Source organism: Cynocephalus volans, chromosome 7, assembly GCF_027409185.1.
Source record: "Cynocephalus volans isolate mCynVol1 chromosome 7, mCynVol1.pri, whole genome shotgun sequence".
Taxonomy (NCBI): domain Eukaryota; kingdom Metazoa; phylum Chordata; class Mammalia; order Dermoptera; family Cynocephalidae; genus Cynocephalus; species Cynocephalus volans.
In genome coordinates, this window is record NC_084466.1 from 131,742,255 (window position 1) to 131,812,784 (window position 70,530).

Below are 70,530 nucleotides of genomic sequence, written 5' to 3' on the forward strand. Positions count from 1 at the left end.
TGCAGAAATTTTGCTTTTTAAAAAATATGTGTGGGGCAAAGAGAAAGGAAATCTTAACTTAAATCTAAGCCACAACTACCACTGGGACTCAAATGCATCAGGGTACATCTGGCAAACGACTGAGGCTGGCCTGCTGGAATTTGCTGCATGAGACTGAGTAGCTTCCTGGGAAGGAATAGTCATACTAAAGGGAGAGGCCGTCCAGCACACAAACTTGGGCTAGTCACAAGGTCCTATTTGTACAAAGGGAGAAGTAAGTCTGAATACAGCACTGTGCTTGGCACTCCTGGCCCAGGGCTCATCCATGCCACGGGCTGTATAGAATCTGACATGTGTTCTCACTGTGGCTGCTAAATGGCTAACCGTACAATGTGATGCAGTACAAACCATCTCATGGGCTATCTAGTTGGAAAAACTACCCCCAAACAGGGAGAAATGGTTGAAACTAAGTGGACAGTGGCTTAAACCCCTTGTTCACGATTAGATATAATGGACAGAGAACAGAAACTTGCAATTTTCTGTGAACTTCCTAAGGAGGTAATGTAATGCAGACGTCTTCAATTGGTATCACGGGCTTTGACTATTAGTGTGTGTGTATCTATGGATAATGAATATTAGGTAAAACAAAATAAAATAAAAACACACAAACAAAAGAAAAGAAACTTGGACTTTCCAAGAGCTAAAAGAGAAGCTGTGACATTTTGGTTGATCCAAAGTCCTTCCCCTCCTGTCCCAGATCCCTGGGGAAAATTTTTACTGGTGATCAAGCTGATTATGGAATAGGCAATTCAGGAGGCAATACAGCCCATGAGAGAAGCCACATCACACTGAAAGACATGGGTGTTTGAAGAGCATTAGTGTCCTTTACAAAAAAGTTTTGATGGTGGGTTACATTATGGCTAGACTACAGCCACTGAGGTGTTGTGAGGTTAGAAGGTCCCTAGAGTGGAGAAGCAGCGGGAAAATGATATCAAATTCTACAGGGCTCTGATTTAGAGGTTATCCACAGCCTCAGAACTACCAACACATCTGTATCTGTGGATAGTTACCAACAGTTGAAAAGATATTTAGTAATGAAGAGAACAGCAAGGACTTAAACACATATTAGAAGGAAGGGGAAAGAACTTCCTTGTAAATGTTGAAATTAGAGGAGCTGTGGCAGAAGGTAGTGAAGACAAGGACAAAAGGACAGTTTGACTAACCAGCCTAGATGGGAGAAAGTGACAGCAGAAGCTACTTACTGTGAAACATTGTTGTGAGAACTCAGAATAAATGACGGGATGGGGCAGAGCATGTGATGGCTCTCCCAAATTCTTACTGCTGGTAAATTAACTTGGGAGAATGAGGTGGCATAAGAAATTTATAGGAAAAAGTATAGACCAAAGAATGAATTCAAGATCCCTTCAGGATTGGTGACAAGAGGGCAGAAGTAGTAGAGCTTGGTGCAGAGAATGGAAAGTAGTAGCTGTGACATAGGAGACTTCTGTGAGTGGAGGTAGGTAGTGGAGGGGCTAGGACAGATGGCCCCAAAGACTCAGAATCCTTGTGGGCATTTTCCACCCCCCAAAATATGTTCTTCCTGGTATGGGGAAGATGGACATAAGCAAGTCAGCTGTAATTGCTAGGAAAACACTCTATACCATGAAGAAAAACTGCAGGGAAGGAAAGAGGTCCATGATTTCAATCTCATTGCAGTCAGAGACAGCCCTTCAGGGTGGTAGCTAAAGAGAGGTTTGAGAGCTACCAAAACCAGAAGGGGATCCACGCAGGTGAGAAAGGAGAGAATGCCCACCAATTTGTTACTGTTGCAGTTACAGCAGTCATCTTCCAGAAGACTGAACAAATAATTTGAGTCTCCCAGGTCTTCAAATTATTATTATTAGGTATTAGATGCTTGTAGGCACCTCCCTGTTCTCCCTCTGGCCCGGTGTTCCTCAAGTGGAGTCTGGGGCTCCTCTGCAGTACAAGCAGCTCAGGAACATGTAGGTGCGGATTCCTACCACCCACCTCCCCCCCCACACACTACTTAACAAGAGTCTCTGGAGCTTGGGCCCGGGAATCTTCATGTGTAATAAACTCATTCTGATGAGACACCTCTAAAAGAATGCTAAAGCAAGACAGACACGAGGAGATAGGAGCAGGGCAGGGGAAGAACCCAGTTCTGTGTCGGCTGCACACTGCGGCCACCGACAGTCAGTGGGAGTTGGTGGAGCACAGCTGTCACTCACGCCCTCCACCAGTGGGACTCACAGTACAGCCAGGGGCAGGTCTGGGGAGATGCTCTCACCTAAGTCACCCTCTTCAGGCACCTGGGGACAGCAGCAGGGCTAGAGCTGCAGTCAGTTTTGTTGAGGAATTATCCTGCTTACCTGGCCAGACCCTAGTCCCCATGTGTTTGCTTTTGAGTCAGTGGAAACTGCTGCCTCCTAAGGTAATAAAGAGCCTGAAAGAGTCTTCCCGAAAGTCAGAAAGTGCACTGCTGCTTATTCTCCAGGGAGTCATGGTGGGGTGGAAGAGGTCCAGGGTGGGTGAGTCAATAATGGCCAGTATGCCAAGCCCAATGCACACTGCTCTTGGATGAGCAAGGTGCTTTTAGCATGAGGTCCCTGAAGGCTGAGCCCAGGAAAAATACTAACAGAACACCAGAGAGACTCCATTTAATGCACTGTTTTCAAACTCCCATTTTTTTTGGAAGGATGGCATTCTTTGAAAGGACCTCCCTTTGAAGGGGCTCCAAGTGGGGCTCACCACTTGGATTCAGCATGTCTGGGCATCTCAGGAAAATTAGTAGGTCTGCAGGCACCAGAAGTTTATCTAAATGACTATGGAATATTCCCAAGAGTGCATTGGCTCTAAGTAAGAGAACTGAGATCCAGCAATGAAGCTTGTCACTTGAATTTGCTAGCAAGCCCCTCAGCTACAGTCTAATGAAGGGGGTGAGAGGTTACTAGGAGGAGGTGCTATTAGCAAAAACTGAAAGAACTATTTTACTAAAAGTCCAAGTTTTAGTAAAACTATTTTACTAAATTCTTGTACACAAATGACAGTTTTGATATCCAAGTGGAAAAGTAAAACTCTAAAGAGGGTTAGAAAACATTTGTCCCTACTTTTTAAAATTTATTTTTATTTTACATATTTTATATTAATCAATATCTCGTTTTATATTAATATATTGCTTAATATTAATTTTAAATTAATATATTATTTTATATTAATTAATATATTACATATTTTATATATAGCCTTATTTTTTAGAGCAGTTTTAGGTTTGCAGAAAAATTAAACAGACGGTACAGAGAGTTCTCATGTGTGCCCTCCCCAACCCCTGCACACAGCATCCCCTATTGTATGTTTGTCCCTTCTTTTTTACACGTAGAACCCAGTGTGAGCAGCAACAGTTCCCAGAAAACAAGCCCAGGGGATGTGGCAGTACCAGAGCCTATGCCTGGCAGACATGGCTGTCTTGTGGCCATAGAAGAAGGGAAGGCTGGAACAATGAAAGAATTAAAAACTAGCAGAGACAATGTGATAGTAAACTGGGCTTATTTATGAGTGTGTGCAAAACATCACTGAGACCTCCCAGAAATACTTACCAAGAATTTTTCAGGAACCAGGAGTCCTGGATTAGCAGGTGGAAATAAGAGCAAGGGAAATATGGGTTGCAGAAAAGCACAGCAGTTAAGAGGTACATGCCCTGGAATAAGACTACCTAGGTTCCAGTCCTGGTTTTACCACATAACTAGCTGTGTGATTCTGGCTAACCACTCTATATTTCAGTTTCTGTATCTGTAAAATGGAAGATACAATAGTTTTTACCTCTTATAATTGTCATGAAAATCATATGAGCTTAAAACATGTAAAACACTTAAAGCAGTATTTGGTATACACAGAGTAAATACTCAGTATAAAGTATAGTACCCACATGGGGTTGTTATGAAAATTTAAAAAGATAAAACTGGTAAATCACTGAGAAGAGCTCCTGCCATGCTCAATAAATATTAGCTATTATTATGTGATAAAAATTAAATTTTATGTGGTATCAGTATATCAATATACTGAAAGACTAACATAAGGGGAAAAATAATAAAATTTTTACTTGGCCGTATAAAAGAAAAACTAAATACAGTTAGTTATGCAAATTGCTTACCACTTATGCCTAATTACTACGAAGCACAATAACAATTATACATAGAATTAAGTGTGTCAGATTGACTTTGCTAGAGGTTTGATTATAACACTAACCTCTGTGTACATATGCTCGGTGTTCATTGTCTGTTACTCTTGTAGTATGATCATCTGCTAACGTAGCTTAGTTATCTGCTCACTACATGAAAAATTAGTGGCAATGTTAGTGCCACGCGCTTCCTTCTCATATCCCCCCAAATCTCTTTGCAGTCCTTTTCTCCCCAAATTGTCCATTGCATCTGAAGATCTTTCCATCCTTTTTTCAAAACCCTTTAATTTAATCTATTTTTATAGAGTACTTACTATGTAAGGCACTATAGTTAGGAGCTGAAGGGTATGCAAAGATAATTAAAGCAGCCCATATGTAGAGCCAAGTATAAGGGAGTAAAAAAGAAACCAACATGAGGCAGAAAAACGTTGCTGTGAGGCTTCAAGAAGCGCTGGTTGTGCTTTTGAAGTAGATGCTTATTCAAGAGTAAATAAGATTTTAAAATAATAGCTTTATTGTGATGTAGTCCGCACACCATAAAACTCACCCTTTTAAAGTGCACAAATCAATGGTTTTTAGTAAGTTCACAGACTTCTGCAACCCTCACAATCAATTTTACATTTCCTTCATCCTAAAAAGAGCCCCTTATCCATTAGCAGTCACTGCCCATTTGCCTCCCCTCAGCCCCTGGCAGCTGCTAATCTACCTTCAGTTTCTATGGAATTGTCTATTCTAGACATTTAATATAGATAGAATCATACAATTTGTGGCCTTTTGTATCTGGCTTCTTTTACTTAGAATGATGTTTTCAAAGTTACCCATGTAGTAGCATGTATCAGTACTTCCTTACTTTTTATGGACAAATCATATTCCATTATGGATACACCACATTTATTTATTCATTCATCACTTGATAGACATTTGGGTGGTTTTTACTCTTTGACTATTATGGATAATGCTGCTATGAACACTAATGTTCGAGTTTTTGTCAGACATAGGTTTTCAATTCTCTTGAATATATATTCAATATATATATATATATTCAATATATATTCCTCCTAGGAGAGGAATTGCTGCATCATATGTTGCCTCCATATTTAACCCTTTGAGGAATTGCCAGGCTATTTTCCAAAGTGTCTGTACCATTTTACAATCCCACAGGCAGTGTATGAGGATTCTAATTTCTCCACATCCTCATCGACACCTATGGGTTGTCTTTCTTATTTTGGCTCTCTTAATGGGTGCAGATTCTTGCTATGTTTTTGTTTGTTGTTTTTTTGGTTTTTGTATTTCCCTAATGACTAATGATATTGGGCATCTTTTCATGTGCTTACTGGCCATTTGTATATCTTTTTTTTGTAGTAATGTCTATTCAAGTCCTTTGAGCATTTTTAATAGAGTTGTTTGTCATTTTGTTGCTGAGTTTTAGAGGTTCTCTACATATTCTGGATACTAATTCCTTATCAGTATATACTTTGCAAATATTTCCTCCCATTCTGTGGGTTGTCTTTTTGCTTTCTTGATGGAGATTTTTAAAGCACAAAAGTTTTTAATTTTGATGAAGTCCAATTTATCTATGTTTTCTTTTGCCATTTGTACTTTTGGTGTCATATCTATAAAACCATTGCCTAACCCCAGGTCACAAAATCTTATGCCTCTGTTTTGTTCTAAGAGATTTAAAGTTTTATCTCTTACATTTAGACCTATGATTCATTTTGAGTTAATTTTTTTATATGGTGTGAGGTAAAGATCCAACTTTATTCTTTTGCGTGTGGATATCAAGTTGTCCCAGTGTCATTAGTTGAAAATACAGGCTGAGTATCCCTTATCTGAAATGTTTGGGACTAGAAGCATTTCAGATTTTGGATATTTCTTTTTATTTTGGAATATTTGCAGAATGCATACCAGTTGAGCATCCCTAATCAAAAAATCTGAAATCCAAAATGCTCCCAAATCTGAAACTTTTTAAGCACTGCCATGGTGCTCAAAGGAAATGCTCATTGGAGCATTACATTTTCAGATTTTCAGATTAAGGATGTTTAACCTGTACTAAGGATAGGAAAGATTTAACAGAACAGCATGAACAAAGGCATAGAGGCATGAATGCATGGATGTTCAGGAATAGCAACCAGTTTAGTTTGACCAGACGATTGGACAAGTAGAGATATTTAATGGAAAATGAGGCTGAAAGAGTATGTAGGGTCAGATTATAGAGAGCCTTGAGTGCCAAAAGTAGGAGAACTATGGAAGATTCTTGAGCAGAAGGATGACATCAATATCAGGCTTTCAGAAGATCTAGGTGCAGACTAAACACTGGATTGGGACAGGGTCAAGAGTATAAGCAGAGAAGTCATTTAGTGGAGCTTCTACAGTGGTCTAGGCCAGAAGTCACAGCAAAAGCTGGGATAGTAAGAGTAGAAAAGAGGAAACTGGTATGTAAAAAATACAATAGAGGTACAATACACACAGGTCTTGGTAGTTGATTGGTTGTTGAGAGTGGATTGGGAAATACTTGGGAAAATAGTGGTTCCATTAACAAAAAATAGTAAAGTCAGGAGAAGTGGCTAGTTTGGCAGGAAAAGTAAGGTAGACACATTGTCTTTACAATTTAAAACATTCCCAAGAGAGAAATCTAGCATTCATTTGGAAGTGCAACTCTGGATCTCAAGACAGAAGTCAGGGCTGAAGGTAAATATTTGAGAGACGTTGCATAACCATGACAGTGAAAGCCATGAGCATGAATGAGGGATTCTCTCCTATCCCCCTATCTCTCTAGATAGAAGCTCCTTCCGAATTTCCTTAGATGATATTTCTTCCTATTCCCAACCCTAAGTGTGGGTTCCCTTTGTTCTTTCACTCAACAAATATTTATTTAATGCTTATTATTCCCAGGGCACTATTCAAGGCACTGGTAATACTCGGTGAACAAATCAGACCAAAAAAAGATCTGCCTTGGGCTGGCTGCTTAGCTCACTTGGTTAGAGTATGGTGCTGGTAACACCAAGGTTAAGGGTTCAGATCCCCTTACCAGCCAGCCCATCCCTGCCAACCCCCCCCAAAATCTGCCTTAATGGAACTTATAGTAAGATAAAACAAACAGTAAATAAACAAATACGTAAAATATATAGTGTTCAGATTATAAAAAGTGTCATGGAAAAAAATGAAGCAGAGAAAGGGGAAGTGGGAGTTGCAATTTTAAATAGGACGATGGAAGAAAGCCTCAAGGAGAACCACACATTTGATTAAAAGGCTGACATAGGTGAAGGAACAAGCTATGTGGATATTTGAGTAAAAAGCCTTCCACGAAGGGAAAACAGCCAGTGCAATGACCCAGAGGCTGGAGAGTGTCTGGTATGCTTGAGAAGTGACAAGGATGCCAGTATGGCTAGAACAGAGGGGTAAGTAGTAGGAGATTAGGTCAGAGGCATACCTGGAGGCCAGATCGTATAGGATGTTATAAATCATTTGACTTCTACTCTGCGTAAGATAGGAAGCTATTAAAGGACTGTGAGCAGAGTGGCAAAATTTGATTTGTATTTTCAAGCTATTAATCTTTAAAGAGACCAAGCATTTTGAATATAGAATGTGGAAGAATAAGGGTGGAAGCAAGGAGATAAATAGCAGACTTTTACAATAATCCAGACAAGAGATAGTTCCAGCTTGAACCATGGTGATAACAGTGAAGGTATTGAGAACTGGTTAGATCATGGATGTATTTTTAACTGGAGCTGGCAGGATTTGAGGACAGACTGAATACAGGATGTGAGAGAAAGAAAATAGTCAAAGATAACTCTCCAAAATTTTTGTCTGAGCAACTAGGAGGTTATTTACTAGGTGGAGAAGACTACAGAAGGAGCAGGCTTGGAGTGATGGCAGAGAAGATCAGGAGTTAGCTTTGGATATGTTAATTTTGAGATGCCTATTAAACACTGAAGGGGAGATGTCAAAAATATACCTGGGTCTGCAAGTCTGGAGTTCAAAAGAAGAGCTGAGAATAGTTGAGAGGGTACAGGAAGGCATAAATGCTTTGAATGGCACCTAATCTAGGTAGTAATATCAGCAACTGCACACCCTCATGGGGAATGGGAAGCTTGAACCTCCATCCAGGGGTAAACTGGTTATACCATGTTCTGTCTGTAGAGAAGCCTCCATCTGTTAAATTTTATACCTTCCATGTTTGTTAGCATCTTTCCTTCAACCTATGACTGTTCCTAGAAGGCACCCATGCAAATACCTAAATTCTTTCCTTTTTGGTTCTCTTTGCATCTTCTCACAGCATACACTGTCTATGCTTTCTGCAATCTATATTTTAACCCCCAAAAGGACATCATGCCATCGTCCCATTAATCAAAGACAAGGTCCTCTTCCTTTGATGCTGACCACAGGACACAGTCTTTTCTCAATCTTTGATATTTTGGATATGAGTAAGCCAGCCATATGGTTCAAATGTGTCTGCAAATAGCTCAGGGGTTAACAACACAAGTTACTTTATGGAAACTTGTCTTTTTCATCTTTTCATATGGCAGCTTCTCAGTTTAATATTGTTTTCCACAAACTATACAGATTTTCAGGGCTGTGTGTGTTTTATATGAAGAGAATCAGTCAAGCTCTATGGCTTCTGACAAGAGACTGAAGCTTCTTGGTCTGTTTCGTTTCCAGTGCCCTTTCTGGGGATATTCAGCATCTCATTGGCATTCAGAATTGTAAGCGTACACCAACTTTCACGGAACAATATATAATGATTCCCATTCATTATTACATTATAATGGAAAAAGAAAGATAATAGATAAAATATGTTGGCTAATTTTCTAATTCCTATACTGAAGTCATCCTCCAAATCTCCAGCTTACTGCAGATTATATACATATATATGCATGCATTTAACTTTTGATTTTTATATAATTATAGATTTGCAAAAGTTGCAAAGAAATGTACAGGGAAATTTCACACATCCTTTTCCCAATTCTCCCCAATGTTAACATCTTAACAACTATAGTACAATATACAGAAAGCTTATTCATACTCCACCATTTTTACATACACTGTCATGTACATGTACTCGTGTGTGTGTGTGTGTGTGTGTGTGTGTAGCTCAGTGCAATCTTGCCATATGTGGAGCCTGGCATAACTGCTACTACTGTCAAAACACTTAAGTCTACCATCACCCCAAGATGCTTATGTTACTCTTTATAGCAACACCCAACCCGCCTTCCCAAATCCGTGGCAATCATTAATCTGTTCTCCAGCTATATAGTTATGTTATTTCACTATTGTTACATAAATGGAATCATGTAGTATATATCCTTTTGAGAACGACTGTAATCACTCAATATAATTTCCTTGAGATTCATCCAAGCTGGTGCATTTATCAATAGTTCATTCCTTTTTATTGCTGAGTAGTATCCCATGGTATACCACAGTTTTTTTAAACCATTCACCCATTGAAGGACATTTGGGCAGTTTCCAATTTGGGGCTATTATGAATCAAAGCAGCTATGAGCATCCAAGTACAAATTCCTGAGTAAAAGTAGGTCTTCATTTCTCTGAAGTAAATGCCCCAAAGTGCAATTGCTGAGTCATATGGCAAATCCATTTTTAGTTTTAAAAAGAACAGCCAAGCCATTACAGAGTCAGATTATTTACTTTTGGAATTTAATTATGACTCAATCCCTAGAGAGATGTTCCACTGTTTACCTCTTCCTGATTACATAGCTCTCCTTCCAAAATCCCATGGAGTCAGATGAACCTGGGTTCAAATCCTGCTTCACTCACTCATTAGCTAGGTGTGCTTCAACATATATTTAACATTTTTTGAGTCTCAGTTTCCCAGTTTGTAAAACCCCTGTTAATAATGCCTGAGACAGTAAGGATTTAACAAGATAAACATGTAAAATGCTGGCAGTAGAGCATCTGGCACACAGTTGTGAATTAATGCTAGCTCTCTCCCCACCCCATGGCAAAATAATAATCAAACATTCCTCCCAATTTTTATGGTATTGAAAATTTTAACTGACTTTAAAAATCTAAAGAAATCATACTACTTTTATTCATACTTTTTTTTTTTTAGTAAAAATATATCCTTAGTAGGTTCATCATGCATAATGTTTCCTTGCTAAAAACTAGTTTCTCTTTCTTCCTATCAATTATATTTACTGAAGTAACCCTCATAACTCTTGGAAACAAACAAGTTGATGTCTCTCCATTATACTCTGTGGTTTTTCTCTCTTCTAGGTCAGTGAACAATTTCCTGATGACTGGTCCAAAGGTTAGAAAAAACTTTCTTTGATTAATATGGGTTTCACCTATCTTAGTTTATTGACTGAAAACTATACATGTTGATTTCTTTTCATTATATGCACATCTTTTATTATGCTGTATATATTATAGGTAGAAAAACCGAGACACAGAGAGGGTTAGTGACACACCCAAAACCACACAGCAAACAAATGTTCGAGCCCACACAGGAATTCGAGAACACTGATTCTGAATTTATGGACGTAATTTTCAGAGCCAGAATAGTCAACAACCTTTCATGGGTGTCAGGCTGCAAAGTCACACATACTTCTCAGTACAAGAGTAGCGTGCAGTTCCCCATCTTTGAAATGCTGGAATTGTACTACATGATCTCTACGTGGAAGGGTGCTTCCAGCTCCAAAATGTTATTTTCTAAGGTAGTAATGGGATCAGAACAACTAAATTTTCATGAATTATGTGATTTGGGCTCATTTTGGAAAGACAATATAGTATAGTGAATGAAGGAAGGGTAGTGGGGACTACAGTCTGATGAAATTGTTTCATTCCTGTTTTGCCACTCCTAGTCCTGCTATCTGTGGGGCCTTGGGCAATTACTTCACTTCACCTCTCTGAGCCTCAATTTCCTAATCTATAAAGTGGTACCTGCTTCACCAGGTTATTTGTGATGTTAAATGAGACAGCATATTTAAAGTACTTCCTCTGTCATTATTGTGGAGGGATAAGAATGGGTGGGAAGAGACCTATTTGGCCAGTTTAGAGCAAATGCTTCCTAAGTTCAGTCTGAATTTTGACCGCTGTGTCCCTGCAGGCTTACCTCATCTACTCCAGCAGCGTGGCAGCGGGTGCCCAGAGTGGTATTGAAGAATGCAAATACCAGTTTGCCTGGGACCGCTGGAACTGCCCTGAGAGAGCCCTGCAGCTGTCCAGCCATGGCGGCCTTCGCAGTGGTAAGGAAAGCTTCGGCCACAGCTCCCCGGACCCCCTGGTCACAGGTTAGAGCCCCGGGGATGGCCCCCTGCCTCCTCTATACCCTTATTCCTCACCTGGTCTCTTCTCTCAGGTCATCTACCTCTCTGGGATCTTCTCTCTTCCTTCTTTACCTCCTCTTTCTCACCTATAGGTTTTTTTCTTTTTCCCCTAACACCCTCACTGCTCAACGAACAGACTTTGTCTCACCCCCAATCCTCTATCATCCTTGGCCTCCCAGTTGGCTAAAAGTTTCCTCACAATATAATTAACATCAGGAAGTAAGCAGATGCCATAATTCCTCATACCTCTTAGCCCCTTCCTTCAGCAGACTTAGCAGAGAGGTACTGGGCAAGTGGAAACTGACTAGGAGACCAGATTCCCATGGACAAGATAAAAAGTAGCCATGCCAGTAAATGGAAAAGCTGCCAATCAGAGGTTTTTTTCAAGGCTAACTGCACATGCCTCCCAGACCCCAATGTTCCAGGAGGAAGTGGGGATGGGTTCTATATAACCTGGCCATCAGATTCATCTCCTTCCCCATTTCTTCTTTGGGCTCTTTCCCAGCTAAATCTTTTACAATCGTGCATGCCAACAATGATCTAGCCACCTAGTCATGAGCTGAACGTGTGAGCTGAAAAGACAGGAGGGAAGAAGGGTAGGGTTGAGGCCAGGGATGGAGCAGACCCTGGAAGAGGGTAGGGTACATTATAAAGATAGGGAGATAGGATGGAGCTGGGAAAAGCAGGTATAATGATTGTATTAAAGGAAGATAGCATGACTGGTATTTCTTCGGGCTGTGACCCCTTCCTCTAACTCTCTGGATTTTTTATTCCTGCCAGCTAATCGGGAGACAGCATTTGTACATGCCATCAGTTCTGCTGGAGTCATGTACACCCTGACTAGAAACTGTAGCCTTGGAGATTTTGATAACTGTGGCTGTGATGACTCCCGCAATGGGCAACTGGGTGAGTAGTGATGCAGGGATGGATGGGCAGCACAGGCCAGTCACGTTTGCTTAAAGAATGAAAAGCTTGGTGGATAGCTTGGTGGGTTGAAGAGCAGTTGTATTCTTCTGATGAAGAAAAGCATGCTGAAGATGAGTGAACCAGTTTGAATGCAAACGCTACAGTGAGAAACCAGGCTAAATGTAGCTTGGGGCCCTCTTCTCCCATTGAGTGCTTTTCTTAACTTAAACATATTACTACTGATAAAAAGGAATGACACTCGCTACCAACTCCATCCTCTCTGTTCCTTCTCTCAAATACAGGGGGAACTTCCTTCAGGGTTGCTTATCCTTGTCTACTTTCCACTCTTTACCTCCACTGCTGTCTCCAGTCCTCTGTGCCTTCCCACTCAACTTCCAATTTTTTCTTTCATATAATTTTACCATGCCCTCTTTCCCTCTCGATGCTTGAGCTGTCTTCACTTTTTTTTTTTTTAAGAAGAAAAAGACTAGATTTCTCAAAGACACTAGCATAATTTCCTTCCTTGGGTATTTTTCCTGTTTACAGAAGTAATAGAAATTAATCACAGAAAATGTGGAAAACACAATATGAAAAACACAAGGCAGCAAATCGTACATTATTCTACCATTCAGAGATAATCCATATTAATATTTTTAGAATAGCTTTCTAGTCTTATTTTCTTTGCTTGTATGTATATACATATATATACACACATATATATGTATACACACTCCTTTTTCACATATTTAAGATTACACTGTAATTATGTGTTTTTTTCTCTTAACCAACAAACATTCACTTCTCACAGTTCGGGAGTCTGAGAAGTCCAAGGTCAAGGTGTGGGTAGATTCAGTTCCTGGTGGTTAGGGCCCTCTTCCTGGCTTGCACGTCTGTGTCCTCACCACAATCGATCTCATCAATTCCTTCTTTTGTCCATTTTAACATAAAAATGTCATGAGCGAAAGTGAGAAGTTTTTTGTATAATTATGGCTACAGTGAGGGAGGAAGAGACACCTGGTATGAAAGCCCGCAGCCATGGGAAGCTCTCTGTGGGGCAAGGCAGTTTCTGAGGCTGGGAAGTCCACAATCCAGGGAACACAGCTGGTGAAGGTCTTGGTGGTGGTGACAGTGATGGCAGGGTATCACATTGTGAAAATGGCAGAGCAGAGGGAGCAAAAGCTCTTCGCTTTTTTTGAGCCGCTTTGTTCTTTCCGGACCTCAATCACCGGCCGGGCACGTGTACGCTCTGCCCGCTGGGTAGAGGAACATACAGAGGAGCTCGCAGGCACCCTGGAGAGCATCCACTCAGCAACTACTTACGTCATGGAGCCCTCAGCAGGGCATTGGCTGAGGCTGGAAGTAGGCGCATAAAGGTGGCAAAAACAAATCTTCTGGTCTGAAACTAATCCGAACGCAGGGCACTCACCCAACCTTAATCCTTCCCTGTCCCGGACCCCCCCAAACCCAATTAGAAAGGGCAGCCCAGGAAGCTCCGCGCCGCCTGCTCGATGACCTTTCCTCCCCCTGCACTTTTCCAGGGGGCCAAGGCTGGCTGTGGGGAGGCTGCAGTGACAACGTGGGCTTTGGAGAGGCGATTTCCAAGCAGTTCGTTGATGCCCTCGAGACAGGACAGGATGCCCGGGCAGCCATGAACCTGCACAACAACGAGGCCGGCCGCAAGGTGAGTCCCGCAGCCCCTGGGCTTAGGCAACGGGCTCCCTCCACTCCTAGCCTAGGTGCGGCCTCCTTTTCAGTTCATGAACAGGCTGGGAGCAGCAGGCGCCGAGCGGGCTGGCCAAGCAGCCCAGCTGCACGCCTCTCAACCCCGCAAGGGCGGAGGCGCGCCGCGCTCTTCATCCCGCCCGGGCCTCTCACTCCTAGCTCTCTCTCCAGGCGGTGAAGGGCACCATGAAACGCACGTGCAAGTGCCACGGCGTGTCTGGCAGCTGCACCACGCAGACCTGCTGGCTGCAGCTGCCCGAGTTTCGCGAGGTGGGCGCGCACCTGAAGGAGAAGTACCACGCAGCGCTCAAGGTGGACCTGCTGCAGGGGGCTGGCAATAGCGCGGCCGGCCGCGGCGCCATCGCCGACACCTTCCGCTCCATCTCCACCCGGGAGCTGGTGCACCTGGAGGACTCCCCGGACTACTGCCTGGAGAACAAAACGCTGGGGCTGCTGGGCACCGAAGGCCGAGAGTGCCTGCGCCGCGGAAGGGCCCTGGGCCGCTGGGAGCGCCGCAGCTGCCGCCGGCTCTGCGGGGACTGCGGGCTGGCGGTGGAGGAGCGTCGCGCCGAGACCGTGTCCAGCTGCAACTGCAAGTTCCACTGGTGCTGCGCTGTCCGCTGCGAGCAGTGCCGCCGGCGGGTCACCAAGTACTTCTGTAGCCGCGCGGAGCGGCCGCGGGGAGGCACTGCGCACAAACCCGGGAGAAAACCCTAAGGGTCTCCTCTCACGCCTCCTTTTCCCGTTTGTCCTTGGCTTCTTTTAGAGACCCCAGTAACAGAGGAACCTAGGGAATGGGGATCCTGCACTCTCCAGCCTAGAGATCCTTAGAGGGAGAGACTCTGCAGTCTCTCCGGAGCTTGCCACTTTCCAACCTGTTTCCCCAATTCCTCTGCGATCTCTTAGAGCTTCACAGATCGTACTTAGGTCTGAGAACTCTCCGTTCCAAGGTTCTGAGCTATTGATCTTCCTTGGATTAGGATGAGAATAGGAGTTCCTCCTCCCCCTTCCTAGCTGCCCTAACGCTTGACCTAGCCTATCAAGCTTTAGGAACCGGAAATACCCTTCTCAGACATGCAGGGCCCAGGCAAAGCCATGGCTGTTCTCTTTTGCCCATTGTCTGCTACCAGGTCTCAACCGTAGCTGCATGTCCCTTCTGCAGAGCCCCTCCCATGCGTCTGATTCCCTGCTAACTGTTGACATAGACTCCTCAGGAATCTCTAATTCTTTCTCTCCCCTTTTCCCTTTCCTTTCTTTCCCTGAAGAGAAACAATGAGAAAACTGACCTGGGATAAAGAAAGCATACCCTTGGGGTTGGTTGCTAGAAGCAGATGTTGAAGACGGAGGAAGAGGGAATCCTAGAGTGCTGACTTGCTAAACACCATGGGTGCTACTCATCCTTGTGATACCACGTCACTAATAGACTTTACCAGAGGGGCAACAACCTTCCTAGACAATCACCCAAGGTACTCCCGACACATACCCAAAAGATCTAGGAACTACATAAATGACATACCAGTCATTCCCTACACTTTAAAGTTTTCTTCACCCTGTTCCTAAACTATTTCTTCCCAGCAACCAACTTTACCTCTTCTCCTTCCCCAAAGGATCTTTGTTCCTCTGAGCCAAGACTGAGGTAAATAAAGCCAATTTCCCATTCAGACCCTGGTCTGCACCTCTAAAAGCAGGTCATAGAAAGGAGAGCTGGGACCCTTCTTTTCACTAACCTGGTTATCAAAGAGGCAGGTTCAGGGCATTGGAAATCTTCCTTCAATAAGTAAACCTCCTCCAATGAAACTGTTGCTAATAGGAAGTTCAGCACCTTGAACTTTAATTTATCGAAGTCACTGCGATATGTGCCCTTTTTTCCAGATACTGAACTTACTCTTAGTGATACTGGGGGTGGGGTGGGGTGGGGTAGAGGATGTGACCTCTAGGCTCTCTCCTCCCTCCCACCTTGGCAGAATATCTTCTTCCCTAGAGACTTGCTTCCCTTTAGGCTTCCTTAAGTAGTTATCCTGGCCTAACTCAGGCTAATCTGCCAGGGATTAGTAAATCATCCACATAAATCTTCCACTAATACAGTCACTCAGTAGCCAAGAGCTTGCTGCTTGTGGTGCTTGAGTCTTCTGGTTTTATTCTCAGAGAGAAGCAGTACAGCAGGGACTTGATGATCAAACAGGGCTCTGGGGAAGAACTGGCAACCCCTGACAGGCTCTCTGCAGCCCAAGGAGCTTCCCCGCCAGCTCCCTTTCCCAGTCCTGGGTCTGCACACCGGCAGCTCTTCTGGAAAGAACTGGTCAGATGCTAGACAACCTCATCCCTCCTCTCCCAGAACGGGAGAAAGCACAGGGGCTCCAAGTAAGTAACAAAAGCCGAGGCTGTAGGAGCCGACCTGTAAAAGTGGAATAAGAGCCCTTCCGCTTTAATAGGTCAGGAAAATACAGCTCCCATATTCCAAATTCAAACAGTGGCCAGGTCAGACCTCATACACTCAGCCTCATCCCTACACATCTTCTGAGGTTCCCCTTCCTTACCAGGGGATACACTTCTCTTCAGGGTCTCCTAGTCCTTTGTTTCCAGATCTATCTGCAAAAGGCCCTTTGCTCCTTCCCTCAGCTTTTATCTGGGCCTCCCGAATTTCCCAACTCATCCTTCTTCCCTAATCAAGCAGCAGCATACACTAACCTAGCTGTCCCACTTGGCAGAATTACTTGATAGGGTATGGGAAGAAAGTCTGGCAAGGCACCTAGAAAATATAAAAGTACAATGGTGTAAAGGAAAGCTACGTTCTCCAGGAGCTCTCTCAGCATAAAAGTAAGAGAATGATCATGCTTCATATTTGACAACTCCAGGTTGAACATGTCACACTGCCAGAAAGTTCTTTCATAGGTTATTGTTTTGTATCCCCAAATGGATATGACTGATACCAGATTCATTTGAGTTCTATAAAGAAAACATTACTGAGCTAGCTTAGATCTGTATTGCTTCCCCCCCTCCCCACTTCATTATCCATTCATTAATTTGTTCACTCAACAAACAGCAGAGTGGAGACAGGGTGTTGAACAACACACCAACATCCCTGCATCAAGGAGTTTAGATTCTCGTCTTATACTCAGTCTCCAGGGCTGTGTTCACTGTTACAAATGTGGACAATACAGAACTGTTGCTTGGAAAGACACCTTTGAGGTCAGCTAGTCAAATCTTCTGTTTTACAGATTTAAACTGATGCTGAGAAAAATGACTGTCTTGTTCCATCAATTAGTAAGTTACTGTAGGGTGAGTACTGGAACTCAAGCCCCTTCCCTCCTCTTCTGTGCTCTTTAGGAGCCCATCTGTCTCAGCCAGAGGACAGAAGCAAAGGGAGGTCCTGAGAAGTGACAAGAACACTGGTTGGGGTGGGCAAAACACTGTCTCCTTCCTGTCCCTGGCCTGTGAGCCTACACACAGGCAGGGCTTTCTTTTCTTGAAAAGAATCCCAGCTTCAACTGGCCTTAGCAGCAGGTTAGGGCAAAGACAGAGACAGGGTCGTCCTCGGCGCTGGTGGTGCTGGTGGTGGTGGGAGGGAAGGGCAGGCCAGGGCACTCGCCTATTGTGGGTCTGGATTGGATGCTTCCACTCATTCATTTCCTTTTAATTAACCCGCATTCCTGGAGGAGAAATATTTATGTTGGCTCCCATAGAGGCAATCCTCAGACTGGAAAGAAGGGGGAAGAAAGCCTGTCTTAGCAAAACAATATCTCTAAAGAGCTCAAGAAGAGAAAATAGGGGAACAAAATGCCATTAAAATAGCCTTCTACCCCCACTGGAGTCAATGAAAACTTCATTTCACATGCTAATCCGCCACTCCGCCCCCTTCTCTTCTCACAACACCTTTTCCGAAAGTGTTTGGGAAAAGTCTTCGCAGTCAGTACACAGCTCCCCGCAGCTCAGACTTCTCCTTGTGTTAGTTCAGGGCCCCAAGTGGGGCTCTCGCTCCAGCAGCGGCTTTTTTCTCCCCCCCTTTAATTTAAACAAAGACTTCGGAGTTCATCAACCTCCCACTGAAATTCACAGCTGCTGAACAAACTAATCCCCTCTCCCCGCCTTTCTTCCCTTCAATGGGCTCTTGGCTTCAAAGACACTTTGGGAAAGGACTTTGCTGGGGCTCACACTGCTTCATCAATAGAAGTTAGTGCAAGTATTATCTGAAGAGCAAGTGGCTTTACAAACAAATACTGCCTAACAATCCCTCCCTCCCAAACACACACATCTAACCCGCAGACATGATGGGATCTACAACAGGATTAGGGCTAGTACCCCCCTGGCTTCACACCCAGTCCCTTTGTGTGGCTGAGCTCAGCACTGAAGTGGTGTGGGGAAAACCCTGAAGCTGAATGTCAGGCACGGATGGAGACACGGAGACAGACAGACAGACAGACAGACAGACACACACACACACACACACACACACACACACTCTCACACACACACACACACACACACACACACACACAGCTGAATGGCCACAAATGATGCAAGGAAAGACCTTTGCAGCCTAATTCTACAGGACTGAACACTTTCCTTTAACTCCCTGACTTCTTACCTCTCCCCAGGTCTCTCCCCGGCCTAACTAGGGTACAGGGAGCAAGGACAAGGAGGACTAGGAAGAGACGTAATGGCACAGTAGGACCCAGAGGAGGGAATGATTTGGGAGATGACTGAGGAAATCAAATCAAAGCCGCTTTATTGCACCATTAAATACATCAATGCATCAAATGCAGAGTTCAACCATAAAAATGTAGCCAGAGAATGCAGCCCTGAGACATGTGGCTGAGGGAGAAGGGCCCCCAACCCTTGAGGACCAGTGCTAGAAGAGTCTTTTGTTAATATGGCTCTTATTCCAAATTGGGCTTATAATTACAGAATAAATAATCTAGGGCCTTGGGCCAGAGCTCAACCATAGGTAGAGTCAAGGGCCCTTCCCCATAGGCTGTGGTCCCTCTGCTTCTATCTCAAAGCCTAAGGCAGCTCCCAGCAAAAGGCAGTTCACCCCTTCCATCTTCCACTTAAACTAGCCCACCCTTAATAATGCTGGCAGATGAGAAGTTCCATTTAAAAAGGGCCAAAGTTTCCTCTCTTGGTTCTGTTCAGCACCCACCCGACACATCCATGACTTGTTTGAAGCAGTCAATTCGACCCCAGTCTCTGGGGCTACAGAGAAATATGGACCTGGAAATACCAAGTCAGAGGCAGGGGGAAGGTAAAGTCAGGCTCATAGACCACAGAAGGGAAAAACGAAAGACCCAAAAGATGGGCCAGAATAGAGGTAGACTTGGAAGTAACAATCCTATTCACCGTCCCAGAAGCCAATTAAACAGCATATCCCTGGGGGAGAAGCCATCCTGCCCAGGGTATAATCTGTCAGGGTATAGTATTAGGGAGAGTGATGAACTGGCTCTATGCCCTGCCTTCAGGGCTGAGAGAGTCCGGGGTAGATCCCAGAAGACCAGGCATAAAGGGTGAAAAGCAGGCACTCAGCTGGTTTGGAGCCAAGCCTACAGCATCACATATCTGGCAGCATGGGAAGAGGGTTGGGAAAAACAAACAGAATCTGTTCCAAAATTCCCCTTTCTGCAGGGAGGAGTTAAGTAACAGCAGAAGTGGCCTCCCAGCAAGAGAGGCTGCCTGGTTTAGACCCGCAGCTTGTGAGCGATCGTGAGGACAGCTTTGAGGATAGGCATGAAGCTGGACACTTCGCTGAAGCTGCTGCAGCCCACCACCTGGGCATGCACTGCGAGACCCTGCTCAAAGTTGCCTGCATCCACACATTGGGCAAACTCGTGGAGCCCAGCCAGGACAGGAGGCGAGAGCTGTGAAGGATTGACCCTTAGGTTAATAAGCCTGACCCAGCCCCTACCCTGGCAGCATGGAAGAGATAAGAGAGGACTCAAGTTCTGGAGCCCACTACAGGCAAGATGTAAGCATTTTGTGGGGAACCCAGGCAAGTGAGACCTATGGGAAGAAATGACACTGGGCTTCCTGTGGCCAAGGGTGATGGTGGAAGGGCAAGAGGCAAAGGGAGTACAGCTAGGTGTACTTACTGTCCCCTCACAGAGCTTCTCATATAGACATTCTAGACGTCGGGCTGCCTCATCCAGCTTCCTTTTTGTCTTCTGCACAGAGGGAAATGGATTCTGACCCCAGCCTCTGAGTATAATACTACACAGAGCTATAAAGAATCACGGTATATTAGAACTAAAATGGCTTAATGCTACTTCAGCATTTCACAGAGGAGGAAATAAAGACCCAAAGAGGGTAAGTGACTTGCTCAAGCTGACACAGCTGCCGCATTAATGGCAGGTTTCCTTATTCCTGGCTTCGCCCTCCTTCCAGCACTCCCTGCTGCCTTTAAGTCCCGATGCTGTTGGTCCCCACTACCTAGGAGCTGGACTTCAGACCAAACTCCAAGTCCCTCAGACATCAAATAAGTGCAAAATAAGGAACTGGTCTACAGCTGAGGGGTCTTGGAACCAGCCAGGGAAGTGAGGAGGGCATCGTGGGGAAGATTCAGACTTACTAAGTCAGTTGCAGACAGGGAGCAGTGCTGGAGAAATGCCTCAAAGCTGGTCTTCAAGGACTGATGCACTGGGGGCACCTCCTTCCTTTCCATCTTCTCAGGTGGCAGTTGCTGAAATTGCCAATGAAGAAGCAGGGAGAACGGACAGGCAGGCAAGCTGTCCATCTCATGGCCTCCCTAAGGACTAGTCCTCAGTGACTCAGAGTCACACTGTTCCCATGAGAGCACAGCAGAGCTGGGGGAGGGGCACCCTCCCCTTCCCTGTTGTAAGGACACCTGGTACCCATCCCCAGTCTCCTCCATCTCAGAGGCTGCCTCTGCATTGAGTAATGAGGCCCATCTACCATGCTCCCACTTTTCTACACCCAAGGAGGGCTGGAAGGTTTTTCAGGAAGGGGAACACATTGTCCCTGTCACCTGCAGGCTGAACTCTCCTGAAGCTCCGGGGAGAGCATGATTCACACTGGAGACAGTGGGTTGTGGGGGAAGGAACGCTTGTGGCTCAGGGTTGAGGCTCATAACTAGAGCAGTAATTGGTGCTGGGGGCATAAATGTCCCTAGCAGCTAAAGAGAAAGAAAGAAAGGCACGTGAGTCTAAGCTGACAGACTCCATAGGCCCTGGTTTTGGGGAGTGGCAGAGATTACAGTGAACAAGGAGACAGAACAGTGAGTGGAGAACAGGGAATTGGGAAGACTGGTGTATGAATGTGAGAGGGAAAGAGCAGGAGAGAAGAGTGGGAGATGAGAGAAGACAGCCTGAGAATGGGAAGGACTGGGCTGAATTCTGGAAGGCACTAGAATGTAGGGCACCAGTAAAGGAATGAGGGGAGGGATGAAGAAAGATGCATTGACCTTTTTCCTCTGGAGGTTTCCCCTGGGGGCCAGAGCTTCTTTCCAGGAATTTTGAGGTCCTGTAGAGTAAAAAGATAGAGGTTTTTAGGGACCTGATTAGGAACGTTGGAAATTTTGGGTCTGAAGGCTGGAAAACTGTTTTAGTTAGAGTTCACCATACCTCCCTCTGCAGACCAGCTACACTCCCAGCTGACATTCTCTAACCCACGAGGCCCTCGTTCACTGGCTTCAGGAAAAAGACTCCCAAGGTAGTGGTGGGGAGGGGAGGAGAGGAAGGCAATAACCCAGAAGAGGGAAGCCATGGAAGGAAGACTGACCGGGATGAGGAGTCAGGATGCCAGTGGTTGGGAGGGCACTAGGGCATGGAGCACCCGCCCCTCTAGAAAGGTATGCCACAGGGAAGCTGGCAGGAGGGGCTGGGGGCTGGTAGCTCATATGGCTGGGATCTGGTGGTCTCATAGGAAGCAGAGGTCTCTCAGGCAGGGAGGTAGAGCCAGGCTGCATGATGTCTGGGGATAACATAAGTGGAGGGGGACCAGGAAGAGGCCATGTTCCAGGGAATCCCACAAGATTAGGAGCTTGAGCCCTTTGCCTTCCTAACAGCTGTGGCTGAGATAAAGCTGAAGTAGAACAGAAATAAGTCATGTGCCACCTAACTTCAATTTGGAAGAGACTCAGCAGATCGAGGAGGGATAGGGCAGCAATATAAAAAAAACAAAAACAAACTACTAATAATAAATGATTCATACATGTATATGGAGATCTACAATTTAAAAATACTTTTAGCTATATTCCTTAACTAACCCTCAAAGTAATCCTGTAGGGTTGAAATGACCAACATAACTACTTTGGTATACAGCCAAAAGCTACAAAGTCAGTAAGTGATAGTCTTAGGAATTCAAATTTCAACTTCCACGCTCCTCTCACTGCTTTCCTGAGACCTCTGTGCTTTGCCCAGACAGATATTCACTCACTCACTCACCAGGCCTACCCAAAGGCAAAGGCTGGGTTGCCTGGAGCCAGGTGCCCTGTAGTCACTTATATTCTGTATCCTGGAGCCCTGATGAGAGCTAGGATGGGAAGGTGTCAATGGCATCGCTAGTGATGACTGAGGTGGGAAAACCCTTGGTTTTGGAGATGGAGTTAGAACCTGTGGAGGGAAAAAAGGGTCAGGTCTTGAAAAGGAAAAGAAAGGTAAGTAATTGAAAACAAAAACTAAAGAGAAAATTAATAAAACAAACTAGTTCTTTGGAAAAAAAATCAATGAAATTGATAAACCTCTATAAAGATTAATAAATATAAGGACTTCCAGTCAAGATGGCAGAATAGACGGTCCCCAGCGTCACTCTCTCCCACAAATCAACAAATTTACAACTATAAAAATTTAACATCAGCCAAGCCAGGGCCACTGGAGCTCAGGTGAAGAGGAGGAGAGACATATGGAACTCATGAAGGTGGGAGAAACCACGAAGAGAGAAAGAAAAAACTGCTCTCAGTGTTTTTGCCTGCGGTGGCTTTAATGCTCGAACGCACGGAACAGGAGCTGGCAGAAGCCACAGCTGTGCCCTTTAGATGGAGTTACTTGGAGGCGGAAGGGGAGAAGAGGACTTTGATGGCCCCCAGGACAGCAAGACCATGAATACGGTTCCCGTGGACCCATGCAGGAGCGAGGAGCCAGAACGGCTGAAAAAGGGGAGCCACTCAGAGGCCAGTGAGTCATCACAAGGGACTGGCGCACAGCCCGTCCCAAGGGAAGTGTTTGGAGCATGGGCAGTGGGGGAGATGGGCCCACCGGGAGAACACTGGGACACAGCAAGGACAGCCAATCTGCCCCCCAATCAGTGCAGGACCACTCAGAGGAGACTGGTCGGGAATGCAGAATTGCATGGGGTGCAGTTCAATGAAAAAACTCAGGCCCAGATCAGAGATTCTATACAACCCAGGTGCACCAAGTATCTGGAGAGCCTGAAGTACCTATAAGGTCAACCATTAAACCCTGAGCTGCACAAAAAGCCTTCCCTAGGGAAACGGCAGCAAAGCAGCAGTTTACCTCATCCACAGAGCTCAAGTACTGGTTCCCACAGGAAGTTTCCCCCATTTTAGAAGCAAGCAAATGACAAAAACTTAGTTCTGGCCCAGGCACACCACCAGCGCCTTGGGGCCCGCCCAGGGCAATTTACCCCAACCACACAGCTCAAGTACTGGTTCCCACAGAAAGTTCCCCTGTTTTAGAAGTAAGCAAAGGACAAAAACTTAGTTCTGGCCCAGGAACACCACGAATGCCTTGGGGCCCACCAAGGGACATGAGGCATGGAGCGGGGGCAGGACCCCAGCCCACAACCACTCACACTGCCAGCACCTTGAGGCCCCACCCAGGAACCCGAGGATTGGAGCCAAGTACTGGACCCCACTCCCACATACAGGCACACCACTAATGCCTAGGGGCCCACCCAGGGACCCGGGGCTAGAAGCCAGGGACTGGACCCCCTTCCTACAACCAGGCACACCATGCCAGCACCTCAGGACCCACTCGGGAACCCAAGGCAGGGAGAAAGGGACCAGAAACCCCTCCCACAACCAGGCACCCCTGTGCCAGCAACTTGGGCCTGCCCTGGGACCTGGGGCATGAAGAATGAGACCGGACCCTCCTCCCACAACCAGGGACCCTGTGCCAGCACCTTGGGGCCTGCACTGGGATCCAGGATAAGGAGTTGGGACTGGACCCCCCCCCCACAGCCAGGCACACTGTGCCAGCACCTCAGGGCTGGCCTAGGGACCCAGGGTGAGGAGCTGGGGACCGGACACCCCCCCACAAACAGGCATGCTGGGACTGCACATCAGGGCCCTGCCCAGGGGCCTGAGGCATGGAGAAGGGGACCAGAACCCCTCCCACAACCAGGCATATTGTGCCAGTGCCTCGGGACGTGCCTAGGGACTCAGGGTAAGGAGCTGGGGACTGGACCCCCCTCCCACAACCTGGCACACCGTGCCAGCACCTCAGGACCTACTCGGGGATCCAGGGCATGGAACCGGGGATCAGACACTCTCCACAGCCAGGCATACTGCCAGCACCGCAGAACAGGCCAAAAACATCTCCTCCATGTGGGTGACCCAACACAGCCACCACAATAACCATGGCTGTCGTGAAGGCAGCTAGATGCCACAATCACCATGCCGATGGTCCACCAGCCACTGGAGTGAGTTGACACAAGGAGAATTTTGCTGTAGTTATTTTTTACATATCTATCTTTCCACTAGACTATGAGTTACTTGAAGGCAAGAATCATGGTTTGCAAACCTTTCTGTTTTAAGAGCCTAGTAGTTGTTCAATAAAGTTATTAGAAAAATAACTGAATGTATGTTCTATGAAGTCAGGGATTTTCATCAATTTCATTCACAAATATATTCCAAGTACCCATAAACAAATGAATTAACAAATAAGGTCTTACCTGGTGAGAAGACTGGGATCCCAATCTGTAAGATGATGTCTCCTTATAGTTGGGGGTAGCTCCCACAACAACCCGGGGGAAGGGAAAAGGGGGAGATTGTTGGCTCAAGACAGCAGAACCTTGGGCATGAAAAAGCCGACCTCTTAGCTGCTGCATTGATGGCTATAGGAACTGTAATAAAGAACAGCAGTGATACATAAGTTAAAACAAGCAAACATCCTCTTTTACAAGCCTGGCCCATGTAGCAGTCAAACCTTGGTTGGTCCTCTACACTTTAGCCACCTCAGAGTTCTCTAATACCTGCCAAACACTTGCATACCTCCTTTCTTGCTGTTATTTCTGCCTAGAATGTCCTACACCTGCTGGTTCTTTTTGTTTTTATTTTGGGGCAGCTGGCCGGTATGGGGATCTGAACTCTTGACCTTGGTGTTATCAACACTGTGCTCTAACTGAGCTAACCAGCCAGCCTCCTCTTAACCCCCTACCCCAACTGTTTTCATCACTGTGAAGCCTTCCTTGACCTCTCCAGGCAAAATCAACCGCTTCCCTGAAGTCCCACAGGGCTTAGTCTAAGCTTCAGTTATGGCACTAAAAGTTATTGACATCTGATCTTCCCCCAATAGATTGTGAACTGCTTGAAGGACTAGATCTTATTTATGGTAGGAAGTGCTCAGCCAGTGTTAGATGACTGAATGAAATGGTTTGCTCTCTCCACATGGTCCCACTCACCTGAGCACAGTCACTGGCAGGAAGCTCATGGCAGTGGCCAGGCTGCCCTGGGTTGCCAAGAGGTTGGCATACTGAGTAACCCTGTAGGTTGTGGCAGGACCTGGGCTCACTCTATGAGGACCCTGCAGTAGCTCCAAGCTCCTGTTAAGAACCATCACTTTCTCCATCAGGTCCTATAGGGACAAGGATAAGGGTGGTCAACCCTCTTCAAAGTGCATCCTCCTCTCTAAGTCCAGGCAGCTCACCCAGAGATTTTCCCACCATGGGTAGAGATCTTCATCTGGCCATACCCAGGTGAAGGCAGAAAGCAGAGATATATGAGATATGACAGAGAAGGGCCACTTGGCCTCCCCTCCTAAGTTGTTAGGATTAGGCTCAACTGGACCCATCTGAGTCTTAGATTCTTCTACATCTCTGCCTCCTCTTTTTGCTTTCTTTATCCTTTCTGCTAGTACATCATCAACAATAGACTCTGTGATACTAATTGTTTCATGTGTGACTTCTGTCTCTCCATGAGTCTGTGACACCGCCCCCCCCCAAACTTTTCTGGTCACCCACAGAGTTCCTGATACAGTTTAGATCCACAGAACTTTTCACAGCATTTGATAAGCCAGGCTCACTATTACTCAAATACTGGATAAACTTGTATAACCAAAGCTGAAATGGTAAAAAATCATGAAGGTTATAATACCCAAGCAGCTGCTGCTCAGTCTCCCCTCAGGGAAGGAGGCGATATCTCACCCTTGGGAGAAGATCCAGAGGGCCCTTTGCTCCTATCTAACACCTTGGCTGCAGCCTGTACCCAGAAGACTCACCTCTGATATCCCTGCACTTCCCCATCACTAGCCTCTCCTGGGCCTGATATGAAGTGGCCAGAGCCCTGCAGAGAACGGATACCTGCAGATCCATGAGGGACGAAGCCTGGTGGCATTTTGCCCAGCTCTCTACCAGCTGGTCCACACTCCCTGAGCACACATAACAGAATCTGGCTTCAGACGTTAGGGCCCTGCCACCCTCTTGCTCCATGCGAGTTCCCAACATGTCTGCAAAGAGATGGAAGCTTCATTAACGGCACAGCTTCCCTGTGCTCCTCCTCCTTCTCCCGTTTGGAAACAGGTGGAGGACCATGAACTACAGGACAGGTAGCTACAGTGGCTTTAAGACAGCACAGCCTAACCATGCTGTACACTGAAAGGCAAATTTCTTACACCAAGATGTGATGAGAAAAAGCAAAACAGGACAATAAATGATCCCTACTAAAAAGTAGGAGCATGTGCTGCGGTCCTTGCCTGTTGGCTGAGCCAGCCCCTGGCCCTGACAACACAGCCTGGCCTCCAGAGCTCAGGCTGCTCCTACACCTCCTCCCTCCCTATGTCCATTGACACCACGCTGGAGTCACACCACTCCATTCTGAAACCGAGCACCACACCTACCACAGAGCTCAGGGAATTGCTCTTGTCCTGAGTATGTCAGTAGCAAGGCCAGGGCCTCTCTCTGGTTCTTCAAGCTACAGGCACACACCATGTCTTTCCAATTCTTCTGCACAACACAAGCTAAAAGTTGTAATGGGCAGAGAGGGAAGGAGGCCATCAGCCAGCCAGCTAGCCAGCAGAGGTGACAGGAGTCGTGCATAGGGATGTGCTAAGAAAAGTCATCCATGAGTAGGCTTCCTGTTAGGCCACAGAGTAGGAACTAGCAGTGAGGCAGGGGTGGTTAGAGGAGAAGGAGAGAGAGACAGATAAACGCCAGTCTCAAGGTGTAGGCATCACCTGATAAGGTCCAGGTAACCCCCCTTCCCTCTTCTCCTGCAGATGGGTAATTACCGAGGAGATTTTGGCTTTCTTCTTGGCCAAGTAGCACTCCTGTGTTTGCTTCAGCAGATCTGAACCCCCAGCCTGGGCCAGGATGATAGCATCAGCAAAGCACTCTTTCTGCAGGCATAGCTCCACAGCAGGACCCAGTTCCCCAAGCAGGAGAGCCTGGCTCAGGAGTCCATCAGTGTCTGCAAGCAGAGGCATCCCCAAAACATTAGTCTGCTCTCAGACCCTAGCTTCCCGTCCCCTGTAGAGTCCACAACACACCCCTTATAGCTCTCTATCACTCAGCCTGCCTTGTTCCAAACAAAACCCTCGAGTTTCATTCCTTGGCAATAATATGCAGTCAGGTGCTCCAGGGGTGCCCAAGTCCAGTATTAACTCTCTAAAGACAGGCCTAAGACAAGGGAGGGGACTCAGGTGGCAGTATCACAGATGTGATGTGTGCTTGCTCAGCATGGGTAGGGTCACGGTCCTTTCAGCAAGAAGACAGAAGGACAGAACAAATATCTTGGTACAAGGCCTTCCACAGGAAAGACCCATCCATGAAAATCTACAATGAGAGAGAGAGCACTAACTGGTAAGAGACCCACCCAAGTAGATGGAGGAAGGTAGGAGGCAGGGGACAAGAGGATAATGTCTCAAGTCCAAGAACTCTGGGTCCATCTACTCCCAAGCAGAGAGTTTCTCTCCCTCAGGGTCAGGGTACCTTCTGTGATGGGGATCTCCCAAGGAGTCATGTTCTGAGGGACCAATTCATCAAAGAAAGCTGAGGAGGCAGAGGCTTCCTCTGTGGTGTGTTTGGAGGCCTGAACAAGGAAGGATAGAGGTGACTACTAGGAAATAAACCCAGAAGATAGAGACAGCACTGTCATGTAGCACTCTCTGAGAGCTCTATTTGGCCCTTAATGGGTAAAACTAAAAGAATAACCAGAATAATAAGGTTTGGGAAGGGCCCTAGTTCATGGTTAAGACACAGCTGCACTCCCAAAAATTCCAGCCCCCAAACACATGGACTCTGTGTCTCATCTGGTTCCGAGAGTGAGGAAAAAGCCCTAAAGACAGGTCTCTTATGCTATCCTAGGTCAGGCCGGCTGGGCTCCTACCACACCTGGCTGTAGAAGGCCTGTTGTCCATTACTGTTGAGGTCATCTCTCTTGAACTGAGGGCTCTCACCTAGCCCCAAGTCACTCTTCAACCGTGTGGCCACCTGCAGGGAGAGACCTATGAGCACCACTTTTCCCGGCATAAGGTCAAATGAGCATTATGCTCTCTTCCCACCCCCATACCCCACCAAATGGACTCTCTTAAGATCCTCATCTATTTTCCTGAGAAAAAGACTACTCCAGGAGGCAAAATTCTTGTATATGCATTAATTAAGTCCAGGAAGAAGTATTCTGAGAAGACTTCCTCTGACAGGATTCTATTGTTCTCTGCAACAAGTACATGTTTCTAATGTGAAAAGCAGCTTACCTTCTTTTGAAGCTCTTCTTTACTATATCCTAATAGCTTTAGGAATTTCATTCTGGAGTCTTGCTCTAAGGTCACCTAAGGAACCACAGAACACACAAAAGAAAAGTCTACATTAAACAAACATGAATGACACTCCTCCTGCACCAAGGTGGACATCTGTGCCAGTGTACCTTCGAGTGTATTCTTTGTACTACCAGAAGTGCCCTCAGCAGGGCAACACCATCTCTTCCTTTCCCTCCCCAGAGTTGATTTATTGCCGGGCTATGGGCAGTGATAACAAAACCCCCTTCTGCATGAGATTTTGACATTCTGTCAACTTCCAAGCTCTGTTACCCTGGTAAGAGTAAAATGTCAGCTGTTTCTAGGCAACATTGCTTGTGATTGGTAAAACCACATCTAGACTGGAACTATGTAAACCATAAATAATTGATGTGGACACCATGCTCTGGGTTTCCTTAGTTGCAATGACTCTTGTAATTGGAGAGATACCTTGAAGGGACTGTGGAAGCTATGCTTTCAGAGCTGGTACAAGAGATGTTGGCTCTCATGGGAAAGAGGCTTCTCAGTCAGGACAACTTACACACCCGCCTGTTGTATATCTCATCTCCTGAGCTGTCCTCTGGAGAGATGAGGAAGAGAACTCTGACTTGCTGCATAGACTGCTAAAAGGACTCTCACAGAAGGGGATGTCCTGATGCTGCCCTGCTGACAAGCTGTGGTCCCTGTCCCATATTCTTCTGAGGAGACTGATGCCAAGTGTAGCCCACTAAGTCTTGTGAGTCTAAATATCTAGGTAAGAAAACTGCCAGTAGAAGTTGCACAAATACAATAAACAAAGTCAGCTTTCTACCCAGTGTCCTAAACATCGAGGACCAAGCCTTCCTGAAGACCTTCTAATCTGGGTTAGCTGGCCTCGACCCTTCATTTATTCTGCCCTGAACCATGAATTCTGACTACAGTCTTTCTCATAATCTCTTTGGGCCTGCTCATCCTTCCATTCTCTTTCCTTGGAAATGTTCATACTCAGCTTCAGACACCACCATGATGGGCAGCTCTTGGATAGCTTTTAAACTCCACTCCCCCCTGTCCTATTGGCACTGCTGTCTCCTTTGTTTAACAGAGTAAAGGCTGAACTCCTGAGCACGCCCTCTATTCTCTTTCCTACCTCCTATTCCTGGGCTTGCATCCTGTGTATAACAAAAGCATCATTTCTTTTCTTCCCACATCTTTCTGTAGCTTCATGCTATAGTAGATGATCTTTCTCAAATCCTTTTATTTTTTTCAGCTTCCCAACATCTACCTTCATAAAGCTCTGCTATGTCAGAAGCACAGACCCAGAATCCCTCTCAGACCCCCTAGGACAGCCTTTGCCTTTCTTTTAGCATTCTTCTCTATAATCCCAAAGATCTGCATAACCTTCCCATTGTCTGACCAGTCAGAAACTTCCTTTTCTTCCTCAGACATCTCATTTGCTCATTTCCTTTGAAAGGTATAGCCTCCTCCTGACATCATAAGCAACTTGAAATTAAATTAGAACTGGAAATGAATGCATGTCTCCAGAGTACAGTGACACCTAAACCCTGGGGCCCACCACAAGGATTTGCCTTGGGTTACTTGAAACAAATTCAAAGCTCTCTTATCACGATGTACCCTTCCAACTGATCCTCCCCTCCCTCCTTTTTCTCTTTCTCCCTTTCTTCTTCCTTCATAACAGTTTACTGTGAAAGCCTTCGCCTGGGCTCTGGTAAAGTATACAGGAAGTCGGCAATAGTAGCAACAAAGGAAAAAGTCTCTTGTACTTCACGTCTTCCCTAGCCACTCCACAAATGGCCTCTGAGCCTCTGGTAAAGGGTGAAGATTCTGTGTCCAGGGAGTAGGTGTAGTATTCTAAGGAAAAAAAACAACAGGAGTTAGGGCCTCTAATCTGGGTCACAGTGTGGTTGTGCATCTCCTGGAGTCAACAGAGGTTAGAGTTCTAGGCTTTGAGGAAACACCTCTGAGCAGCCAGCCTTTAGGCTTCCTACCTTCAGGAACTGCCAGAACATCTTTTCGCTTTGCAGTGACACTTGCTGGCTCTTGTTCTGACAATAATTCCAGAGACTTCCTGATTCCAGAGCCTTCTGCAGCTCCATTGACCGCATCAGGAATTCAGATTCTGTGGTGACTTGACTGATGAAGACCAGGCAAGGACAAGGCTGTGACACCTGATGGGCAGGGCTGCTGGGGAGGCCAAAGGTAACCAGCTTCCCCCCAAACTGGAGAGGAAAAGCAAGAAGGGTAAAGGTCATACCTTCAAGCCAAAAACTAACCCCAAGTCAGGATCACAGGGAAGGCTATTTATTGGTCACCCCTAGGATAGGAAACCAATAATAAGAGAGCTCCTGGGAGTGGAACAGGATCAGGAATTGAGTACCAAATGTACCCCCATATCAAAACCACTTTTGCATTTTTAGCACCATCAGCTTAAAACTTCACCATATGGTACCTGTCTTCTGCTCACCTGTGCTGGGACTGCCATCTTCCCAGTCACGTGGATTGAACACCTTGATATTACAACATAGTCTTTATACCCACCATATCTACACAATAGCAAAGTCTTACCTCTCCTTGTTTAATGTCTGTCATACAGGTCCCCTCCATCTCATTCCCAGTGCTAGCATAGCTAGATTACTGCAATAGTTTGCTAGCCTGTGTTTTTTTCCCTCCTCCAATCTAAGCCTTAGACTACTACCCTGTTGCCTGCACCATCCTGTTGCTAGTCAGGAGCTTGTAATGTTTTCAAAGGGCCACAGGCAAGAGCTTAAGCTCCTCTGCCTGGACTGAACAAAACTTCCACAAAATCAGACCTGTCTTTCCCGGGCTTATTTATGTGATTGCTCCACATCTCCAATATGCCTGTTTCATTCCTACTTCTGTGCCTTTCCCCACCACAACACCCCCACCTGGAGCACCCTTCTAGCCAAATTAGATACTTTATATAAAGCACCTAGCACAAAACAGGAGCTTAAAAAAGTTCTGATACTCCATCAGTTCTTAACCCTGGCTGCACATTAAAACTAGCTGGAGAGCTAGTCAGAGTTGCCAGGTCATACACAAGACAATAAAATCAGGAACTCTGGGGTTGGGACCAGGCATCAGTATTTTTTGAAATTCTTCATGTTATTCTAATGTGTAACCAAGGCTGACAACTACTGCTTTACTCCCTAACTATTCACTACTTCCTTTCCTAAGACTCACCTCCTTAATGAACTTTCTCAGTCAGAATTCTTATTTCTCTTGACTCCTACAGCACAAAACCTACACCACAGTTTAGTGCTAAACAAAATCATTTAAACTTTGATTTATATAGTACTTGATAGTTTTACGAAGTGCTTACATATATTCTCATTTGAGGTCCATGTCAACTTCACAACTTAAGCTGGGAAGGTATTACTATTTCTGATTTACAGATAAGAACACTGAAATCCTAGGAGGTTAAGTGGCTTGCTCAAGGTTATACAGCTAATAAAGATCAGAGCAAAAATAAGAATTCAGGCCTCGTAACCTTGAACTCTTCACCTCACTACCTGCTTTTTTTAAAACTTCACTGCCTCTTGAGTGTGTTAATTTTAACTCCCTGATGAAACTGTTGGGTCCTAAAACAAGAACCTCTACTTTTATATATCTGTTTTCAATTCAAACGTAGTATTTAGAACATTGTGCTAGGTGCTTTGGGGTCTTGCTACTCAATGTGCTGGTCCTTACATAAGCAGCAAGGGCATCACCTGGGAACTTGTAGGAAAATCAGAATCTTGGGCCCTTTTCCAGACTGAATAAACCAAAATCTGATTATTAATAAGATCCCTATGTGATTTGTATGCACATTAAAGTCTGAGAAGCACTGCTTTGGGGATATAAAAATGAACAAGACATGGTCCCTGTACTTAAAGAATCTATTACTGAATAGGGTCTCCAGAAAATGGAGGATCCCACAAATTTGTGGGATTACAGAAGGGAGGTTAATTTTGACTAGAGTTAAAGACCGGCATCACGGAGGAGCTGGTATTGAAGTGGGGGGCCTTGAAAGGCTGCAGTAGAATTCAATGGACCCAAGAGAGAAGCTGAAGGGAGGGTACAAGCAGAGGCAGGAGAGTTAAGGAGTTATTCATGGAACAGTAATATGGAAGTGGAGCATACAGAGCATGTGAGATTGAGATGGGGAAGAAAACTGGAAAAGTAAGTGGAATCCTATGTACATTTGGCCTTGAGTCTATAAGGCAACAGGGGGCTGAAAGGTTTTGAGCAGAGAAATGATGGAATGAAATCCACATTTTTTTCTTTCCTTCTTTGTATTCCTGACTACCAGCCCAGACATGTAAGGGTTCTCCATAACAAAGAGGTCTAAAGCAATCAATTTCTTTTGGGCAGGACTGGCAGAGCAGGCAGGGTGTAGAATGGGTGAAGGGGTAGAGAGGGAAGCTACAGTAGATCTCTGCTTGAGAGGTAAACTGGGACCTGACCTGAGAAAGAGGCAGTGGGAATAAATTTCCTACTGAAGCTCCATGCTAGGCACATAGAAGGCTTCACACACACAAACACACACACACACACACACACACAAACATACCCATACACCCACTACACTTACAGCAAATGAAATGCCTGCAGACCTTCTAATCCACTTAGGGGGCTTTTTCAGGGGAGGTATCAATGATGCGTGGCACCTGCAGTGGTGGGAGAGGTTGGCCTTTGCTGAAGGAAGAGGAGATCTGGGGGGAAAAGGACACTTGCACCACCAGCTTGAGATGGCAGCTTAGCCAGGAACTCTACCTACAAACTTCATTTTGGGAGGAATCCTTGGGTCATATATTTGGATCTAGAAAGGCCAGACTCCCATATTCCAGGGGAGGGGGATGGGACTGGTAGTGAGGGTGAGACTTCCATGCAGTTGGCTCTTGGAAAGCCTACTACAAAGTCTACAATGGAGGGTGACACAAAATGGATCTATACGAGAAAAAGAGGTAAGATGGTTCATACTTCTGAATGTCCCAGCATAGAGATCCAACGTCCCTGAAAAACCACAGGGAACATCGAATAATAAGAGTCAACATGAAGGCCGCCTTCATATTGTGGCAGAAATGGACATCTTCCCAGGAAATGGGCACTGAGACAAAGGTGCAGCCCTCCCAAACCTATGGCCCTGGTCTCCCAGTCTCCGATAGACCCCACTTCTTCCCAGGCCGTATGTCTTTCTCTCCCCTCCCAAACAGAGACAGTCCCTTCCCTCCAACATTCTCCACCAAGCCCTTCAAACCTTGTCAGCCTGTCTCATGTGCTGGAATTCCCAGCTCCTACCCATCACGGAATACAAACTGATCCAGCCACCGAAGGAGGCAGCAGAGAACACTGAGGGGTCTCGAGGGCACCACTGCACATCAAAGCACCAGCTGCTCTGTGTGGGTAGCTTATATACCACCTAATATGAAATAACACAACCAGTAGGGACCATACAGTCCACAAAACCCAACACACATAGCTGCAGCTGGGATTCCTCCACCATCTGATCTCCTATCCCAGCAAACTCACGGAAGGGCCAGCCCACCTCACTGCTCCCCAGATTCCAGCACAAGATCTGGCTGTCTTTGGCACTACGGAGCAGCAGCTCAGCATCAGCCTGGCTCCATGATACTGACAAGATCCCCCTAAAAAGGAATGGAAAAAGGAACTAACATTTGTTGAATGCCCACTAGAGTAGGGTATCTTATACAAATATACCTTAGATAAATCTCAGCCCTATACAGTGGGTGGTCTGATTTCACTTTACAAATGAGGAAAACGAGGTTTTGAAAAATTAAGTAACTTTCAGACAGTTGCACACCCAGAACCCAAGCTGAATCCCAGAGCCTGTGCACTATGCACTGTGCCACTCTGCCTCCCACAGGTCACTGCAGGAGGGCCTGCTGCTTTTCACTAAGAGTAAGGATTATGAATCACGCAAATGCCCATCCCTATGGCTGCTTTCAGCCCAGGAAGGTAGTGAAGACCTAACCCCCAAAAGTCCCAAGGAGCTATAAAGGCAACGTGGCCCTCTGGTTAGAAATAACAGATTGTGGAGCTACACCCTTTGTTGTGAGCCAAGAGGTATAGCTTCAATGGCAGGCCTGTACACAGGATAGATGGAAGCCAAGTTGCTTTTATTAGGAAGTCTTCCAGAGGAAGCAACCTCATCACCTAAAGAAATGAACATTTTCCCCAGACCAGAGCCTGAGGACTCTTCTAGAGGAACTAAACACTGGCTCCAATATTTCTAATGACGCCATCCCTACTCCCATCTCTGGAAGTGAGATGGAATCTTAGGCTCTTTCCCATAACCCAAAGGTCTAAAGGAACTCCTCTTGGTTAGGGCTAGAGCTAGTATTGGGTGACCAATGTTCATTGGAATGGCTTTGAAGCCAGGGAGGATGTTTAGAAGCTAAAGTGAGGCATCCATTGTCCCTGTACCCAGGTCAGCTATACCCACCATCCTCCTAAGGATGTAGCTGGGGTTTGAGATGCTACCTGCTGTGGCTGTCTAGCACTTTCAGAGGTGAGGAGGCAAAGCGCAAGTCCCACAACTGAATCACTGAGAGACGATCATCTTCTGAACATATCACTACCTGGATGGCTATGACTGGGTGCCAGGCCAGGCCTGAGCAGCACAGCTGTGAACAAAGCAGAGCCCAATGGGTGATGCAACCTCACTCTTCTGGTTATGAACGTTTTCTGCCCAGTTGGAATGGGACCACTCTGAGGGCACATTTTATGTCTCTTCTATGTATACCACAGCCATCGGAGAATAAGTAATAACCATGAATAAGTCAGAAATGGCAAAAGCCTCAAGATCAGCTCTGTTTAGCTGCCCTAAGCTTTCACTATCAATAGGAAATCTGCTAAGGGGCTGAAACCACATGTCCAACAGCTGAAAGCAGAACCCTGGCCTGCAGCAGCTCCAACTGCTAGGCCCAGGGGAGAAGCTGAGCCCCAGCATGTGTTCTGGCTTTCACTACTCACCCTGTTGCTATGATCACTAACTTTGATGATAGGCTCATTCTTCCTGAGATCCCACACAACCGCCTTGCCACTGGGGTGAGCAGAAGACAGAATGTGTTGGACTTGCCGGTTCCAAGAGTGTGCCTTGATGTCTTCTGGGGGCTGCTGAGGCAGGACGGGGGCAGAGGGAGGAAAACTTGTCACCCCCGGACCAGGCGACATCTGCTTTTCCACTGCTCCCAACCACCCACAGCAAGCCCAAGAATACACATGGGACTACCCAAACCCAGACAGTCTCAGGGAGCTGGGAGTTGATTTTTCCAGGGAGGATCCTTTAGGGTACTGGTGTAGAAGCAGAGGGGATGGCAGGCACACTTGGGTTTTACTCCTACCCCAGTGTTCTCCTAAGAAGATAGTCAAGATTTTAAAACAGCCCTCTTGTCTAGGACAAAGAGAGAGGGAAAGAAGGAGGAAGGTAAGGGAGCGAGGGAAACATTGACATCCAAGTCCCCCAGAGAGAGTGAGGCAGAAAGAAAAACCTCTGCTACTTTCAGGGCATAAAATGCTATCAAATCATACTTAACTTACCTCACAATACTGTAAGCACAAGACAGAGACAAGCCAGGACGCAAAAAGATGGGCCCAGTTACAGACTGACAGGCACACTCAGAAGCAGAAGACACACCAGAGCCCCAACTGCACGGAAGAGCTATATACACAGACAAAGCTGACCGTCCCCGCAAAAAGGACAACAGTATGTCTGGAGTCCTACTCTTGCTCCCTCTCTGCTGAGCCCAGGGCTCTACCCAACCCTGCCCAAACTATGCTCTGATAAACAGCACCCCCGCTCCTTCTTTACGTGCCTTTTTCCCCACCCTTCATTTCTCTAAAAAATTCCTAGAACAACTAATGATCACAAACCAACCACCCCCTACACACTCCCTATCCCACCCTCTACCCCAGCTCTTATCTGGCTGGTAATGTGTTAGTGTGTGGAGCTTTACTGCCCTCCAGTGGTAAAGCCTGAAACCTCTTGTGCTTTGGCCGGCTCCAGAACTTAAGACTTTACCTGAGGAAGTCAGGGGCTGGGGGCGAGTAGGGGTGTTCTCACCTGTGACTTGGATCCTGGGGTCATTGGCATACTCAGGTTATTCAGATCACAAATGAAGATTTCAGAATCACTGGCCCCTGAGGCTACCAGGTTGCCCTGTATGAACAAAAGGTGTTTGGAGACACACCATCTTGGGAAGAGATGAGGGGACGAAGGGGGGAAAAGAAGTTCACATTTGGGGCTATCCAAAACGTCTCCTGGAAAAGCCTGGAAAGGGTTCAGAGTTATAGATCAGAGGCCACAAGGGAAGGCTTCCACTCAGACCTGTTGCTTCATGGCTTGGCCGTGTTTGACTAACTGAAATGTTGTACCTGGAAAGGATTAAAGTCAAGTGCTCTGACAGACCCCGTGTGCTTCTGTCTCTGGGCAATCACAGGCTCCTTCCATGAAGACAGGATGTGGGTCACACTATACAGAGTAAGCATGCCATTGTCTCCGCCACCTGCAATAACCCCGGAGCCTTCCAGAAGCCCATTGCCAAAGCTCCCCCAGATCAGCTTGTGAAACGTACAAAGAGGAAGAAGCAGTATCAGCACCAACCTAGGTCCACATCAATAAGCAGGGGGTGGGCATCTCTGTCAGCCTCTGCCATTATGAGGCATCCCCACCCCTAGCTGGGTCCTGTCTGTCTCCTTCATTTCCCAGACACAGACGGGTCTCCTCTGCCTGGTCCCGTCTTTCTCTGAAAAAAATATTCCATCTCTGTTACACTAGAAGCCAGGAAGCCACTGCCTCTGAGCCGTGTGGGGTGGGTGTTTTTTTGTTTTTTTTTAACATTAACATTGGAGTTATATAGGCCCTGTGATCAATAATCAAATAGATTATTTCCTTAATCCTCATAACTCAAATATTCAGATAATAAAAACAACTTACTGAACACTCATATGTAACAAGCACCGTTTTAAGTGCTTTACATGTACTAGCTAATTTGATATTTAACAACTCCATGAGGTATTACTATGGTCTCCATTTTCAATTTAGGAAACTGTGGCACAGAGAAGTTATAAAACTTCTGTACACAGACCTAGTAATTTTAGCCCCATTTTATAGCTGGGAATTTGCAGAGTCAAGGTTCAAAATTGGGCTTATCTTATTCCAGAGTCTGAGCTCTTATCACAAAATACTGCCTCCTATTGAAAGGAAGATCCAAACCCTTATGTAACTGATTAGAAGCCAGCTCCCCAGACCACCAATTGCAGTCCCCCCTTTCCTCTCAAACTGGAAGTGAGAAAAGACCCCCAACCCATGTTTGTCTCCTGTGGCTGCCCAATTAGAGCTGCTACATGGCTGCAATAGGCCATTCTTAGAGACAAAGAGGCATAAAAAGATAAATGCCTCATTTGGGAAACATTTTCCTGGCTTTGTAAGTAAGTATGCTTCAAACAAGACACTGCCAGTGTCTTGCACAAAAGAAAAAGATGGACCCTGGATTCTCTGCAGACAAGTTTGGGTCCTCTACAAAGCCTCTAGGGGAAGGCATGTGAAATCCCTAAAGCTTTATAGGTGATCTGTCTCCTACTTCACAGTGGCTAGCCAAGGACATTTCGACAGCCCTTCAGAGAAGCCACATTTCACATCAAATGAGGAAATATACCCACATCCTGGGAACAGTCAGCAAAAAGACTGAGTGGGGTGATAGGGCAGGAACTTGTCTGACCAGTCATTAGAGCAGAACCAACCTGTCAGAAGTGAACAGATATACACTAGTTCAGACTAGGTTGGCATCTGAAGCAAAACAGCAGAGTTGACACATGGTAGCTCTAAGGCTACTGCCAGAAAGCCTGTTTTCTAAGGTTACGCTGATCTTAATATAGCAGAAGAATGTGTTCCATAGTGGCTCAAGAGGCTGCTATGTCATCCAGGGACTAGGGCTCAGTATGGGCAGAGAGCACGTCAAGAGAATAGCTAGAGAAGCCCATAATAGGTCACACAGAAACCAGAAGAGGGTACAGCCAGTAAAAAAACTCATATGGGAATGGAGAGGCTGCAGTGACCTCAGTATGGTCAGAGCAATTGACATACAGACTAGAGTAAAAGGTACTTGAAACCTCAAGGGAGAATCACTAAAGGGCTGAAAAAGAGGGCAGTGACTGAAATGCAGAAAACAGGGTGTGACAAAATGATTTTCTTTCTGTATGCATGTAGAAAGTTCTTTTTTGTTGTTAACCACCTCACTAGTGAGGGTTAAGCTAGTGTCTAAACAGGTTATGATAGAGAACACCTGGGAGAATGGGAACACCTGGGTTGAGTTAAGCAAGGATGGAGACTTGATCATGCAGTGAACTCGAGGAGTGTCAATCACCTCTGCTCTGCAAATGGACAGGAAACAAGAGAAAAGCACGTGCATGTGTGTGTGTGTGTGTGTGTGTGTGTGTGTGTGTGTGTGTGTGTGTAGGGGAAGGAGGAGGGGGACAGAGGGGAGCAAATATGACAATATGTTAACAACTGATGAATATAAGTGAAGATCATATTATTGTTCATTGTGCTATTGTGCAACCTTCCTACAAGTTTAATTTTTAAAAAATAAAAAGTTAAAAAACAAAAAAGATGGCCTTTAGCCTGAAAATAGGAACTGAGAATTGTAAGAAGGGATAGGAAGATGAGTTTGTATAGGAAGGTGGGAACTTTTAAAACATGAGAATACAAGTGGAATTCTCTACTAAAGAGGTTCCCAGGATAACGATGGCAATGACAGAAACCATATGGTGTCACAGAATGATGGGTGGCATCTAAAGAATACACGAGGGTTCTTCAAAAAGTTTGTGGAGGTGGAGGACACAGGGTACGAAAGCAATTTCTGGTAATGCGTATGCTGCCAGTAAAAATCTGGCCCTCACATCATGGGCATGAGGGGTGACAATCAGCTTTGTATCTCATGAATATTCATAATAAAAAAATAAATTTTAAAAAAAAGTTGGAGAAATAGATTTAAAAATTAATACAAATATTTCCATGAACTTTTTGAAGTACCCTCATACAGGTTCCTTGATTCCTACCAGACCCTGTGAAGCAGAATTTCCAGAGACAGGCCCTCAGAACTTACATAGTAAACAAGAGCCCCCAGGTGATTCTAACAAACAGCCAGGGCTGAGACCACTCTACTAGATACATCAGACTGAACACCAGTTTAGAACAATAGAGGAAGAAGCTGAATTTCATAAAGATAGAACTAGCCCTAACAACCAGCTCATGGTAAAATGAAAGCGACAAGGCTATTGATCCCTGTACCAGCCAGCTGGTGAAGGAAAGAAAAGAAAAAAGAAAAGACAAGGAAATAAGGAAGAAAAGATGGAAGGAAGGAAGAGAGGAAGGGAGGGAGGGAGAGAGAGACAAGGCTGAAAAGAATAAACTGAGGCCTGTGAGATCAGGACCCGGCACCAGCTAAGCTCATCTAAGACCAAGATTTAGCTACCTTACAATTAGAAATCACTGCTGTATAAATTCTTGTTTCCATGATTTATTCACTGTTTTGAATTTTGCTTTTATTTGCTTAGTATGGTTTCTTTGAAAAATCCTAACCTTGTATTAGTGAACTAAAGTGAAAAAGAGTTTGTCCACATCCAGGCCAAAAGAGCTGGGGGAATCCAAATCTCCTTACAAGTTGGAGTGATGACAGTAGTGCTCCAGGCTGGAGAATGAAGACAGTGGAATGGAGCAATGACTGTTTGAGAGACAAACTATTCTGAATACCTACTATGCAGCAGACTACTATGTATCTACTAGGTATCATGAATTTACAGCAGAGAAAACAAGGCCAGAGAAGGTAAATAATCTGCCCACGAGAACAATAAATGGCAGAGTGGGATTTGAACCCAGGTCGATCCAACGACAAAGCCCATGCTCTCTCTACTCTATGATCTTGATGCCTCTAGAGAGGAGGTAAGTCCTAATGACAGGAAAACTAAGACAGGTACACAAAATGATTTTTTTTTTCTGCTTGGTGTTGTCCCTTACAGAGGCACCCCCCAAAAGGGGTCACAGTGCTCCCCAAGTAGCTAGAATTGAGATAAAGATAGAAAGATAGACGATAGATCACCTACTTTCTCCATGATACTAGAGGATGGGTCCTGCAGAAGTTATGGAAGCCACTCAGAGATCCAGAACCTCAGTGTAGACAGAGGGTGGAGAGTAGCAGACCACACATTGGCTATCTGACCTCACTCAGCCACAGCACCTATGTCCTCAACAATGACAAAAATAATGTATTATTCTTCCAGAAATCTTTCTTCTTGAGTGAAATTCATCTAACGAACCCAACGTTGCCTGCTTCAGTGCACATGCTAGTCCACATTAATTCTGATTGCATCCAGAGGCATTTATCCATGCACTCCCTTCAGTCTATTTATAGCTTGAAGCTGTTCCTTATCTACACCTATACCACTGTTTCTGAACACTTCTCTTCTAAATAGATATTGCTAGATAGATATTTCTCTGATGCATCGCAGATTGACAATAAGGGAAACTCCAGTATCCAAATTTAGATGAGGCACAGGTTTGTTGAAAAGGGCAGGCAGAGGAAAGGAGATTTTGAAGATAGTATATTCAGTTAATAATGCAGAGGCACAAGAAGAGGTTTTTAAAAAAGGAAAAAGGAAGGCAATAACACTAGAAAAAGAAAGGGAGAGATTGAACATAAGACTGAAATTTGGGTCTCAGCAGATTCCCAGAAGTCATACTGTACAACCTCTTTTTTATATGTAAGAGAGGAAAGCTAAGACAACTGGCTTAACATTGCCAAAATCACACAGCTCTATTAATACTATAGCCAAGGCTACAACCCAACACAACTGTGCTTTCCACTACCCCATTCAGAAGATGACATGGAAGAGAAAGGAGAGAGGAAAGCACAAAACAAAGGATAAGTAGCCCTTTATCTACCCTGATCAGGTGGGTCAGAACTTCATGGTACTGACCTTTGAGTAAGTGACCTAACCCAGACTGGAACAGAAAGAAGTGGGTGTCTTAGATTCTGGGGTATCTAAGATGATTTCTTCAGAAAGGCCTCAAAAGGACAGTGTCAAAGGTAATCTCTTAGGTCTCTGAGAATGAAAATCAATCTTTTGACACAGTTATAGAGATGGGAAAAGAACGTAGAGGAGTCAAGGCTTCGGTTCCCCAGACCAGCCAGCTGCCAAAAAAAAAAAGTTTAAAAAAATACCAAAGTAGAGATGAAATACTACCAATAGTGTCAACTGTATTCTTTTTTTTTTTTTTTCATGTATAAACAAGTATATATTAGTCTTTTATTAGTTTGTTTGTTTGTTTTTTTTTTAATTTTATTTTGTCGATATACATTGTAGCTGATTAATGCTCCCCATCACCAAAACCTCCCTCCCTTCTCCCTCCCCCCCTCCCCCCCAACCATGTCCTTTCTGTTTGTTTGTTGTATCAACTTCAAATAATTGTGGTTGTTATATCTTCTTCCCCCCCCCCCCGGTTTGTGTGTGTGTGAATTTATATATTAATTTTTAGCTCCCACCAATAAGTGAGAACATGTGGTATTTCTACAACTGTATTCTTTATTTTGGTTACTAGCCCTAAATCTCTGCAGACTGCAGCAGCAGTATAAGGGGAAGTTCATGACTCCCAAATTTAGTGGCTACATTTCAAAAAGAGTTTCTTCAACCTTGTTGGCTAAAAAACTAAGTCACCCTTGAAAAGCTCCTAAGGCACTAATACTAACTGAAAACTAAATGTAACTAACTCAAGTGTTGAACATGAATGCTCAGTCTGTTAACCTAGAAGTTTCTAATATCACTCATTCATTCAATAACTATTTATTAAACATAATGCCAGGCACTGTTCTAGGTGCTAGAAATAGAGCACTGAATAAAATAGATAAAAATCTCTGCCCACATAGATCTTAGAATTGTTTCAAGGTTTCTTAAACAATTATATTGCCTCCTTCTTAAGAATCCTTATCCCTAAGGAGCTACTACTGTGCTGAAGCTGGTTTGTTGAGGATAAACATTATTGAATAAGGTCACCCTTCTCAGAAGCCCTTTCTGAAATGCTTGCTTAGGGACTAAGAATATCTCATAATTAAAGGTAAATCTTCAAGTGCCTGCTCTTCAAAGGGTACAGGTACTGAAAATACAAAGAGATGTAAAAAACTACAAAATAAGGGAAGCTGTCATAAGGCGATAAAGGGGATCAAGAAACAGTGAACCATAATTAACCTTTCATTATTAGGTTAAACTGTGGAAAGAAAGAAGAGGGTACTTCTGCCTAAATATTTTAACTAATCTCTCAGAGAGACCAAGAAATGCACAAGGAGTTCATCAATCACTAGACGAAAAGTTGCCTTCTAGATTAGTAATCTCTAAAGTAGGGTGGCCAAGATAATTCACCAGACTATAAGAAAAAGACTTATGTTTTTAATCTAAAAAACTGTAGAAATTGTACTTTAATAGTAGCATAGTAATACATGCATATTGAATATATAACTTGAGTATAATCGATATGTACATTTTTTCTGATGGTATAAAGATTTGGACACCACTGCTTCAGACTATAAATCCCACCTTTACAAAACCTTTAAAAGAACAGTGAAATAATGGAAAGAAGTAGGCTTTGGACTCAGGCCTAGACTTAAATCCTAGCTTCTCAGAGCATCAATTCCCTCCTATGTAAAATGGAAATAATGGTACTTATTGCTTAGGCTTATTTTGAGGAATGAATGGAATATACAGGGCTCCTAGTGCAGTGTCTGGGATGTATATATGTGCTCAATGAATGATACAGTATCTAGTCCTGTAAGCCTGCCACAGCCATGAAATCCGTGAGAACCAATCAGGGCCTAATAGCAGTGAGGAGAGGATCATTCATTCTCCTCTATGCTGGCAGAAAGGGGCTATATTGTGTAAGGCTGTTATCTCACAAGAGCCAAGGGAGGAAGGAGCCAACATCTCTGGGTTCAAAAAGAGATCAGGTACACATGGGTCCAGGCTTGTGTGGGCCATCCTATCACATGCGTTCTGCCTGACACTGGTGGCTGCTGCTGCTAACCAGAAAGATGGGGGTGGTTGTTTTTAAAGTCCTTTTGCAAAAGAATCCCAGAGTTAACTTCTCTCCAATTTGGCAAAGCTCTTTCTCCTCTCACTTGTCTTCTCATGAGCCCTAAGAAGCACACACTATTCCCAGGATTCCTCATCAGTATCTTCAGCAGACTCTGCCCTGCATACCCACCACCAATTGAGAAATAGTACCTGTTTGAGGCAGAAAGGACTCCCTTGCATTTCAAGCCCAGGGAAGGGTCCTCGAAATCAACCTCAAAGGTTTCCAACGTGCCATTTGTGCTAAAGGAGGCATCTAGCTGCTTGGCAGATGTTCCTGGGCACAAGAAAAGTCGAGAAGAGGGAGCAAAAGAGCAACAATATATGCGTGGATTTAAGGTATAATACATGCATGGAAAGGAGGAGGAACAGGAGAGGGGTGAGTATACCCTTTCTCAAAGGGTAACTGTAAAGAAAGCAAAAAGCATGAGTGCCTAGCCTTAAGCCATAGTCCAAAGCTGCCCCCAAGTACTCAAAACACCTGATATCCCCCTGCTTATGCTGTGAACCAGGCCTACCTTTCCATGATCCTAAACCTATTTCTGATGCTCAATAAAGAATTCTAGGGCTGGCCAGTTAGCTCAGTTGGTTAGAGCGTGGTGCTGATAACACCAAGGTCCAGGGTTCAATCCCTGTACCAGCCAGCTGCCAAAAAAAATAAATAAATAAAAAAGAATTGTAGATACTATGTTTCATATGCTATGAACTTCGAGTGGATCTTAGTTCACAGTATCACCATACCTGTGGCCAGATACACAGGGTACTGGTTGACTGGGCTCCACACTTGAACAGCTGGCCACCCAAGTTCCTTCAGCTTCATAGTCCGTCCTGTAGGTGGCAGAAAAATGACATCAACCTTGGCCCACTAAAAACAGAAACTAGCAAGCTTAATGGCCAGACCCAGGAAGTATCTGGGTCTGACATGGATTTCATATCATCTCAAGACATGAAATCTTGTTTCTCTCTCTCTACCATGAGATGGGGAATTTCAGGGCAATATTGGGTGACAAATACATGACCATATGGAGATCTAAGAACAGTTCATTTACCCAGTTACTGAAATCTAATGCTTTAAACCTCAAAAGATATTCAGTCGCACTGGTTGCTACAGGCCCAATGGTGATAACCATCAAACCAGATAATTGGGAGATTTTGTCCATTTCCTTGACTTTAATACCATCCATATGCTGATGATTCCCAAATTTATATCACCAACAAAAATCTCTCCTTTGAGCTCCAAGTTCTTATATGCAATTGCTAATCAAATATTTCCACTTGGATATAGCAGAGATACCTAATTTAGTCTGCCTAAAATGGATTCTCTATTCTACCATCTGTTCCCCACAAATCTCTTCTGTTCTTCCTCCAGTTTTATTCATCATGGTAAATGGTACCACTATCCACCCAACTGTTCAACCCAAAACCCTGATAATCATCCTTGATCCCTCCTTCTCCCTCATTCCCTTCTAATTCGTCATTTAGTCTTCCTTATTTTATCTCCAAAACATATCTTAATCTGTCTGCTCTTCTCCATCCCCACTGCCACTGACCTGTTTGAAGACACCTCAGCTCTCTCATCCGGACTGCTGCAATAGTCTCCCAACAGGTTGTCTCCTTGCTGCTCGTGCCATCACCCAATTCATTCTACATAGCAGCAAAAGTGAATTTCTAAAATAAAAAGTAGAATTTTGGCATCCCATGCCAAAATCTTTCAATGATTTCTATCATACTCAAATAAAATTCAAACTCCTTTGAGCCCTGCTCAAAGTCTCCAGCTTTCAACTTCATCTCTTGCTACTTTCCCCCTTATTTATTTTCTCCAGCCATGGCAGCCTTTTTTCATTTCCTGACTTTCCTACCTCAGAGCCTTTACAAATGCTATACTTTGAATGCTCTTCCCTTCACTCTCTGCATTGACTGGCTTCTCACATTTTGGGGGGCTCAGCTTCTCAGCTCCTCAGAAAAGTGAACCACCCAATTAAAAGCAACCTCATCTTTTTCTTCTTAGCAATTTATAATTATGTATTTATTTAAATTTACATTGTTGGTCTCTTCCACTAATATGTAAGCTCCATGAGAGCACCATGTCTGCTTTGTTCATCCAGAACAATGTCTGGCACACAATAAGTGCTCCATAAATATTTGTTGAAAGAATGCAGACATCCATCTTAACTCTGTAGTTTTCAATCTAATTCTAATGCATAGCAAAGGGGCAGAAAGATTTTTTTTTAATTACACTGAACTTGAGGGAGGAAACTTGGGACCTACTGTGACCTGCTTGAGCAAGCCACCGTCAGGTCAGTCTCACCTACAAAAACAGGAGGTAGTATTACTTAATCTTTAATATAATTTCCAGCTTGAAGGAAGTTTAAGGCTACCAATTAAGCCAGGATTTCCAGGGGAGCTCTAAACACTTCAGGCTATACACATCGGGTATCCTCTGACTAGCTAGCTGCACACTATACAGTCAGCAGTGCCACCTGCTGGTCACAACCGTTTTCACGATTCTGGGGAATGATCTAATAACAAAAATAGGAACTGTAATTAGCAGCTGTGCATTTGACATACATATCTCATTTCATTTTCTCAATGGTTCTATAAGCACTATTATAATGCCCAATTTACAGAGAAGACAACTGGCTAGGCCAGGATGTGAACCCCAATCAGCCTCCAGAATCCATACTTTTAACCATTATACTAGTCTAAACCAACCCCCATAAAGTATTTAAATTGCTGACAGTCTAGGAATTGCGAAAATGGGCTCTTAATCCACTTTGTTCAGAGGCATCTGTTCACTAAAAGAGCTCCCGCTGGACTTAGAATAGCCACGGTGGAGGGGGCGGGGAGAAGAGGGGGGCGGAAAGCTATGACCATTCAACCAAGAGCTGAGCAGATTCCTGCCATGAAAGAGGGCGACTGCTACCCTTTACAGTCCAGTCCCTAGGGAGGACGGTCAGCACAGCTTCTTTCCCGCCATCGCAGAAGCGCGGCGCAAGGGTCAGTAATAACAGGCCTTCCCGCCAAGCCAGGACGCAGCGACCTGGTGCGGGCTCCGGGCCAGGCCAGGTCAGGTCGCCTCAAGACTGATGGGAAGGCGCGAGGACAGCGCTGACAAGAGACCCTCGTCGGGCTGGGGGACCCCGGCGCGGCGGGGAGAGTGAAGCCGGGTGCAATCCCACGGCGGGGAAGGGACCCTGTGAGGCGCACTGGCCGGAGCCGCGAGGGCGGATAGGACCCGTGGGCGGGGCAGGCGCGGCCGGGGTCTCCGCAGTGAACGAGCTTCCCCCGGCGCGCTCCCGAGGGAGAAGCGGCATTCCGGGGCCTCTGCACGGTCTGTGCTCTCACGGGCCCCAGAGCAGCGGAGAAAACCAATCTGCGCGGAGGGAGGGCCGGGGTCAGTGGTCAGGCGCGGCGGCCGCAGCCTTTGCTCTGGAGGGGCTTTTGGGCTCAGCTGGGCGCTGTGGACGGCGGCTGCGGAGGGCCAAAAGTAGTCCTGGCCGGCAGGGCACCGCCATGGAGCGCGGAGTTGGGGACCCGGTGTCAATCGGGCTTCCCACACCTGCCCTGTGATTTCGCAGTTCTGGCGCAGTGGCACAGATCCCGACCTGTAAATTCTGGTCTATTCAATTCGAGCCAGGCTCTAGAGGCAGCCTCTGAAAAGGGAAAATACTAATTCAATTCATTCTGTTTATTGAAGCGGTAGAAGACCCGGCCCTAGCCCCAGGAGCTCTTAGTGGAATCCACTTAGTTGAAAAGGTAAGGAGCAACTTAGGGCGTAAAGAAATGGCGGTGAGTGACACACTGCAGCCCAGCAATGATTGGTGCCCAAAAAGTTTTGAATTAAGGGCTAGAGATCACTGTGGATCAGGGGATTCCTGGAAGAATTCAGGAACATGAGACAGGTGTTATCGCTTGGATCTGCAAGACAGGTGAAATCCCAACAAAAAGGGACTCATTGGCGCCCATACTATGAAACAGAGACTGTGGATGTGTTGGTAGCCTGGACGCAGATTGTGGAATAGTGATTCAGTTCTGCAGATAATTGGAAGTTACTGAAAAACATGGGTAGGGTCGCAATAAGATTGTATTTTGAGACTAACAATATAGAACCCCTTAGGGAGAGTATAGCTGAAGGCATGGATTCAAATTAGGAGACTAACAGGACAATCCAGGTACCAGCTGATTAACAGCCTGAATTAATACAACACTGATGATTGTAAAGGAGAGCCCCACAGGATCTTGTGACTGATAAAGGTAAGGACTTCAAGATTATTATGGCTTCAGAGCATGGGAGGCTAGAAAAACAGTGGTGCTACTAACAGAGCTGGAGAACTTGAAGGGGTGAGGAGAGGGATGTGAAGAGATGGTATTTATTTTTTCTGTTGAGGGAACTATGGCACTTCCACCTAACAACATCTAAGACCAAAGCTGATTCAAAACTTCCACTTAATGCATGAATTTCCTTGTATTCCTGCCTGATATACTGCCAAAGATGAGGAGCTGGTATCTTATGATAGGGCCCAACTCATTGTGACATAACTCTAGAATTCCTTTTCACATGGACTTGGGAGTTTTATAGTCAGAAGACAATTTAGGGCATTATCTGTGCCTGGCCCACTCATTCTCCCTTCTGAGCATTCAACAAGTATTTCTTGAACTTCTTAGCACAACGGTGGATGAGACCTGAGGAAAAGTAAAGTGTTGAAAACTGAAGCTCAGGCAACACTCAGAATTAGGGAATGAGGCAGAAGTGTTACTGAGGGAGTGCTCCAAAAAAATTCTGAACCAGAGGACATGATTAAATAAAATAAAAAGTGCACTTTTCTCAACTCACACATCTCTTAAGAATTCTTTTCACCTTGTTTTATAAATATGCCAGTCTCCTTTTCTAGGTAACTACTTGAAGGCAATTGTTCTGTCTTGCTTAATTTTATATCCCCAGGGCCTATCACTGTCTGATATATATTAGCAAACACAGATGTTTGTTAAATAAATGATTACCAGATGCTATAGAGGACAAAGGATGAAGACAGGTAAAAAGCCAGTGGGGACCTTCAAAGAGTGGCACTTCAGTAGAAGCCCCCTCCCTGATCTCACAAAGGTCTTTCGTTGCCTGGACAACCACTAAAGGACCCTACATAACTTGAATGAACTTGCTTCTACAGGTCACATTGACTGTGTGCTTTTTTTTAATTGGACAGGTTTTCAGGCACTATGATTGTAATTTAAGAAAATGTCCCCAAGGGACACAAAGAACATGGGTTGGTTCACTTAAAAACAGATGTACTGAGATAGTCTCTCAAAAACATGGTTTTCCTTTTTTCTAAGGCTAATATAGGAGGCTTGGATGAATCATTAAAGTAATGAAAGCTATGAGTAGATTCGGTAATAACTCAATGAACTATCCTCTAATTTATAAATATAGGTAATGACAGCTTATTAAGAAGCTGTGATTCAGAAGTTGTTTTGGAAGGAATACATAGTCTTACAACAGAAATAAGATCAGAGGCAGTCACAGCCTTAAGCCAGCCCCAGAACACCTATCCTATAAAGTACTTGAAACATGTTAGAGTACAATTTTTTTTTTAACTAACCACTATTATTAAAAAGGTTTTTTATGGGAAGTAAATCTTGTCCCAACTTGGGAAGTCCTTCTTCCTTTACCCTGTGAATGAGAAAAGGAGCTACCCTTACCACCTCCTGTGTAACTGGAACCCTCAACAACCTTCACAGTCCCACTGAAATTAACAAATTAACATCTTATGCTTAACCCAGCCACCCTACTATCTTATCCTTCCAATTTCAGAGGAGGAAAATGGGGAGGAGGGCAGATAGTAGGCATAAAAAAAAAAAGAAAGAAAAGGATGAGATTCCTCATGGCAGTGACTATTCCTGGGAAATGAAGCACAGATACTATAGCACTAAATTTTATTAGGGATTACATTAAGATTAAATCTCTAGGAATGAGGGAGTCCTAGTTAGAGGGCAAAAAAGCCCACGAAGCCTCCTCAGATCTCATAGTGAACCACCGGCTCAGGTTCTTTAGTGGGATCGCCGCCTCGTTCCAGGTACAGATTATTATAAGGATACTGCTTTGGCCCCTAAGGAAAAAAACACAGATCAGCAAAAATATACATCCAACCAATACCTAGCTATACTCCACTCAGAGTTAACAATCACGCGAGTAAATGGGTACACAGTAGCCTCTGGTCAGACCCAGCTGCGCTACAACAGCAGGAACTGCACTCCTCTTCCCGCTCAGCCCAAGGCAGATAGAAAGCCTAAATTGTAGGAGAAGTAGTGGTGCCTACACATGGGCACGGAGCAGAGGGAGAGAGAGGGGTGCCAGAGAGAAGGGGGAGAAAGGGAGGGGAAGAGAGGGAGAGGGTCAGACTCAAAGCTTTCTAAATGAGACGATGCATCCATCCATTCCACTCTCTCTCTTGGGGTCGAGACAGACTCAATCTCCTTTAAGTCACTCAGCCTCTAATGGTTCCACCACTAAAGTGGCCTAGCAAATGAGGCGTGCAGGAGCAGCAGTGGGGGAAAGCACAGAGGAGACACGGCTGGGACGTGCTTTAGGGGCTGCTGGCTTTACCAACAAACAGCTGTCAGAGAACACAGCTCAAGGGGAGGAGAAAAGGGTGATATGCTTACAGAACTGAAAAATGGAAGAGCCACACTGTGCTTCTTGCTCTCCTGAAGTGAAGTTAGTGCTCACCCCAGCCCTACGTGCACTTTCCAGCGTACTGCCCCTGGGGCTTGGTAGGAAGGCTCGTGTCAGTGCACACAGATATACCAGCTACCTTCAGAACATTGATTATCTCTGCAGAGGTAGCACTGGGCAGCCAACTGCAAACACAGCAGCCTCCCTGCTTTCAGTTCCTCTCCTTCCAATCCATCGTACAGACTACTCCCAGATTAATCTTCCTAAGAAATCAGCCTTCATTATGTCACCCTTCTGTGCAAAAACTCAAAATGGTTCCCCAAGTCATCACCATATCCCCAACCCCTAGCACAGTTTGCACCTGATACCCAGTAAGTGCTCCATAATCATTTGTTAAGTTAATGCATTACTACACCATCAAGTCCAAATACCTTTGCCATTCAACAGAAAGTGCTGACCTAACTGATAAACTCACCTCACAAAATTTTTTAACAGTCATTTCCAAATCTACGGGCACATCAGAATTACCTGACAGCTTTTTCAAAGTATTGATTCTAGAACTCTACTGTGGAACTACTGAATTAGGATCTCTGAGAATCTGAATTTTTAGCACCTCTCCAGGAAACCAATGTATCTGGTTGTCTAGGAACTATTTTAGGGCCTATGTGCCGATTCCACTCCAGCTAATGCATCCTTGTTTTTTGTTTTCTCTTGCCTCAAATGTTTTCTAACTTCTCCCCATCACCCACATCCTATTTTTTTAACATCTAGCATAACCCTTCTCCTTGACAGCAGCTCATACCTCTTAGCACATTCACTATACACCATATATACATTCAAACTGTGCCAAACTCCCATATCTGCTCAAACGTTGCCTATCATATTGTTTACCTACATTTTCTTCTTAATTAAATTATACTTAAAGCTAGAGAGTATATATTCAATGTCCTTTACAGTCTCCAAAATATAAATGTTTATGCTTGTAGTAAACAATTGCTTCCCGTCCCCTCCCTACAGGAAGTGCCCTTTACATGTCCAACAAAGGATAAGATTTCAAATCTAGACTCCTTGACTCTACCTTGAAAGATCACTCACTGAAATATAACTGGTAAATACAATCCCCAAATGGCAACTCTGGAAACTAGCTGGCTTCCACATTGTTTCCTCACCTAGTCCTAAAGTACCTTCTCACAAAGACTGGTCCCAGAAGTAGCAGTGGATCAGTGCTCTGGTACTTGTGCCAGGCCAATGGGTAAGGCCCTCCTAACTTCCATCTCCCCAGGCTCCAGGAAGGCAACCTTCGTATTGGCTGCATCCCTACTCCAGACATTTCACTTCCTCAGGAAATGGGGCCAACCAAGTAAATGTGCTTAAGGGAGCACTTCCCAGATACTCACCACAGGCTGGTAGGCAGGGTAATTCTCCCCAACCCAGAACATGAACACCATGAAGGCCACAAAGCCAAAGAGCTGCTTAAACATGACATTCCAAGAAACAGGACTGGGGGACGTGTCCACACGGTTCCTGATATACATGTCTAGGTTCCAGTGTATCTGAGGCAGAAAGGCAGATAATTGTCACCTACTGTTCCTCCTGCAAAAGGCAGGCAGTCCAAAGTGATCAGAGCCTGAGACAAGGCTTGACAGAAGTATTCTACTGCCCTCGGGCAATATTCTGAGAGCCAGATCTGACACACACCAGCCCACAGGACTAGAAGCTGGCCTGTCTAGGTTCTGCTGAGACAGAGGGAGCTCAACCGTGGAAGTGCACAACTTTCACAGTACAGAGTTTTGATTACTCCCAGAAGTCCTATTGTACATGCCACACATGCAACCTCAGATCTCAAATCACTGGACCTTGCTTCCTTGAGCAGAAAACCTAAGTTTTACTTGGACAGAGAAGTGCCACTTGGGCTAAAGAAACAAACCCCAAGAAGATACAGGGAGAAGGAAGGAAGGTCAAATGGGATATGATTCTCTCACCGGTTCACCCCAGTTCAATCTCAGCTCTTGGTGGTCCCAGGCATACCATGGATCCCTCTCCTGCTGTGAGCGGTCAGGGAGCTTCGGGTAGTCGCCATACCTGAGAGACAGCAAGAACTTCTGGGAGGGACTGTGAGCAGCCTCAGACAATTCAGAGTGGCCTCATCTCAGAGATGAGAAAGCAAGTAACAGAGATAACTATTTCGCCTAAAGATGGAGGCACTGACATATCAAGTTCTCAAGTTCTAGTCACTAAGCATACAACTACAGAAGTCCAAATTACACTTACAAGTTCATGTCAAACTCTGAAACGTTATAACGTACATAAGCTTTGCTTACTTTCAACAAAAAGTAAAAAAAGTAAAGCAATACTATAATGTTAGAGCTAAAAGGAAGTTTAGCAATCAATTACTCTAATTTCCTCATTAGATAGAAAATGAAACTGATGTTTAGGGTCTGAATCGAAAATCACCCAACTAACTGGAATAAAAACAAAAAGGGTACAGATTATAAAGCGTTCTTTTCATAGTAACTGTGTTCCTCAGCCACCAAGCTGGCACTTATTTCCATGTCTCAAACATGTCTTGGGACTTTTGCTAAGCTGGGTTTCCCCCAACAAATCCAGGTTCACCTTATAGAGATTTTGACCAAGATGCTCTTGTCCACAACACAATAAAAGAAGAAATGATGACAACTAGACGTGTCACAGAAAATGACTGGAAAACAAGAATAGGAGCTGCTAAAACCAAGGTTGAAAGAGTGATGCTAGGACAGGAAATGAGGGCGATGGTAATCATTTCAGATACTAACCATACGGATGTCATGTGGATCTGGGGGTGTGGGGGGAATCACATCAACCGGAGTAAGGGGGTTGGCTGTTTATTTTTTATTTATTTATTTTGTGGCGGCTGGCCGGTACGGGGATCCAAACCCGTGACCTTGGTTTTATTAGGCTGCAGACTAACCAACTGAGCTAATCGGCCAGCCAGGGATTGGCTGTTTAATTTGCCGAAGGGTTGCTACAATTTTCACAGTTCTAACAGCAAAAATATTTTTTAAAAGAAACATACACAAATATACGGTACTCTATCTACAAAGAAGGTTCTCATAACAGCAGTCGAGCTCCAGCCTGGTCACGTGGCTGAATAACAGCACCTGAGCCCAGCAGATGCTCAATCAAAATGAAACCCTGCGCTCTGGACAGAGCCAAGGAAGGTTCCTGCTATTCGGGGGTCCTCGAGGGAGCCATTAAAACCTCGGCTTCCTCATTTGAGGAAACAGCCTGAGCCAAGGAGAAAATTGAAGTCTTCTCAGCTGCAGCTGCTCACCCACCCTCTCCCACCTCCCTCCACCTCGAAAAGCACCCACACCATTGACTCTGAGGGGTCACAAGAAGGTTCTGCAGGAAGGGTCAGAGTCCAGCCACCTAACCCAGCTGGCCACCTCCCACCTGGTGCGAGCAGACCCTCTGTATCTCACCCCATGCCATCATCCGGGTAAGGCTCGTAATCTTCCACACGCATATTATACTTCTTGGCGGCGGCAGCCCGTTCTTCTGGGGTCCTAGGATAGGGCCCCGGGAGCATGTCCTTGGTAATATGGGAGGCTGGGGCGCAAAAGAGGGCAGGTCAGAAGCGACGCCTTCGCCCGCTTCAAGCTGCGGCGGCTGCGGAGGCCGATGGCCGGCACTTCACGGGACCAGCGCGACCCTCCGCTCCCTTTTCTGGATGTATCAACCCTACCCCCGCCCCCTGCCCGGACACAGCCACCGCGGTATGCACGATTCCCCCTCCCGACACACCAAACCTCAGGCATCCCCTTCCCACACTGAGGCCTTGCCGGTTCTCGCGGACCTGTCCGTGCACCCAAAGGCACCACGTTCCCGGCTGCCCTCCGCAGCCACCGGACTCCCAGGACCCCCGCCCTGGCCGCCGCCATCTTCACCTTCTTCAGGTTTCACCCCGCACATGCGCAAAGGCCTGTCACGGCGGCGGAGGCGGGCCCAACGCGACGGGGGAAGCCCGCAGTGAAGGAACGTCCTAAGGATTCCACAGGGGCGGGGTTTACAAACGCACCTGGGAAGCCGGAAGGAAAAGGAGCAGGTGGGCAGAGAATGCAAGGGATAGCGGGAAGGAGAGAAAACTGGGCAGGGCACTTCTTTTCTCCCTCAGATGGACCCATCCAGGGATCATGGAGACTCGGAATCTGAGCGTCTCAGGTGGACACCTTGACCCTCCTCCCCCAGGAGGAGTACTAGTGAAGTGGGCCTGTCTTATTCTCTCCTTCTCCGGCTGGCTCGCCTTTTCCTCTCCTCCGCTGGCCCTTCCTCCTTCCTTGACCCAATACGTGATTATTCTTCACTTTCAGCCCTTGGTCTTGCCTTTTCTTGTTCTGTTGCCCAAACTGGTTGATGTCCATCATTTAGACGCTCCATGCAACACACAAATCGGTTCCGAATTGGTTCCTCAGTTTCAGTCCTTGTTTATATCTTCATGTCCCAGTCGCCTTAACCCAACAAATGTAAAACTAAACTTTATCACCAAAGGCTGCTCTCCGGAGACAGCCTAAAACCTCAAATTTGCTAGGACTTGGATAAAAGTACTAAAACCTGCCCACCATTAACTAACTCTAATTCAACAGAAAAATGGGAGACATTATTATGTTTGTATATAAATATGTTTTCACTTTATTTAGACAAGTGGGATTTGGATAATTTACACGTAATAAATATGCACATATTTCCAGTGACTTTGAGGGTGCTCACTGTTTTGGAGCAGAATCCACTATTATAGACATTCTCAAATATGAGGGTACTTCAGGGCCGGCCCGTGGCTCACTTGGGAGAGTGTGGTGCTGATAACACCGAGGCCACGGGTTCAGATCCCTATATAGGGATGGCCGGTTTGCTCACTGGCTGAGCATGGTGCTGACAACACCAAGGCTTAAGATCCCCTTACCGGTCATCTTTTAGAAAAAAAAAAAAAAAAAAAATGAGGGTTCTTCAAAAGTTGGTTGAAAAATAGAACTGAAAAATAATACGACTCTTTCCATGAACTTTTTAAAGTACCTTTGTACATATCAGAGCAATAAAAACAGATAAATACTATACGGTAAAATTTGGGGAAGGACTGCTTCACAGCAACTTGCCCTTTTGTGAGCACCACTAGTTGGTTTTCAGAATAATTGGACAACATCTGCATTCAACCAATAAGAAGTCCTGATCTAATTTGGGTCAAAAAACAGAGTTGCTCTAATTTACTCACTGATTTTAATTAAGAGTTCATTGATATAGCGTAAAATTCACCCTTTTCAAGTGTACAACAAAGTGGTTTTTCGTATATTTACAAAGCTGTGCAACCATCACCACTTGCTATGATTTGAATGTGTCCCCCAAAGTTTATGTGTCGGAAACTTAATCCCCAGTGCAACAGATATGGGAGGTGGGGCCTAATAAAAGGTAGATTAATGTCATTATCAAAGGAGTGGGTTAGTCATCTCGAGAGTGGGTTTGTTATGAGTTCGGTTTCATGTCTTTCTTACTCTTCCATGCCCTTTTGTCCTTCCCCCTTCTGCCATGGGATGACACAGCAAGAAGGCCCTTGCCAAATGCAGGCTCCTCAACCTTGGACTTCTCAGTCTCCAGAACTATAAGAAATAAATTTCTTTCCTTTATAAATTATCTGGTCTGTAGCATTCCCTAATGGCAACACAAAAAACACCACTATCTAATTCTAAAACATTTTCATCATTCCCAAAAGAAACCCCATATCCATTAGAACATTCCCCCTACTCCCACCCTCTGGTAAGCACTAATCTACTTTCTGTTACTATGGGTTTCCCTATTCTGGGTATGTTATATAAATGGAATCATACAATATGTGATCTTTTGTGTCCATCTTCTTTCACTTAGCATAATGTTTTCAAGATTTGTCTGTGTTGTACCATGTATCAGTACTTTATTCCTTTTTATGGCTGAATAATATTCCATTATATGGATACGCAACATTTTATTTATACATTTATCAGTTAATGGACACAGGTTGTTTCCACTTTTTGGCTATTATGAATAATGCTGCGATGAACCTTCTTTTACAAGTTTTTGTGTGGATGTGTGTTTTCAGTTCTCTTGGGTATATAGCTATGAGTAGAATTGCTGGGTCATAGGATAATTCTGTGTTTAACTTTCTGAAGAACTGCCAAACTGTTTTTCAATGCAGCTGCACGCTTTACATTCTCACCAGCAGTGTATGAGGGTTCCAGTTTCTCCACATCCTTTCCAACACTAGTTATTATCTGTCTTTTTATTATAGCCATTCCAGTGGGTGTGAATGGTATCTCATCATGGCTTTCATTTGCATTATCCTGATGACGAATTGATGTTGAGCATCTTTTTATTATTGACCATGGTATACCTTCTTTGGAGAAATGTCTATTCAAGTTCTTTGTCCATTTTTTAATTGAGTTGTCTTTTATTGTTGAGTGTAAGAGTTTTTTTATGTATTCTAGATAGTTTCCTTACATACATTATTCATAAATCTTTTTTCCCATTCTGTGGATCGTCTTTTCATTTTCTTAATGATGTCCTTTGGGACCCTTTTTTTTTTTTTTTTTTTTGTCTTTTTCATGACCGGCACTCAGCCAGTGAGCGCACCGGCCATTCCTATATAGGATCCGAACCCGTGGCGGGAGCGTCGCCGCGCTCCCAGTGCTGCACTCTCCCGAGTGCGCCACGGGTCGGCCCATGGGACCCTATTTTTATTATGAAAGGATTTTGGAGTTTGTCAAAAGTTTTTTGTGTCTATTGAGATTGTCATGTAATTTTTTCTTCTATTAATATGGTGTATTACATTGATTGATTTTCAGATAGTGAATTAACATTGCATTCCTGGGATAAATCTCACTTGGTCATGGTGTGTAATAATTTTATATGGTGCTGAATTTGGTTTGCTAGTATTTCATTGAGGATTTTTGCATCTATAGTTATAATGGATATTGATGTGTAGTTTTATTTTCCTGTGATGTCTTTTTCTCATTTTGATATCAGGGAAATGCTGGCCTCATAGAATGAGTTGGGAAGTGTTCCCTCCTCTTCTTATTTTTATTTGGAAGAGTTTAATGAAGGATTGGTGTTAATTCTTTTTTAAATATTTGGTAGGATTCATCAGTGAATCCATCTGGTCCTGGGCTTTTCTTTGTAGAATGTTTTGATTCCTAATTCAATCTCTTGTTATAGGTCTATTCACATTTTCTATTTCTTTTATTATAGAAAAGAATCATTTATAATAGTTTGTGCCTTTCAAGGAATTTCTCTTTCATCTAAGTTCTCTAATATTTTGGCATATAATTCTTCACAGTATTCCCTTATGTATTAGTCCATTTCCATTGCTTATAACAAAGTACCTGAAACTGGTTGATTTATAAAGAAAAACTACATTTATTGCTTACAGTTTCTGAGGCTGGGAAGTCCAAAGTCCATCTGGTGGTGGTAACAGCGACCCAGGGGTCTCACATTGCAAAATGGTGGAAGTGGAGAGAGCAGGGAGAGAGAGAAAGACAGACTCTCCTCTTCTTTTAAAGCCCTCAGAACCACACCCCTGACCACCATTTTTAATCCATCCACTACTTCACGGTCCTACAATCCAATTACCTCTTTAAGGCTCCATCTTTCAATTACCAAAATAGGATTTCCCATCCTCTTAACAGTCACAGTGGGGACTAAGTTTCTAGTACATAACACTTGGAAGACAATTCAAGCTTCAGTGATTTTTGGTGGGACATAATTCAATCTACTACACCTTATATGCCTCTTTATTTTGTAAAGTCAGTGGTAATGTCCCTTCTTTCATTCCTGATTTTTGAATTTTCTTGGTCTAATTTATTTTTAATTCCCAATGTTATAAATTAAAATATTTTTGTAAAAATTCAAACATTGCAGCTAAAACTAAAGCCTTAATTGCCACCTCCGGCCCCAAACCCTTCCATACAGGTAACCCTGTTATTAGTTTGATGTAGCACAGTTACCATATAACATACTTACAGAGTTAAACCAGCATATCAGTTCCTATTGCTGCATAACAAATTACCATAAATTTAACAAAACACCACCAATTTATTATCTCACATTTTGCATGAATACAGGTACCAGTTAGCTGGGTCCTCAGGGTCTCACCAGGCTGGAATCAAGTTGTTGGCTAGGTACACTATTTCATTTGAGGCTCTGTGTCCTTTTTGAAGCTCAGTGGTTGTTGGAAGAATTCAGTTACTTGCACTGGCAGGATTAAGTTCCCCCCTTACTTGCTGGCTGTCAACCAGGAGCCTTTCTTAGGTCCTAGACCCCAACTGCCACTCCCTGCCACATGGCAGTTTCCTCCATCAAGGCAAATAGAACAGCATGTGCTGTGGCTTCAAAATCTCAGGCCTCTGTCTCTGACCTCTAGACTCAGATTTAAAAGGCTAGAGTGATAAAGTTCGGCCCACCCAGGATAAAGCTCCCTTTTGTTTAACTCAAAATTAACTGATTAGAAACCCTAATCAGTTAAGACCCTAATTAGGTCAAGGGTTTGGATTCCTATACTGGCCAGCTGCCACAAGAAAACATACATCTTTGCCATATAATGTAACCTAATTACTCGAGTGATACCCTGTTGTATTCACAAATCTTGCTTTCATTTAAGGGGAGAGAGTTACACAGGGTGTGTATACCACAAGATGCAAATCTTGGGATCCATCTTAGAATTCAGCCTCCCACAGCCAGCTATAAGAACTAAGTAAGCAATAGAAGTTATTGATATGGCTTTTTATAAGCAATATGTATTGTTGGAAAATGTGGGATGTTCACGGTTGGCCACAGTGGTCTCATGGCAAAAATATATTCAATAGGAGAGATGATACAGGCAGAAAAATCAAATGATGCTAAACAAACAAACAAACAAAAACCACTCTTGATTTTAAGAGTTCAACTTGCCATATATCTTTGCCTACGCCTTCAGAGCAGTCTTTGCTCAACATCTATCAATGTGATAATTGCTTTTACTTCTGATTTCCTTAGCGAGTCAAGAATTTGATTGTCTTCCAAGCCATGAGTGTCAAGTTTAATGCCTAACTAAACTTGCCTCCTTCTTTGCCTCTTGTGCAGACCTGGGCAGCACAATTTTGTGGATTGATTTACCAGGTGATCATCCTATTCAGTGGCACTGCGGTCTAGCCCCAGTTCTTCAGGAGTGGAGCCTAGGCTGTAGAGCTGTAGGTCACCACTAGGAGGAGCCCCCAGGCCTCGCTTCCGCGTTCTCGATGTGTCTGGACTCTCTCTCGCTGCTCATCTCTATGATTCCCGGTGTGATTTTTGTCCGGAATAGGAGGAGTTTCCGGTTCCGGTGGGGCCGTCCCTAGCGGCGGAGATGGCGGCGACAGTGGCGGAGGCTGCGGCCTCGGGCTCAGAAGAGCCCCAGGGAGAGGCTGAAGCCCCCGGTCCCGCCTGGGATGAATCCCAACTCCGCAGTTATAGCTTCCCGACCCGGCCTATCCCGCGTCTGAGTCAGAGCGACCCCCGGGCGGAGGAGCTCATCGAGAATGAGGTGGGGGCGGGGCCGCGCCAAAGTGGGAGGAGAGGTCAGAGGCGAACGGTGGAAGAGGTGGGGGACTGGCTGGGCTGTGGACAAGAATCTAAGGGGAAATGGAGAGGGTGGCGAGGAGAAATGGGGTTTGAGAGGTTCGTGCCGGTTAACGGAGAAATTATTCTGAAGTTGGGAAGTAGTTGGAATCATGGGAGGAGAACCAACCACCTCCCTGGGATTATTTTGTGTTTTTTGCACCTGGTGTTTTCGCTTAGGAACCTGTGGTGCTGACCGACACAAATCTTGTATATCCTGCCCTGAAGTGGGACCTTGAATACCTGCAAGAGAATATTGGCAACGGAGACTTCTCTGTGTACAGTGCTAGCACCCACAAGTTCTTGTACTATGATGAGAAGAAGATGGCTAATTTCCAGAACTTTAAGCCGAGATCCAACAGGGAGGAAATGAAATTTCATGAGTTTGTTGAGAAACTGCAGGATATACAGCAGCGAGGAGGGGAAGAAAGGTAAGTTTTGAGATCTTGATTTTAGGGCATCCATCTTCCTTTTCTGTACTTGTTTGAAGGTGTAGGGGAGTTGGATGAGTAGAGGTTGGTATTTTCCATCTCTCGATTTCTGCTGAATTAGCAGTCTGTTCTTCCAGCCTGTATGGGGTTTGAGTTAGTCTTAGTGGTTCTTAGGGCTGCAGACAGCTAGTTCTGTAGCTTGAGGGATGAGGGAAGGATTACGCTTGGACTGTAAACTCTAGTTTCTCATCTTCTTCATAAAGTGAGAGTCACGGTTCCCTAGAAGGGTCAGACAGGTGAATGAAACGAATGAAACTGTCTAGGTGAAAGCTATGATGAAGCCGAGAGTGAGAAGTCTTTACTTGACTCTGCTTGTTTCCATCTGGGAGTGGTCCAGGGTTGTCAGATATTCTGACTTTTCAAGAGAAGCGTGAAATTAGGATTTAAATTTAAAACCTTTTGGCTTTCAAATGTGGGCAGCTAGTTCAGATTTTCAAAAAAGCTGCGGGAGGCCAAACAAATGTATGTCATTGGATTTAGCCCTGAAATTGCCAGTTTGTAGCCTTTGTCCTAAAGTATTATGCTGGGTGGGGACAGTTCAAGCTGAAAAGTTGTATAGTTTGTTGTGATTTGGGGGTAAAGGATATCACGAGCCTCTAAGGAAGACCAGATTAGGTGGGGAGGTGGAGGGGGTGTTGATATTCCATGTTATGCCAGTAATAGCACACACAAGAAATACACATGGGAGAGTGATTCTTCCTCTTTGCTTTATCCCTAATTATGAGGGCAGCCTTTTATATAGGTCCTACACTATACCTATTTTGAGCATTTACTGTTCAGGTGTAATAAGTATATTGTTTAGATTCATGTTTGGGGAGTGGTGCTGACTCTTAAAGTTGCTTTCACTGAGTACTTCATGGTGAATGACCATCTCACATTTGGTGCCCAGTCCTGGGCTTCTCTCTAGTCTCCTGCTTCAGTTCTCTTCCTGACTTCCTGTCAGCAGTATGTGGCTAAGTGAATAGATAGGCACTATCTTTTTTTCTTCTTGACACTTAACAATTGCCATAATGATGGGACTTTGACCAAAAGGGTTTCTAAGATATGAACTGTGATTGATCCGTCCTTTATGTCTTACAAAGGCTGGTTCAGTTGAGTCATCTCATGTGTTAACTTCCTCAAATTCAGCATAGCTTGCACGTACACATTCGCACCCCCCCCCCCCCCCCCCCAGTGGTGAGAGAGAGATTCTTTTGAATGGTGCTGGTGGAATGGGAAATTTCACCAAATGAACATACACCCTAGAATGAGCTTAAGATAAGATGCGCGAATCTTCTGTTTCCTTAGTCAAAGTTTCTTGCTTCCTGTAGTGAGAGCATTTTGCCTCACTAAGTATGAGCTATGAGTTTACTCTGTACTTTATGGGTGATTAAAGGGTTTTCAAGAAAATTTTTTTACTATGTATAAGTTTTGCCCTATCAGCTGACTTTAGCACCAGCCAAGTCCACTGTACAGTTGTACAGGTTGTTGCCATTATGGGGTGAAAGGTATTAGGATCTTCTTTGAGCTATTTTGAGCATTTACTGTTCAGGTGTAATAGGAATATTGTTTAGATTCATGTTTGGGGAGTATTGCTGAGTCTTTCAAAGATGCTTGCAAAATTTTTGTGTGAATATGTATATTATAATCTCTTGGGAGAGTCCAGTGGTTGCGTTAGAGTCTTGAGGGTTCCATGTCCCCAAAAAGGTAGGTAGTGTTTTCAACTTATCAAGATTTTTGGTTAATGTTGCCTTACTGAATATGATTCTAGGCAGGAAGATGCCTTTGAGCCTTTTGAAGTAACTTTCTCAGGACCAGGGCAAGAGCTGCTTCTGTCTCTTATCTTCAGGTTTGGCCCCTTATTAGTGTCACTTGTTAGGCTTGATCAAGTGTGTCTGGGTTTTCATATCCTTTAAGTAACTTCTTTTTTTTTTTTTTTTTTTTTTAAAAAAGATGACCTAAGGGGATCTTAACCCTTGACTTGGTATTGTCAGCACCAGGCTCACCCAGTGAGCTAACCGGCCATCCCTATATAGGTTCCGAACCTGTGACCTTGGTATTATCAGCACCGCACTCTCCCAAGTGAGCCACGGGCCAGCCCTCCTTTAAGTAACTTCTGACATTCCTCAGATATGTTAGGATCCTGGGGTCTGTACTTGAGATGCCTTCTTCATCTATAGAAGGCTGCAGCAGAAAGGTGGCTGGATCAGTTAAGATAAGCTAGTCTTCAAGCCAGAGCTCAGCGGCCTGAAACAACAAAAGTTTATTTCTCACACATACTACATGTCCATCACAGGTCATATTATCTTGTTCACTTTGGGACTCAGGTTGCCCCAGCAGCTACTATCTGGAACTTTGCAGTTGCTGTAGCAGAGGAAATGAGGTGTGATAGTATGGACTGGTTCTTAAAATTACACTTGAAGGTAACACAGTTCACGTCTATGGACATTTTATTAGCCAAAGCAAGTTAAGTAAGCAAGTCTGGCTTCCAGGGGGAATGGAAAATAACACTCCCACTGGGAGGGAACCAACTTGTGAACAGTAATATGACCTACCACAGTGGTTGTCAAGGGCCAAAAGAGGAATCTTAGGTCCTGAGAGTCTCCGGAGCAAGGCTGATTCATCATTCTAAGATCCGTCGATAGGCTTCCAGGAATCTATGAAACTAAGAAAGTTCTATGTGTTTGTGCATTTTTATGGGGAACCTTCTTTGGATTCTTAAAGGATGTATTCTGTGACCCTGAAAAGGTTAAGAATCACTTCTTTAAAGTAAAACGTTTGGTGTTGAACAGAGCTCAAAGAAAGATAGGTAAGAATTCAGTTTTGTGAAAATTCACGTTGGTTAACATTTGCATGACTACAGCTGTTCTCTGTGGGAGATGCTGGTATGGATTTGGGTTTATATTTCCAGGTGTGGGAGGCCATGGCAGGGACTGTGTGTGGATGCACTAAGGGGATTTTCTTCTTGGGGAACGTAGGTTGTATCTGCAGCAAACACTCAACGACACTGTGGGCAGAAAGATCGTCATGGACTTCTTGGGTTTTAACTGGAACTGGATTAATAAGCAGCAGGGAAAGCGTGGCTGGGGGCAGCTGACCTCTAACCTCCTGCTCATCGGCATGGAAGGTAAGAAATCTTTCAGAAAGCAGCATGGCTTGGAGTCATATAAACCTTTCTAATCCTGTCTCCACCACTTACTAGCTCCATGACTAAGTCATTTAACTTTCTTAAGCCTCAGCGTCCTCATCTGTAAAAGGAACATAATAAAAAGGAACATAATAATGACATGTAAAATAGCTATGAAGAGTAAATGAGATAATGTATATTAAGTCTTTAAGCTAGTTTTATGCACTCTAAAAAGAAAGTTCCCTTTTCCCTTCCTCAGATGCTGTGTAAGTGCATATACTGAGATATTAGGGACTTCTCTGAAATACTGGTGCTGTACGGGATCTGTCCACATTCAGAAGATTTTTATCCAAATAAAAGGGGAAACTTATTTTTCCAATGTAAATTCAGTGTTATCTTTTAAATAGATAATACACTCATGGGACTCAAATTCTAAAGGTCTGAGTAGGCATGTAGTGATAAATCTCTCTTCTACCCCATCCCAGTTTCCTCCTTGGAGAATACTATGTTATTAGTTGCTTGTGTTCCCTGCTAGAGAATTTTATATGCAAACAAATATGTGAATGTGTTCTTTTGTGTTTTCTTCTTTTGAATAAAAGAAGACTTTAAACTCTAATCAAGAGAAGGAGATCTACTTATGGGGCAGAGTCATTGTCTCATTCTTATTTTTATTTCCTGTACTAGCTCAGTGCCAGGCCCATAGTAGATACTTAGTAAGAGGTGAATAAACTGGGTTGAACAAGGAAGTAGAGTAACTATTCATTGTTATTCACCACTAGGCTCTTAGGTCTCATTTCCTTTCAGATTTCTTTCCTTTCAGATCTCTTTCTTCAGATTTCGATCCTTTTCTGCCAGTATTAAATAAAGGTTTCCAGCAGTGCATCTTATTAATTGACACTTACCTGCCCTTTTGAAACTAACTCTTGGTTGACCTGCCAGGAAGGGGTCAGTTCTGGTTTACTTGACTCTGACTTTTTCTGTAGTCTTCCTTTCCTCTGGTAGGATGCAGGGAAGTGGATCCCTCAGGTAGAGATAAGAGAGCAACTCTCCTTTGAGGATACACATGGACTCTCAGCACTTAAGAAGGCAGCTGTCTTAGCATACCCAGGCAGAACTGGGGAATGTTTTCTAAACTCCAGGCCCTGAAGAGTTGGGTGTTCAACTCAAAGATTGTACAAAAGACAAACAACAGATGTGGCCCTGGTTATAAAGGAGTAGATGGAACATGTATACTCTAGGGCATATATATGCACTAATTCAAGGTGGTGTTTTAAGTAACGTGCCTTATTTGAATTATACAGCACTCTTTTAGGTAATGTGATATGCTTTCCTCTGATGAAAATCACCAGCATGCTCCAGTGTCGCTCTAAGAAGTGTTGCATCCACAGGTGTGTTGAAGTGGGAGCAAAGGTTGAGAATTTTTGAGCTCCAAAAGAGCTACCCAAAGCAGTACATGTTCATACAACTTAAAATGACTGGGTTCACTTCTCAAAGTAGATTATGTATGCATTGTTGATTCCAGTCATTTCCATCATTTCTAACTGTTCTGCTTCCCTTGAATTCCTGCCATAGTTAAGAAGAGTACAAGTATACACAGTATATTACTCTGCTAGACTTGTGAGTATTGGATGTGCTCTTACTTCTAATAAGGGTAGCAGCCATCATTTAGGAAAGACTTCTTTGCTAGCTGAAGATGGACCCTTAACCAGTGATGTTTGCTAGACTTATTATCAGTGAAAGTGTAACAACTAATTTGCTGAGAATTGTAGTTGCAGTTTTCCTGATTCTGTCTGAAATTTTGATTTGGAACCCTTAGCTGAGAGGGCAGGCCAAGTTTCTCTCCAGCACTGGGCCCTATGTTCCAGCCTGTGCAAAGAGCCACTACTCTGCTTTAAAAAAACGTCTGTCTTCCTTCAGGAAATGTGACACCTGCTCACTATGATGAGCAGCAGAACTTCTTTGCTCAGATAAAAGGCTACAAGCGATGCATCTTGTTCCCTCCGGATCAATTTGAGTGCCTCTACCCATACCCTGTCCATCACCCATGTGACAGACAGAGCCAGGTGAGCTTGTGTGTTCTGAGTAGGGTGTAGAAATCTACATCCTGCGAATGCCTTTAGGATCAAAGGCTGAAAAGTCTTTCCGCTTCCCTTTGGTGGTATGCTATGTTTGGATTACAGGCTGGTCTTGCTTTACAGACAAAACCAGAGAATAATTTCACAGTGTAGCTCACATATCTCAGGCTCCTGTGGTGGTCCCCAGATGTTTGTAAGTATAAACAGCCCTGCAGAGCTAATTCTGGGGAGCAGACTCCATCATTTATGCTGGTGGACTATGATTACTCTTTCATTGGCCCGCAAGTTTATGGAACAAAATGTGTATGTTTCCAGTGGGTTTAATTATTGTTTTCTTTTGTTATGGGTGCTGTTTCTTTTTGATATGAAGAAGGGTGAATAAAATTGAGGTATATCACTTAATGGATTTCCTGGATCTAAGTGAGGTATATGTTTGACTTTGTGGCCAGCCAGAGACGTTCTCTCCTTTCTTGAGAAAGCTGTCTAGCTACTTCATGTAGCTAGTTTGCTGGTTAGAATGAATATGTTTTGGGGAGAAAGTTTCTGAAAGTTTGGTTGAAGGATAAGTCCTAATTTCTTTTTTTTTTTTTGTCTTTTTTGTGACCGGTAAGGGGATTGCAACCCTTGGCTTGGTGTCTTCCGCACCGTGCTCAGCCAGTGAGCGCACCGGCCATCCCTATATAGGATCCAAACCTGTGGCGGGAGCGCTCCTGCGCCCCTAGCATCGCACTCTCCCGAGTGCGCCAGGGGGCCGGCCCAGACCTAATTTCTTATATCCTTAGGCCGTGGAGTAGATCTTCTGACCTCAGGAGCACTGAAGCCAAGGATTCTTTATCACTTAACATTTAAGCAGGGACTTTCTAACATCATTCTCTGAGAGAGACAGTTTCATGTGCATTTTATCTTCTGCTGGATATAAATTCTAAAGACTTCTTTTTTTTTTTTTTCCTGAAGGCATGTCTTTATTTTTAAGAACCAAACTGGCATGTGGTAGTTACTGGTAAAGATTTGGTGATTGACTGATTTTTTTTTTTTCTTTCTCTTGTACCTCTTAGGTGGACTTTGACAATCCTGACTACGAGAGGTTCCCCAATTTCCAAAACGTGGTTGGTTACGAAACGGTGGTTGGCCCTGGTGATGTCCTTTATATCCCAATGTACTGGTGAGGAGGTGGCTAGGGCTGGAGGCTTCTTGGGAGTTTTCTTTCCCATTCTCTGGAAAGCCTTATTGTGTCCCTTGTGAGTTGTGGCAGAATTGTTCCTTTTTGGTCTACAACGTTGGGATATCCAGATGTGAGCCTACTGAACATGGGGAAACGATGACCCTATCTCTAGGACAGGATGACAGTTCCCCAAGTCCAAACAGATCTGAGCAGCTTGTGGCTAAAAAAACTGTTCTTAGCTCTTTAGTGTTTAGAGACTCAACACCACTGCCTCTAGCCCCAGTGTGTGTTTTACAGATGAGTATGAAGATATTGTCTTCATTATTTCCTTTAACTGGTTTCTACCAGGTTTTCCATTTCTTCCTCTCAAAAGTATCAGTAGTAAACTGGAGCCTGTTTGTTTTCTTGCAGGTGGCATCACATAGAGTCATTACTAAATGGGGGGATTACCATCACTGTGAACTTCTGGTATAAGGTGAATATGGTTGATGTACGTTTTTTTCCTCAAATGGAACTGGGGCTGGCGTGAGGTAGGTGTAATATATGGTTTTGGACAGGAGTGGGGAGGAAGTGACTCCCAGGTCATTGGGGAAATGAAGAGGGATAGGATTAAATCAGGTTTCTTAGAAGGGAGGATGCTACTAGGAGTAATGGGATAACATTGAAGCCTGCTGTGAAAGGCATTTCCTGAGCTGCTGCTTCCTTTGTAGGGGGCTCCCACCCCTAAGAGAATTGAATATCCTCTCAAAGCTCACCAGAAAGTGGCCATAATGAGAAACATTGAGAAGATGCTTGGAGAGGCCTTGGGGAATCCACAAGAGGTATGTGACTGCCCCAAGGTGGCGCTTCTGTGGCTCAGTGGGTGGGTTGACCAGGGAAAGTCAGGATTGGTGTGACATTCTCTGTAGCTCCTCTGTCTCGGTATCTGGTGTCCTCTCCATAGAGGTTATGGGTATTTTTAGAAAATCCTTGTTTTCTGGTGAGAGCTGGGCTTGACTGGCGGATCAATTATAATCTGTTCCATGCTAGTAGTAATGTTCCCCACAGGGCTTGTGTGCCAGCTGGGGACCCCTGAGGGGATTCTCCTGGAATGGGTAGCAAGCAGTAAAGCATCTCCTTGCACTCTCCCAGCTGTGCCATGGCTGCTCTAGGTAATGTTGAGACTTGCTTCCCATGCAGATGTGCCAGTGGCCCATGGGGAAACAGGGAAGGTTTGTATTTGTAATGCTCTTGTCTCCTTTCTGTGGGTAGCTTCAGCATCCACAGATACCTGTGGGGTGGGGGGATGGCACCAGTCTCAATTGGCAGGTGACCATTTGTTGAGGATATAGAGGCAATTAACATTATTAAGGCACATTGGAGAAACATGCAGAAACATTCTTGGGTGTTTGGGGATTAACAGTTTGGTGCTACTTCCACTAAAATAACAGGGTGTTGTGTTAGGAAAGGTAATAGAAGAAGGACCCTGAGGAGCGGGCCATGCCCCAGAATACTGGATTGACCTTCAGGAAGAGAGCTGATTAGAGGGTTCACAAGATTGAATGAAAGCTTTGTCCCTGTCCTTGGCTGGACGTTGAATTGTCTCCAGATACATCCCATCCAACTCCAGGGCTAGGGGACAGGCAGTTCTGATTGGCTCCTCATGTCTTTTTACAGGTGGGGCCCTTGTTGAACACAATGATCAAGGGCCGATACAACTAGCCTGCCAGGGGTCAAGGCCTACTGCCAGGTGACTGCTATCCCGTCCACACCGCTTCATTGATGAGGACAGGAGACTCCAAGCGCTAGTATTGCACGCTGCACTTAATGGACTGGACTCTTGCCATGGCCCTGGAGGCAGGTGTTTGGGGCGAGACAGGGCAGTTGACGCTCCACTCCCATTTGGAGGGACTTCTTACCCTTGCCTCTTGTGCCCCAGCACCTTCCCTCTCTGCCCCTCTAAGGTCCTGCATTCAGTGTGTGGAGTCCCAGCTTCTGGTTGTCATGTCTGTGTGTGTTAGTCTGTCAACCTCAGGATGTGCGTGTGTGTGTGTGTGCCTGCACACACATGTATGTATGTTTCTCGTTCCCTCCTTCTGGGTTCGGATGTCACTTCTGGCTCTCAGCCCTATCTCCTACAACCTCAGTGCCTCAGCCTGAGAGAGAGGAGATGCTCTTGGACCTCCCACTGCATCTGGGCTGCAGGGCCAAAGCTAATCTGACCATTAGGTCTGTCTGTCTCCTAGTTTTTGCATAGTCAAGCTCTCGGCTGGGTGGCAGTGGCTACTGGGACTCCAATGGGGAGAATGAGAGGGAGGCTTGCCTTTGAGAACCTAGATAGCCTTCCTGTGAGAGAGGATTAAATAGGGTTTCAGCTGGGACCTACAAGCTCAAGCCATACATAGAAAGGACTTTGGGACATAAGAACCAAGGATTGTACATAAATCCCAAACTGGAGACACACATAGCTTCTCTCTTTTAGCACCAGCTCTTGCCCCTTTACTAGATATCAAGGGAGTTCTCCTAGCTGTCAGTTCTGTAGGTTCTAGGGGTGCAAGCCTGTGTGTGTGTGTGTGTGTGTGTGTGAACGTGTGTGTGTGTGTGTGTGTGTGTGTGTGTGTGTGTGTGTGTGTGTGTGTGTGTGTGAACTAGTGTGTGTGTGTGTGTTCACACTAGCCAGCCTCCCTGCTTACAGAGGTTCTCCACTGCTTACCTTGTCCAGTGGGACAGTACAGTGCAAGCCCCCAGGAAGTGCTGCCTGACCTAGCCTAAAGCTTTTGAACTTGGGTTTTAGCCATCATATATTGGTCAGGTCTCACTGCAACTTGCCTGTGGCTGACTGGCTAGAGCCTCCAGGTCCTATGACCCTCTCTGCCCAGGCTACATCCTCTACTCCTGCTGAGCTTCCTGGCTGAGTAGATGAAATGGGGTCAAGCTTAGGCAGCTAACGTCACTACCTGTCATCCACCTCAGGGCAAGGGCAAAATTGTAGCCTTGCCTCTTAAAGCCAGCGCCTCTGCCAGATCCCACTGTAATGTTCCACAACATCCTCAGTAGTCAGGGCAACTGGTAGAACATGGAAGTAGGATTTCCTTTTCTGTTAGTAGTTACTCAGTGGAACCCTCTCAGGGCTGCAGTTTACAGCTGGGCAGCTGTGCATTGCACAGCTCCAAGGGCCATCATTCACATCCAGTCAGTGAGAGTGGGGCCCCTGGAGCTGGGCGGTGTGGTGGCCGTGTGTGTACTCACCTCCACTCCCAACTCTATCCCCTTCTCTCTGGAAGG

At 44.8% G+C, this 70,530-nt stretch overlaps 4 protein-coding genes across 4 annotated transcripts in view; 2 read left to right on the forward strand and 2 right to left on the reverse strand.

The window, feature by feature from the left end:
* Positions 1-10,403: 10,403 nt before the first annotated feature.
* Positions 10,404-14,898, forward strand: WNT8B (Wnt family member 8B). Its single transcript, XM_063103429.1, has 5 exons — positions 10,404-10,439; positions 11,238-11,376; positions 12,238-12,363; positions 13,902-14,044; positions 14,257-14,898. The coding sequence occupies exons 1-5, from the start codon at positions 10,425-10,427 to the stop codon at positions 14,800-14,802; spliced, it is 969 nt and encodes a 322-aa protein (XP_062959499.1). The 5' UTR covers positions 10,404-10,424; the 3' UTR covers positions 14,803-14,898.
* Positions 14,899-19,757: 4,859 nt separating this feature from the next.
* On the reverse strand, positions 19,758-45,699 carry SEC31B (SEC31 homolog B, COPII coat complex component). The gene is given in 29 exon segments (XM_063101686.1): positions 19,758-19,937; positions 20,169-20,240; positions 20,645-20,755; positions 21,062-21,208; positions 21,497-21,555; positions 21,814-22,116; positions 22,479-22,514; positions 22,517-22,646; positions 24,946-25,107; positions 25,675-25,688; positions 25,691-25,847; positions 26,572-26,717; positions 27,108-27,235; positions 27,499-27,676; positions 28,198-28,297; positions 28,600-28,698; positions 28,962-29,036; positions 30,986-31,216; positions 33,589-33,658; positions 33,660-33,709; positions 34,255-34,416; positions 34,543-34,642; positions 35,499-35,641; positions 35,991-36,134; positions 37,081-37,176; positions 37,392-37,587; positions 44,289-44,412; positions 44,877-44,963; positions 45,686-45,699. Coding segments are annotated over 28 exon segments (3,492 nt in total). The 5' UTR covers positions 44,956-44,963; positions 45,686-45,699.
* A 4,350-nt stretch (positions 45,700-50,049) lies between these two features.
* Positions 50,050-54,760, reverse strand: NDUFB8 (NADH:ubiquinone oxidoreductase subunit B8). The gene is made up of 5 exons (XM_063103281.1): positions 54,638-54,760; positions 54,264-54,390; positions 52,785-52,884; positions 52,200-52,355; positions 50,050-50,236 (listed from the first exon to the last, which is right to left on the reverse strand). The coding sequence occupies exons 1-5, from the start codon at positions 54,720-54,722 to the stop codon at positions 50,144-50,146; spliced, it is 561 nt and encodes a 186-aa protein (XP_062959351.1). The 5' UTR covers positions 54,723-54,760; the 3' UTR covers positions 50,050-50,143.
* Positions 54,761-60,166: 5,406 nt separating this feature from the next.
* Positions 60,167-70,530, forward strand: part of HIF1AN (hypoxia inducible factor 1 subunit alpha inhibitor) — a 10,657-nt gene continuing 293 nt past the window's right edge. Inside the window, exons 1-8 of the mRNA XM_063101658.1 lie at positions 60,167-60,358; positions 60,613-60,863; positions 63,881-64,029; positions 65,947-66,092; positions 67,160-67,266; positions 67,678-67,741; positions 67,977-68,087; positions 68,923-70,530. The exon at positions 68,923-70,530 is cut by the window's right edge and continues 293 nt beyond it. Coding sequence (XP_062957728.1) covers positions 60,182-60,358; positions 60,613-60,863; positions 63,881-64,029; positions 65,947-66,092; positions 67,160-67,266; positions 67,678-67,741; positions 67,977-68,087; positions 68,923-68,967 — 1,050 coding nt within the window. The 5' untranslated portion in view covers positions 60,167-60,181 and the 3' untranslated portion in view covers positions 68,968-70,530. The remainder of the gene's footprint in view (positions 60,359-60,612; positions 60,864-63,880; positions 64,030-65,946; positions 66,093-67,159; positions 67,267-67,677; positions 67,742-67,976; positions 68,088-68,922) is intronic.

Excerpts from the sequence above, each read along its gene's own strand:
- NDUFB8 (XM_063103281.1), bottom strand. The coding sequence starts at position 54,722 with ATGGCGGCGGCCAGGGCGGGGGTCCTGGGAGTCCGGTGGCTGCGGAGG. Across the intron at positions 52,885-54,263 it reads TACCCGGATGATGGCATGGG|GTATGGCGACTACCCGAAGC; the intron begins GTGAGATACAGA and ends GCTGTCTCTCAG. Across the intron at positions 52,356-52,784 it reads GATTGAACTGGGGTGAACCG|ATACACTGGAACCTAGACAT; the intron begins GTGAGAGAATCA and ends TTTCTGCCTCAG.
- WNT8B (XM_063103429.1), top strand. Across the intron at positions 11,377-12,237 it reads CCATGGCGGCCTTCGCAGTG|CTAATCGGGAGACAGCATTT; the intron begins GTAAGGAAAGCT and ends TATTCCTGCCAG. Across the intron at positions 14,045-14,256 it reads ACAACGAGGCCGGCCGCAAG|GCGGTGAAGGGCACCATGAA; the intron begins GTGAGTCCCGCA and ends CTCTCTCTCCAG.